This window comes from Danio aesculapii, chromosome 3, assembly GCF_903798145.1.
Source record: "Danio aesculapii chromosome 3, fDanAes4.1, whole genome shotgun sequence".
Lineage (NCBI taxonomy): Eukaryota > Metazoa > Chordata > Actinopteri > Cypriniformes > Danionidae > Danio > Danio aesculapii.
The window spans coordinates 7,901,655-7,973,499 of NC_079437.1; the positions used below are offsets into that span (position 1 = coordinate 7,901,655).

General features: G+C 39.9%; 5 protein-coding genes across 5 annotated transcripts in view; all 5 read left to right on the plus strand.

Annotated features, from left to right (window-relative positions):
- LOC130217046 (uncharacterized) overlaps positions 1-3,747 on the plus strand; it is a 5,605-nt gene extending 1,858 nt beyond the window's left edge. Inside the window, exons 2-10 of the mRNA XM_056449045.1 lie at positions 227-571; positions 663-713; positions 808-888; positions 1,364-1,441; positions 1,859-1,942; positions 2,301-2,332; positions 2,429-2,497; positions 2,585-2,656; positions 2,738-3,747. Of these exons, the coding sequence (XP_056305020.1) occupies positions 227-571; positions 663-713; positions 808-888; positions 1,364-1,441; positions 1,859-1,942; positions 2,301-2,332; positions 2,429-2,497; positions 2,585-2,656; positions 2,738-2,788 (863 nt within the window). The 3' untranslated portion in view covers positions 2,789-3,747. The remainder of the gene's footprint in view (positions 1-226; positions 572-662; positions 714-807; positions 889-1,363; positions 1,442-1,858; positions 1,943-2,300; positions 2,333-2,428; positions 2,498-2,584; positions 2,657-2,737) is intronic.
- Positions 3,748-7,278: 3,531 nt separating this feature from the next.
- Positions 7,279-15,236, plus strand: LOC130220806 (uncharacterized). Its single transcript, XM_056453050.1, has 7 exons — positions 7,279-7,333; positions 8,728-9,072; positions 9,586-9,696; positions 9,941-10,027; positions 10,347-10,375; positions 10,771-10,829; positions 14,911-15,236. The coding sequence occupies exons 1-7, from the start codon at positions 7,279-7,281 to the stop codon at positions 14,921-14,923; spliced, it is 699 nt and encodes a 232-aa protein (XP_056309025.1). The 3' UTR covers positions 14,924-15,236.
- A 10,974-nt stretch (positions 15,237-26,210) lies between these two features.
- LOC130217053 (uncharacterized) lies at positions 26,211-31,510 on the plus strand. The gene is made up of 10 exons (XM_056449057.1): positions 26,211-26,318; positions 28,248-28,592; positions 28,684-28,728; positions 29,208-29,285; positions 29,423-29,500; positions 29,983-30,066; positions 30,443-30,471; positions 30,568-30,636; positions 30,724-30,795; positions 30,877-31,510. The coding sequence occupies exons 1-10, from the start codon at positions 26,264-26,266 to the stop codon at positions 30,925-30,927; spliced, it is 906 nt and encodes a 301-aa protein (XP_056305032.1). The 5' UTR covers positions 26,211-26,263; the 3' UTR covers positions 30,928-31,510.
- Positions 31,511-33,604: 2,094 nt separating this feature from the next.
- LOC130220801 (uncharacterized) lies at positions 33,605-38,886 on the plus strand. The gene is given in 6 exon segments (XM_056453045.1): positions 33,605-33,619; positions 36,445-36,641; positions 36,758-37,075; positions 37,161-37,475; positions 38,285-38,362; positions 38,497-38,886. Coding segments are annotated over 5 exon segments (810 nt in total). The 5' UTR covers positions 33,605-33,619; positions 36,445-36,586; the 3' UTR covers positions 38,541-38,886.
- A 1,193-nt stretch (positions 38,887-40,079) lies between these two features.
- LOC130220777 (zinc-binding protein A33-like) lies at positions 40,080-50,928 on the plus strand. The gene is made up of 6 exons (XM_056453018.1): positions 40,080-40,755; positions 45,443-45,538; positions 45,956-46,186; positions 47,174-47,196; positions 47,296-47,414; positions 49,544-50,928. Exons 1-6 carry the CDS (start codon positions 40,369-40,371, stop codon positions 50,053-50,055), a joined length of 1,368 nt encoding a protein of 455 aa, XP_056308993.1. The 5' UTR covers positions 40,080-40,368; the 3' UTR covers positions 50,056-50,928.
- Positions 50,929-71,845: the final 20,917 nt, after the last annotated feature.

Sequence of the window (71,845 nt, forward strand, 5' to 3'; positions counted from 1 at the left end):
TATTACAACACACTTGTGCTTAAATAGATCAATATATTTCTGTGTTATTGTTACTACCAAATACTGGAAATTGTCTGAGGCTAATTAAAATAGCACTGTTGATACTGGAAGAGATCTCACAGCAGGACTGATTAGAGAGAAAAGCACTCTTATGCAGGTTTAACTTTAATTCTTTCTTTTTTATTATCAGTCAATAAAATATGACACTATATGTTGTGTGTTTCAGGTGTGTTTGAAGCAGAAGAGACTCATGTGTTCAGCAGATCTGGAGAAACTGTTCATCTGCCCTGTATAAATACTGATCAGTACTGCAGCAAATCAGGAACTACATGGCTCTACAATAGTTACAGACAGACAACGACACCGACACAGACTGTTGAACTGATTAATTTAGGGGTAAACAAGAAAGACACAGGGAAACATGACAGACTGAATCTGGGCTCTGACTGCTCTCTGATCATCAGTAGAGTCACAACAGAAGATACTGGACGTTACTTCTGCCAACAGTGGAGAGAAGACCAGAAAGATAGACCTTATGCACAGGTTTCCATGTATCTGCATGTTGTTGCTGGTAATTTCCTCCTCATGTGTTCAGTTTAATCAGGGCTGAATTCTGTGTTTCAGCTCATGATTAGTGATTTGTGTCTTCTGTTCACTTTCAGTCTCTCCATCATCATCTTCATCATCATCATCTTCATCTGATATTCGTCCAGGTCTGTCTTTTTTATTAAATTATTATTATTATTAGAATATATGGACAGCTTTATTTGAAACAGTCAGTAAAGCATCCCTTGTAATCCCTTACAGCTCCAGATCTCACAACTAAAGCGGAGCCCAAACCACAAGCAGAAACAACTGAACCTGGAGCAGTGTTTTTCTCACATCACTGCACAATACTCGAGTTATAGTGTGTGTTGAGTTATTAAACTGATGTTCTGCTACAGTATGATTCATATTCACCTTCATCTTTTATAGATGAAGCTCAAACAACAGAAAAAACAACAGCAACAACAACAACAACAACAACAACAACAGCAGTGACTCCAGTTCACAACACAGACACCACAACAACATGTATGACCGGTGCCTCACATCAGTGCTGTATTATCAGTTTATTATGAGTTATTATGAGTATTTGTGAGTTATCTGGAGTGTTTATGTGTAATGAAACTATGAATGACGTATCCCCATAAACCTAATTTGGTAGTGTTCATCTTTTATAGCTAAAACAACAACAACAACAACAACAACAACAACAGCGACTGAGTGATTCTGAGTATTTATGAGTTATCTGCAGGGTTTTTGACTAATTAAACTATGATTGACTGTCATAATGTGATTTAATAATGTTCATCTTTTACAGCTGAAGCTAAAACAGCAGCCCTGACTCCAACAAACACAAACACAACTATAAAACCTGCAGAAGCCTCAATAACAGCAGGTACATGATGATGATGATGATGATGATGATGATGATGATGATGAGGAGGACGATGATGATGATGATGATGGTGGTGATGGTGGTGATGACAATGATAATGGTGTAATTGATGATGTCACTCCCATAATAGTTTTGTCTCTTTTTTTTAACAAAATGTGCATTAAAAGTCATTTACCTCGAGGATATTAACAATATAGAGGAAGATACTGATACTGTTTATATTCAGAACAAGATTTACAGAGAGAGAGAGAGGGGAGTGGGGAGGAGGAAGAGGAGAGAGTACGTTTGTGTGCGTTGCCTATAAATGCATCACTGAGGACATCTGCTGGCCACGTGGGAGAATCAGGCTTCAGTCTTGAGTTAGTCTGTTCTAGTCCTGAATGGGCCTTTATCTGACTGAGTCCTTCTGTTGTTCAGTGCTTTCAGTTCTGCTTTCTGCTGCTGCTTTGGCTGTTTTCATCGCTGCTGTTCTGTGTTTGATCCAGCGCAGAAGAAGAGCTGGTGAGTCTCACATTTACTCCAATTACAAACACTAAACAGAAAAGATTTCCAAATTTACTTTGACTTGCAGACAATACAACAGCACGTGATTTAATGTGTTCCTCGTGTTTTTATTTATTTATTATTTATTTATTTATTTATTTATTTATTTATTTATTTATTTATTTATTTATTTATTTATTTATTTATTATTTATTATTCAAAATAAATGCATGTATATAAATTTTAATTCTACAAATGCAACACAGTTCAACAAAAGTTGTATCAGTAAAGCATTTAGCACTTTTTAATGTTGCCGTTCCTTTACACAACACTTAAAAGGTACTTTAACAGTCAGTGTTTTCTCCTCAATCCTCAGCAGCTCATCAAAGAGCGACTGGTGAATCAGCGGTGAGTTCAGTAACGCCACTCATTTAGATGGACTGATTGATTTTGTGTCTTTAAAGCTCAGTAAAGTGTCCCTCATGCAGTGTTTGTTGTGTAAAGGTCAAAGATGAGAATCAAGTCCACTATCAAACAATCCACATGTCCATTAATCCTGCTGCCAGAGCCCATGTGAGTGGCCCAAATCAGTGATTTCTCCACATCTTCAGGCGGATTGAGTGGATTCAGCTTGATTCTGCTCTTCTGCATTGTGTTTAGGAGCAGACGGAGGATCCAGTCACTTATTCTGAGGTCACTTGTGCTGGGAAAAAGCCGGAGAAATCAGCCAGTGTGAGTAGAGTTCAGCACAATCAGTGTGTGTGATGATGATGATGATGATGATGATGATGATGAGCAGAATCTGTTTCTCAGGATCACTCTAATGATTCAGTGACTTACGCCGCCGTCAGCAGAAGAGCTTAATGTGTGCAGAAGAAGAAAAAGAGCCTTCAGGAATAAACATCAACACAAACAGGCAGAAATCACAGCAGCATCACTGCAGCATTTCAGGAGCACAAGTTTCCCTCAAATGCGCAGATTCAGGACTTTAGTGTGGGAGAATTGGAGAGATTTAGAGCAGAACAAACACAGCTGGAATATTACTGCACTGGAAAGAGGACAAAGCAGCTGTTCTGAAGGAGAGAAAGAAAGAAAGAAAGCAGAAAAATAGGCTGTGTTTGTGGAGGAAAGAGAAGACTGCAGTGGGAGAATTACAGCACTGTCTGTTTGTGTTACAACTTACAATCATCATCTTCATTTGTCTCTTCAACTCATTTTAGGCCCAGTTTTGTCTTGTCTTGCTTTATAGAAATGTCTTTTTCATTTGGCACATGATCTCCAACATCATCTCCATGTTTCTAGACTGTATTTGAACTCCATTCATTCATGTTGAATCTGCTTTATTTGTGTGCAGGCAGAGATATAAAGCCCTACTTTGCTTTCTACATCACATTAAAAGTACTAAAGTGATTTGATGTTTCTGGATCAATATTTGACTTCATGTTTGGGAGAAGAAAATGTCAAACTAAGAGTCAAATAAAGCTTAATTAAAGCTTAATGTGGTGTTGTTCACTTCATCTGTGGATTGAGGCTCGCTCTTTACTGTGTTTACTGTTAATTACAGGTAAAGTTGGACAGAAATGGGGGTTTCTCTGGTTGTTTAGGTACATTAAGACACATGAAGTGTTTTATAATGTCTCCTTTAAATGAGTTAAATGATTTAGCTTGGGTTTGTTTCTTGATTTCAGTTGTGTTTATTGCTTTATAGTAATATGTTGTGTGATTTGTGTTTGTGTATTGCTTATTAAGCTGGACTTCTGATATAAACACTGATGTGAAGCTAATAAATCCTCAATAAAGTGCTTCAGTGACCCTACATTACATCTCTAGATTGTCTTTAGTTTAATTTCAGTGGTTTGTGTTTCTCTTTCTGATCATTATGTTGTGTCTATTTGAGGGACTTTTATTTTGACACTTCCTGTAGGCCCCATATAAAGAGGAAGGCCTGTGTGATTTTGGAGGGAAACACTGTTTGGACTGGAGGACTAGCTGTGTTTGTGAGCTGTTTCTGGACATCTTTGACTCTTTCTCTTAGACTCTATTGATGGACGATTCTGTCATGGATTTGAATGGGAATATTGGGGCTTTTGATCATGTTTGGGTTATTTTTGGACACATTCTTCATTGGTGTTTGAGTAAACTAATCTCCTCAGGCTCTTCACTGGACGTCTTGATGAAGGATTATTGATCAACTCGACTGGACAATCAGGTCAGTTCTGTTGCTTTAGTTCATGACTGTAATATATTGATGTGTGTGTGTGTGTGTGTGTGCGTGCGTGTGTGTGTGTGTGTGTGTGTGCGTGCGTGTGTGTGTGTGTGTGTGTGTGTGTGTGTGTGTGTGTGCGCGCGTGTGTGCGCGTGTGTGCGCGTGTGTGTGCGCGTGTGCGCGTGTGTGCGTGTGTGCGTGTGTGTGTGTGTGTGCGCGTGTGTGCGTGTGTGTGCGTGTGTGTGCGTGTGTGTGCGTGTGTGTGTGTGTGTGTGTGTGTGTGTGTGTGTGTGTGCGTGCGTGTGCGTGCGTGCGTGCGTGCGTGCGTGTGTGTGCTCATTTCTATAGTTTGACATGTCTAAGCCTGACCCTGTGCTGTTTAATGGTGTGTGGACTTTAATCTGAACACCTTTAACCTCATTATTCATTATTCTCAGCTGAGCTAAAGGAAGTCCAGTCTGACCCAAGCTTTTCTTTTATTCTGGATTTTTCTGCTCAATCTAAAGTCTTTATCAATGTTCTCAATTACAGAAAGGGGAAAGTCTTTCCAAAGCACATTAGATGAATGGCATTGGCAGAATAAATCCACTAGAGGTTCTGGGTGTTGCTTACAGAAGGAACAGTGTGTGTCCATCTAATCTTCTCTGTGTTTTACTAAGGAAGTCTTCACTGGATATGTACCATGATCATTCACCCTCGGGTTGCTGACGTACAAAATACTAACATCAGATACAGGTTTCTACACCTTAGAGAGTGTTTTAATGCTGTTATTTGCTCTTTTGTGTCGTCTGCATCAAAGTAAATGTTTAAAAGTGATTTAATCTACATTTTAAAGTATATTAATAGAAGTAAAGTGTCTGTAAATGTTTCAGATAAGCTGTATTAATAAAATGTGTGAAGTGTTGATGATAATTGAGTGTAAAAGATGTTTGTGTGTAAATGCTGATGATTGCTGGAGTGCAGATCTGGGTGTTGTGAGTGTGTTTCTCAGTCTGACCGCTAGATGTCAGTGAAGCCGCGCTCAAGTCTCGATGAGGACTGAGATTAAACAGCAAACTCAGCATTTCCTCCCTCATTTAGACAATCCTGCAGAAATAAACACATTTCAGCCTTTACTCTTGCTTTATTGTTGGACTGGTGAATTTACAGGACTTTTATACTGCTTTCACAGCTCAATTTCTGAAATATCAGAGAGTTTGTAAAGCTATCGGCCTATTGGAGACAGTGAAAGTCAGGGAATTTCAGTCATGGAGAATAGTTTATTGTTTATTTGTCAGTTTCAGGTTTAGTTTGCATTTAAAAGACATTTATACCTTTTATTGTTGTGCAAATCTGCTGTGTCTAGGGTATTTTCAGCTCCATTATTGATCTGATGCTCATCAACTGGCAGTCACTGGAGTCAAATGCAGACACTGAACCTGTTAACTAAAGCTAAATATTCACTAAACCAGAGTTAATGTGTGTTTACCATGGTCCACTGTGGTAACCCCTGATTAACTGTGGTTTTGCAACACCAAACATAGTTTTACCATGGTATTTGTAGTAAAACTGTGGTTCTAAATTACTCAATGTGGCAGAAGAACATGGTTACTGAAATGGACTATTAATAAAACCTGGTTAATTGTTGTTCTCTGAGTCTCAAACACACTCAAAAGAGCTGAAGAGTCTTAATGGAGCCTTTGTTATTATTGAGGGTCTCATCGTCATGTTTGGTCTTGAATCAGTGTTTTCAGACACTCATATCTTGTAGGAAATTTGCAGAAGAAAGAGGAGAAATGTTGTTCAGCTGATGAGTTTCTGAAGAGCAGAAAGAAGAGGCAGAAGTATATTAGACAGTGCAGAAACACTAAACTGAAGGAAATGTGTGTTAGAATTGTTCAAGGAAACCGGACTGGACGAGAGAATGAAGGAGAGATGGTCCAGAAGGGGGCAGTAATGAGACACAATGCTGTAAATCTGCCGTAAAACCCTGAAGAAGAAGCAGCTCTGCCCTCTTCCAAAGCTAAGCAGGAAGATTGACTCTTTTTCTGTCTCCTGATGAACAAAATCCAGCATAAATCAGCATCAGAATGAGGAGAAACGCTTCAGAGAAGGATTTTTGAGCGTTTGCTTTGATCAGCTCTTGCTGTTTGTTCATTTCTGAGACTAAAGATCAAACTGAAAGTGAAAGTGACTGAAATATACGACTGTATTTGTATGTGTGTCATCAAATTGAACAAATGATCTCTTCAGTTTTCACAAATACGCCAAATCAACGAGTCCCGGAGCAAAAGACTTGATTGCTGGATCAATAGAGGAGACATCAGCTTTATCTGGAGTCTGCTTTCTGCTCTCAAACTCCATTATTGATGCCATTTTCATTTCTTATCAGCTGATTCTCCACCATTATTTCCTTTATAAATCAGAAATCTCTCCCGTTTAGTGCTTATGAACAGCCATATCCATTCAGCTTGATCAGATATACCTTATTGCTCATGTCTAAAGGGGAAAAACTACTTTGCTGCTGTTTTTCTCGATGCTTAATAACACTTTTGTTCCTTTAGGTGTGTTTTGAGCTTCTCAGCAACAGAAACAGCATCACATTATTGAATGTAACTCAACACTAATATAATCATCTGCATGTGCCTGACCAAGAGAAGATGACAGAAAGCTCATCTTATATCTGCCTCAAAGCTTATGCAGATTCTCCAGTTTTCATTGGGCCATTTTCAGCCAAACTCAGAGTGATTGGTCTCCTGAGCAGAATCAGCAATATCTGATCAACATCAGTGATGAAGTGACCGACTGAAGGAAACACAAGCAGATTAGTTTATTTCAGCAAACAATGCTGACTATTGGAGAGCGCCAAAACAAACAAGACCACGCCCCCTTTGATACGCTAGAGTCACTAGACACGCCCCTCTCTGCTGATTGGCTGAAGTGTGTTTTGGGACACTGTGGTCAAAAGTGTTTGGTGAAACTCGCTCAGAGCATCTTTAATGATCAACAGAAACACACAGTTGTCCACTATAAACTGGTGTAGTGTCAGGAAGTCAAAGAGTGAGGCTGATCTGAGAGGAAGCTGCAGAAACACAGGAGGAGCTGCTGCTGTTTAAAGAAGAGCTGAACATATATATATAAAGCTGAAGACGAGTGTCAGAAACACAGAATGGCTGATAGGAGTCCTCTGTTTCTGCTGCTCATCTTCTGGACACTCAGCACAGGTAAACACTGCTGCATTTACTCTGATGGACATTTACATTCACTCTTAGTCTGGACACTGCACACTGCCTTTCTTTAGTACATACTTTAATCTGCTTTATTGATTAAGAGCAAGTGTTTGATCTGTATTGATCAAGTCCTTTATTATTGATGGTGTACAGCACATCCTTTATTATTCCTGAGTGCACTAAAACTAAACAGTGTGGCTCAATATAATGCAGAACAGGTTTAATGTCAAGAGTGTGTGTGTGTGTGTGTGTGTGTGTGTGTGTGTGTGTGTGTGTGTGTGTGTATGTGTGTGTGCATGCATGTGTGTGTGATGTGAACAGCTCTCTGATGCAGGAGAAGCTTTATTCTGCTGCTGCTGCATTAGGAGAGGAGATTGCTTGATGATTTCAGTCATTACAGGGTTCAGATGTGCTGGAAATGAGTGAAAATGCTGGAATTCTGGTGAAAAGTGCTCACATTTATTCAGATTAAGTGCTTGAAAACTGAGTTGATTTGCTTTCATAATATTGTTTTCTTACTAAATAGTTAATAATTAACTTTAAATAAACTCTGGAGTCTACATGTGTCTGTAGTGTGGTCTGTCGGTCTGGTTGTGTCTGTCGGTCTGGGGGGGGGGGGGGTTGCTTGGCATTGGATAGCGGATGGCGGAGGGGTGTCACAGACAAAAGTGAAGTTAACAGTGGACTGGAGAGGAGGGTGGTTGAGGAGGGGGATCGGTAAAATGAGGTGCCAGATCAGATTTCAGAGATGCCGGATCCGGCGTGTTCCGGCACAAATTAAGCCCTGGAAACACCCATACATATTCACACACACACACACACACACACACACACACACACAAACATTTAGCTTGCCCAATTCCCCTATAGCACATGTGTTTGGACTGGGGGAAACTGGAGCACCCAGAGGAATCCCACGCCAACACGGGGAGAACATGCAAACTCCACACACAAACACCAACTGACCCAGCCGGGACTCGAACCAGCAACCTTCTTGCTGTAAAGTGACAGTGCCAACAGGGAAACCAGCAGCAGTCAGTAATGCATGATTATCTGCTGTCATGGCTTTACTATCAATACATGTGATCATAACGGAAGTCAATGAGGCAGAAACATCACCAAAGGGGAATCAATCTGAACAGCACACGAGGGTTTAAGACACATTTAAGGTTTGAACTAAAATTAGGCAAATAACAGTAAATCATGTTGAGCTCGGGGCAAACACGACATTACAATGTTTACTCTGAATACTATAAATAATATAATAAACCATGTAAATATGTCATTTGAAAATGCACCTGAAATGTGCTTAAAACTGCTTATATTTGACATTGTAAAGGTGTAAGACTCCTGTTGATATTCATTTATGGCTAAATGTTGTGTTTCAGGTGTGTTTGGAGCAGGAGAGACTGATGTGTTCAGCAGATCTGGAGAAACTGTTCATCTGCTCTGTAGAAATACTGTTCAGTACTGCAGACCATCAGAAACTGTATGGCTCTACAGCAGTTACAGACAGAGAGAAACACTGACACCGACTGTTGAACTGATTACTTTAGGGGTAACGAAGAAAGACACAGGGAAACATGAGAGACTGAATCTGGGCTCTGACTGCTCTCTGATCATCAGTAGAGTCACAACAGAAGATGCTGGACGTTACATCTGCCAACAGTGGACAGGAGACAAGAAAGATAGACTTTATGCACAGGTTTCCATGTATCTGGATGTTGTTGCTGGTAATTTCCTCCTCATGTGTTCAGTTTAATCAGGGCTGAATTCTGTGTTTCAGCTCATGATTAGTGATTTGTGTCTTCTGTTCAGTTTCAGTCTCTCCATCATCATCATCATCTTCATCTTCAGATATTTATTTTGGTTGCTCTTTTTGAAACATGAATATAATTTATCGTCAGCTCTATTTAAAACAATCAGTAAAGCAGCCCAAAAAGGGCTTTAGCAAAATATGAAAGCAGTCAAATTTGCCAGAGAAAGTTGATGAGAACTGGTGAAAGATGATTGTGATTTAGTGTAGTGTGATTGAGCTGAATGAACATCTTCATCATCTCTTACAGCTCCAGATCTCACAACTAAAGCAGAGCAGAAACCACACACAGAAACAGCAGCAGAAACAACTAAAGGTGGAGCAGTGTTTATCTCACATCACTGCACAATACTAGAGTTATAGTGTGTGTTGAGTTATTAAACTGATGTTCTGCTACAGTATGATTCATATTCACCTTCATCTTTTACAGCTAAAACTCAAACAACAACAACAACAACAACAACAACAACAACAGCAGCAGCAGCAGCAGCAGCAGTGACTCCAGACCACAACACAAACACTTCAGTATCTTCTTCAGCAGGTTCATCTTCAGTGATTTTCCATCAGTGTTTTCTGTGTCTCTCTAATTCAGCTTTCTTTAATAATGACACAGCAGAGCTGATGATGATACTAAGAGGAAGATTAGTGAATGTAAATCCTCAGAGCTCTGCTCATGTGTGTCAGTAATTGTGTTGATGTTGCTCTGGGAATATGAACTCATCTGTGTGTGCTGAAATGTCAGTAACAGTATAAATGTGTGTGTTTTTAACTCCTCTTTCTCTCAGCAGTGAGTGTGATTGTTGCTGTCGTCGCTGTGTTTGCTCTTCTGTTTTCTGCTCTTATTGTCTGGCTGATTCACAACAGATTAGCAGGTGAGTTTCAGCATTATTAACATTATAGAACACAAACTCACCTTATAGCAGAGAAATGAGACGTCAACAAAGACCTTAAAGATAAGACTAAAGTTTGAGATGATCCTCATATTCAGCAGAAATGCTCTCAAGACATTTGACTTATTTCTGAGAGTTTAAAATCCCTGTTCTAGAGCTGTATACTACATTATTTAGTATAGTTTAATCTGCATTTCTATTGCTATAATGATCTTGAACCGTGCTGTAGTGAAGTGTGTTGTGCTTTATGTCAGTGTGTGTTAAATGTTTCCTCATAAATGTCTGTACATCTGTGTTTCAGATACAGAAGAAGAGGACTGTGACTCTTCTGTGAGTATGATCATATCAGATTGAGGATTATTAAATAGTCTTCAATACACTCTATGATGGACAGAGAGAGATATTGTAAGCACATTGCTAGCATGATTAATATTGTTAGCATGATTGATGTTGGTATTGTGTTTCTTCTGTGTTTTAGGTCATATTTTAGCTTATTGTCAACAGTTTAACATGTTTCCAGTGTGTTTCAGCATGTGGTCGACATGTGTTTGGAAGTTGCTTACATTGTGTTGTTAGCCTATTGCTAGAATGTTTCTGTTTTAGTAAGTTGCTAATATGTTTTAGCACATTATTATAACATGTTTGTGCATGTTTGAACATATTAGCATGTTTCTAGTTGTTGATCACGTCTCATATCGTGTCTCATGTGTTGTTCTTCTGTTTAGCTGCTGACGTCTGTGGTGTTTTCAGAGACTCCAGCAGAAAACATGTGGAAGAGAATGAAGTGAGTAGATCTGATCACCTTCACTGTCTGTTCATCAGCGTCCACCGACTGAAGGAGATCTAGACATCTTTACCCTCAAATCACACACTTCACCAACACTGCGTCCAAAATCACACACTTCTGTACTATATAGTGTGCCTATGCTGAAACAGTCTGTGAGCGAGTAGTGTGTCTGAATTCACAGTGTTGTACAAACAGTATGAGAGTTCCCAGATGATCTACTATTTACTACTAAATTCTGAAGTGTGCATCTGATGGACACTCCGATATCCCATAATGCAAGAGAATACCAGTGAATTCATGAATGTGAGTGAAGTGATGCAACTGATGCGGTCAGGTCATGTGATCATGACTAATGGCGGATACAGAACATCTGAATTACACTCATTCACACTATATAGAGCGCACTTTTCCAGTAGGAGGCGATTTCAGACGCAGCTCAAGAGTGTGAATAAAGCTCATTTTCACATCCACTGATAAATATTAGGGGTATAACGGTACACTGGAGTCACAGTTCAGTTTGTACTTCAGTTTTGGGCTCATGATTCAGTACCAAGTGTGCCTTACTCCTGCTTTTGGCTGCCGGCTGTTAGATCGCCCCCTGGAGGCTGGCTGCAGTACATGTCATAAACCCCGCCTCTTCCATGATAACGAAGGAGACTTGAGCCCAAATAAATAAATAAAAATCACACTTGCAATAAAATGTCCCGAATGATGGTTCTGGTCAGTTAAGGCTCTGGTTATCAGCTGATCTAGGTTCAGATCTTCATTTCTGTAACAGTGTGTTTTAGCAGTAGTTTAATGCTATAAAAACAGGGCGTGTCATCATGATTGACAGTTGTGATTGACAGCTTCTCTAAATGGACTGTCGGAGCATCAGGAGCAGACTGAAGTGTCAGTGTTTGACTTCTGGGTTATTTTACCATGATGAAATGAGTTGTTCAGCAGTAAACTATACTGTTTAACCTACAGGATCTGATGTATCACTGTTTATTCAGTAATGTGTGAGCTTTATCTGGTTTATCTTAGTTGTTTGCTGATACACGCCTAGCCATGACAGGGAAAATCCAGGTGATCTAGCAGTAATTATTTTTATGGGTCTGAAATAATAATTAAGAAGACAAAACTAATGTCCAGATCGATCTGCTGTGAGGTTATTTGAACTTAATTTAAGGGACATTTCTGCCATTTTGAGTTTCAGCATGTTATTGAGTTAGGGCCAATCCCAATTCTGTTTTTGCACCCCAACCTCTTCCCCTTGGCCATTACAACCAAGGGTGAAGGGGAAGGGCTTCAAAATTTACCCCCAAGCAATGGGACAGCACTACAGCACCAGCACACGTCGTCATATGTCATCTCCATCTCTTGCTTCATATGAGATCAGACGATGGCGACTGCTGTAGTGGAACTGCTGTACAGGAGTTATGATTATGGATTATAGATCACCAAATTTAGCGTAGAACATGAACGTGGTTATGAATATATTATAACATGTGCTTGTTTGTTGTAAAAATTCATAATAATGACAAAAAATACTCATTTGTGGATCTCCTGACTTCCGGGTGCAGCAATGCTGCTGTTGTGGCTGGTGTATTCTGGGAAATATTCATACCCCTTGGTTTTGAGTGTGGACCTGAAAAATCTTCATTCGAAAGGGGTATTTACTCCTTCCCCTTAGCCCCCCTAAGCTAAAGAATATTGGGACACCCCACTCCTTGGCGTGATCATGCAAAACGAGGGGTAGGGCTAAGGGGCAGAATAGGGATTGGGACTTAGTCTACTGAATTAGCTGTTATAACATATGAATGTTCTACAAACTGAATTTTATATAATAAATAGAGCTGCAGATGTTATATATTATTTATATACACCATTTGAAGTTTGGGGGTGTGGTTGATTTGACGTACCAGCATTTGGTTGGATGATTGATGCCGTGGCTCCGCCTCCGGCTCCATCAGGCAGTCCTTCTGCACATGCAGGTCTTTTTTCAGCAGTTTTCTGCAATACTTTGTGCCTGTCTTGAGGCATTTTGCATTCAGTGGAAAAAGGCGCTGTCACGTCGTCTCTATTTTCTACAGTCTATGTTTGGTAGGGGTATACAGTCCAACAATCATCTCCAGTGCTTGCTTTATTTCTGTGTGTTCTGAACAGGCAGAAGTGCTTCATCACAATCAGCTGCAGAACTGAAGAGCTTCTCATGATGCAAACGCACAAAATAAACACAATAATGAAAGATAAACTTCATAATTAGGAAACGGAGAATTAAACTTTCAAAGATGAAGCTCAGCGCTGTCCTCAAACAACAGAACAACAATAATTCTGTATTATATTAAAATAAGAATAAGATTTAATGAAAGCAACGTTTCCATCTAATGAGTCAAAAATCCACAAACGACAATGCTGAGACACAATGAACGCGTACTGGTGTATGAACACGTAAGACATGGAACGCAGATGCTCAGGATTATATTATACTGAATAATAATAATAATAATACCATCACACAGTTTTTACATGCGCATACTGGATTTTATTCAGTAATAGTGTTTCCCTTGTAGTTTATGCACACTTTTACTCCTCAAATAAAACATTTCTCCTACTCAGTTATGCACATACGGTTATATGGACATTTTCTAAATCTCGGTAAGCTAAGCGCTCCTGTTGAACAGCACAAGCGAACGCCTTTTATACGTGGTGGACCAGCTCCTGATTGGTGCATCATAATGGTGATTGACAGCCTTCTCGACCAATAGTTGCACACCTAGAACAGGACAGAAAACACAACAGAAGCGGAAGAGAACGCAAAACTGAAAACAAACACAAAACATAGGTGAAACGTAACGGAGAATTCAAAAAGAGTCAATTCTGGGAGAGGGAAAATGTACAGCGAGCTGACAGGGAAGATGACAGGTCACTCGCTACATTAAAACCGCTGTCATGGGAAATGAAATGGATGTTCTTGGCTGGTGGAAGATGAACAAACAATCCTACCCAAAACATGCTAAATTAGCCAGATCAGTACTCTGCATCCCGGTCAGCAGCAGAGAAAGGGTGTTCAGTACTGCCTGACTGTGAAGAGAAGTGGTGAAACACATCCAGCAGAGCCTTTATCTTAATTTCATTATTGCCAAATACCCTTAATTTAACTTAAAGACTTATTTTTATTGGTGTGTTGGCCAATTTAAAGGCTAAGTGTATGTACCCAGGCCTATTTAGAGTGCTGAGATGTTACGATGAGTTAATAAATGATGTTAAAACACGTATAAACGACTCATTCATGAAATAAAGGTAAAGGAGCTGCGTGCACATTTGAATAATGTCGGGCTGTAAACGGGTTCTGGCTTTTAAAAAGCTCTCAATCAAAATGTACTGTCGGGCTCGGGCCGAATTCTGTCAGGCTCTGGGCCTTTCAGGCCTAACTTATAAGGCCCGATTACAGCTCTAGTCCTGAGTGCTGCTGTGTTGTCTCTGTCTAACTGTCTCTGCACATCTGGACTGACTGTATTCATCATGAGAGAGCGTGAATCAAACCGTGAGCCTCATACTGTGATGGTTTAGGATGAAGACATGTACCGTTACATCCCTGATAGTTTTAATAACTCATCTCCTATAACTGATGTCTTTTCTCTTTGTCATGATGACAGCACATAATATTAGACTAGATATTCTTCAAGACACTAGTATTCAGCTTAAAGTGACAAGTAAAGGCTTCACTAGGGTAATTAGGGTAAAGTTAGGGTAATTAGGCAAGTCATTGTATAACAGTGGTTTATTCTGGAGACAATCCAAAATTAATATCTTAAATACCTTAAAATCTCAATATATTTTACAGTTTTATTATTAAAAAATACTTTTATTTTAGCCAAATAAAACAAATAAGACTGAAGAAAAAATATTAGAGGAAATACTGTGAAAAAATCCTGAATCTGTTCAACATCATTTAGGAAATAATTGAAAATGAAAAAGTGACTGGAGGGTGAATAATTCTGACTTCAGCTGCATGTGTATATCCTGTATATATGAGTGTCATCACAGCAGCACAGTAATACATTACAGTAACTCTTCACATCTTCATTTACAGATATTCAGTCTAGAGTTCAGAGCTGATGGAAATAAACTCAGCAGCTGAAGTGGAGATGTTTGCAGCTTTCAGAGGTTTTATTCATGTTTTATTGAGTTGTTTAGCTTTGTTCACTGTTCTTTATATCATTGATAATCTCATCGTGTGATCAGAGAATTGGCTGATTTAGTTTGATGTCAACATTAATAGTTTGGCAGAATCTCAGTGTCTGCTGTGCTGATTGTGTTTCTTTTGTTTGATCATTTTACTTTAATATGTGTGTATTGCGGGCGTCATGGTGGGTAGAACGATCGCCTCACAGCAAGAAGGTCGCTGGTTCGAGCCTCGGCTGGTTCAGTTAGTGTTTCCGTGTGGAGTTTGCATGTTCTCCCCGTGTTGGCGGGGGATTCCTCAGTGTGCTCTGGTTTCCCCCACAGTCCAAACACATGCGCTAGGTGAATTAGGTAGGCTAAATTGTCCCTAGTGTATGTGTGTGTGCATGGGAGTGTGTATGAGTGTTTCCCAGTACTGGGTTGCAGCTAAAAGAGCATCCACTGCGTAAAACATATGCTGGATATGTTTTCAATTCATTCCGCTGTGGTGACCCCAGATTAATAAAGGGACTAAGGTGAAAATGAATGTGTGTATTGCCTCTTGTTGTTGAATCTCTGAATGCCTCCTCAATTGTGAGTGTGGACAGAAGCCTCAATGTAAATGTAATCTCAACTGAATTGACTGTTGAATAAATAATATTAATATTAACTTGTTGATTTGCTCCTCATTTGATGATGTCATGCATGCAGAGACGCTGATGGTTAATCTGCTGAATCACAGCACAGAGTATATAACAGTCAGTATGGATCTATATGCAAAGAATGACTTAAACCATCATTGTATGAGTGTGAGGGGAAACTGACCCTCTGTCAGCTGAGTTATTCACAGTTCTACTGGCAGACAAATATAGACGCTGATTCTGGTCAGAGAATCAGGCAAAGAAGAAGTAATCTTCCTCAAACCTCTTTAATAACATTTGTTAAGCAGTCAGTGCCATCAAACGCTCCTTCAATTATATTATGGTCTGTAGAACAGATCAGGAATACAGTATAAATATAAGATATCTTTCCACATTCACTTCAATGAGAATCACACCATATAAACAATGATTGAGCAGTGATTACAAAGGAACCAATATAATACATTAAACATTATAATAATCAAACTAATGAGTTAAACTGCCAGTAAATGGTAATAGGCAGAATAATGCTGTCAGGACACTGGCTTGATCTTTCTCCTTTTTCTCTCTCTCCCTGCTTTTCATTCTTGCAGTGTGCACTCAGCTGATCATTATTACTGATCAGTGCGCACACAGCTTGCTGCACCTGTCACTGGTCTCCTCTGATTTCCTTGACTATTTAAGCTCCCCCTTTTCCACTTTCTAGTCGCTAGTGTGTCCTGTCATGATTCAGGCTATCTCGCTGCTATCTTGTCTTGATTCCTGTCGTTATCAGTCATTACTTTATGTCCTGATTCTGTTTTTCTCTTCTGCCCAGTTTTTGCTCGGTTGCCTGTGTTTTTTCTGTTTATTTTTGGATTCGCCCCGACCAGCCACCTACCTTCGACTTCGCCTGCCTGACGCCGAGTTTGACTGTCCTCCGTTGTTCCTCCTGCCTCCCGATCGATGCCCGCCTGCCTGACCTCTCTCATGCCCACCGATTTGGACACTGGTTGCCTACTTCCCAATCGCCCTCGCTGAGCAATCTCTTCACCTTTCATTTCAGTTGAGTCACGAGCTTTGGCTCGTCATTGTTTTGAACAATAAATAAATAAATCCTTGTGTTAACCGCATTTGCGTTTGGATCCTTCTCTCGGGGTGTGACATTACACACTAGCCATTATGGATCCAGCAGATGTCACGATGCGCTCTGCAATGGAGCTTCAAGGAGCCATGTTGGGTCGCCATGAGGAGGAGTTATTCAACACCCGACAGTCAGTGGAGAATTTAAATGCTCAGGTAGCAGAGCTTACGGAGCGACTTCACCATCTCAGTCATGCGGCTCTTGAAGCTGACCGACCCGCGTCCGCAATGGCCCCGCCCACTGCGGAGCCGCGAATCAATAATCCGCCCATCTATGCTGGTGAGTCCACCCAGTGTCGTTCTTTCCTTATCCAGTGTGAGGTGGTGTTTTCACTTCAGCCCAGGACGTACTCCTCTGACAGTGCAAAGGTGGCATTTGTCATCTCCCTTCTGACTGGTCGGGCACGTGACTGGGGTGTGGCAGTATGGGAATCCCAAACCTGGGGCTGTTCTGATTTCTCTGCATTTAAGGAAGAGATGATTAAGGTTTTTGATCAATCTGTTTTTGGTAAGGAGGCTTCTCGGCTGCTGGCATCCCTCAAACAAGGAAAGCGTTCTGTGGCAGATTACGCTGTTGAATTCAGGACCCTGGCTGCCACATGTAACTGGAATAATGAGGCCCTTACTGCTCGTTTTCTGGAGGGTCTCATGGAGGAGGTGAAGGATGAGATTTATGCTCGTGAGCCACCGGAGTGCTTGGATGAACTTATCAGCTTGGCCATTCGACTGGACGCCAGGATGGAGTTACGGCGCCGTGCGCGGGGCCTGTCAGTCCCGCCTAGGTTTGAAAACCCGGTTCCCATTTCTCTTCCTGGGGCCATGGAGACGGTAGATGACGCTGAGCCCATGGTCTTGGGTCGCTACCGCCTGACCGCCAAGGAGAGACAGCGACGCCTGGGGGCAGGTCTCTGCCTTTACTGTGGTGGGCAAGGCCATCAAGCAGCTTCCTGTCCGTTAAAAGCCAGCGCTCGTCGGTAGCCGGGGGAGTCCTGGCGAGCGGTACCTCCACCTCCCCAGCTCAGGGTTCACGTACTCAATTGACTGTGTCTGTCTTTGTTAACAATGTTTCTTTTAAAGGTGCGGCCTTGATAGATTCTGGGGCAGAGGGGAACTTTATTGATGAGAACTGGGCTCGCTCCAGAGGAATCAACATCTTAGCCCTCAAATCCCCTATTACTGCCCTCGCTCTTGATGGCCGACCCATCGCCACCATCACCTCCGTTACCAACTGGGTGAGTGTGGTCACTTCTGGCAACCACAGAGAGGAGCTTAGTTTTTTAGTCTATAAATCACCCACCACTCCCATAGTTTTCGGTCATCCCTGGTTATCCCGTCATGGTCCCTGCATTAACTGGGCAGATAATTCTGTGTCATCATGGAGCCTGTATTGCCATGCACATTGTCTGTTGTCTGCTCCTTCTCCTGTTTCTCTTTGTCTGTCTTTACAGGAAGAGGAGACTGATTTATCCTGTGTTCCGGACACTTACCATGATCTGCGGGTGGTTTTCAGTAGGTCCCGTGCTGTATCTCTTCCTCCTCATAGACCATACGATTGTGCCATTGACCTCCTCCCAGGCACTTCCCCGCCTCGGGGTCGTCTTTTCTCCTTGTCTGCTCCGGAACGAGCAGCCATGGATAAATATTTAACGGAGTCCCTGGCAGCTGGTATCATTCGTCGCTCCTCCTCCCCGGCGGGAGCGGGGTTCTTCTTTGTGAAGAAAAAGGATGGCTCTCTGCGCCCCTGCATAGACTATCGAGGTTTGAATGACATAACCATTAAAAACCGGTACCCCCTACCGCTTATGTTTTCGGCCTTCGATCTCTTGCAGGGGGCAAGATTCTTCACAAAGTTGGACCTTCGCAATGCATACCATCTCGTCCGTATGAGGGAGGGCCACGAATGGAAGACGGCATTCAACACGCCCACTGGGCATTTCGAATATCTTGTTCTGCCATTTGGACTCACCAACGCTCCAGCAGTCTTTCAGGCACTCGTCAACGATGTACTCCGAGACATGATTAATCAATTCGTTTTTGTTTATTTGGATGATATTCTTATTTTTTCTTCCACCATGCAGGAACATGTCCAACACGTCCGGCGAGTGCTACAACGGCTGCTGGAGAATCAGTTGTATGTAAAGGCGGAGAAGTGCAAATTTCATGTCCAGTCAGTTTCCTTCTTGGGACACATAATTTCAGTTGAGGGACTTCGCATGGACCCTGCGAAGGTTAGGGCTGTCTCTGACTGGCCGGCACCTGACTCCCGTAAGGCGTTACAGCGGTTCCTGGGCTTCGCCAATTTTTACCGGCGATTTATCAGGAATTTTGGGCGGGTGGCGGCTCCCCTGACTGCACTAACCTCCACCAGGGTCAGGTTTGGTTGGTCGAAGGCTGCTCAAATGGCTTTTGATCATTTAAAATCTCTGTTCACCTCTGCACCGATCCTTATTACCCCTGACCCTGCCCGACAATTTGTTGTGGAGGTCGATGCCTCAGCGGTAGGTGTCGGAGCAGTCCTCTCTCAAACCTCTTTTCAGGACAACAAATTACATCCTTGTGCATATTTTTCACACTGTTTGTCTCCCACAGAACGAAACTATGATGTCGGCAATCGGGAGCTGTTGGCGGTCCGGTTGGCTTTGGGGGAGTGGCGCCACTGGTTGGAGGGGGCGGCAGTACCCTTTATTGTGTGGACTGATCACAGGAACCTGGAGTACATACAGGCGGCCAAACGTCTGAATGCCAGGCAGGCCCGCTGGGCTCTTTATTTTGGGCGCTTCAACTTCACCTTGTCGTATAGACCGGGCTCCAAAAACACCAAACCTGATGCCTTGTCTCGCTGTTTTGGTTGTCCGGCAGATCCTTCCCCTCCCGATACCATCATACCTTCCAGATGTGTGGTGGGGGCGATCTCCTGGGGAATTGAGGAGCGTGTCAAACGAGCCCAGGCGGGGGTTGAGGTGTCCGGTGGGTGCCCGGCAGGTCTGCTCTTTGTTCCTGAAGCTGTTCGCACTGCCGTTCTCCGGTGGGGCCACTGTTCTAAAATCTCCTGCCACCCAGGGGTGAGGAGGTCGCTGGCTGCCATCCGCCAGCGGTTTTGGTGGCCCGCCATGACTGAGGATATTCGTCGGTTCGTAGGGGCATGCTCGGTCTGTGCTCAAAACAAGTCCTCCAATTCTCCACCCATTGGTCTGTTACAACTCCTCCCTATTCCGTCCCGCCCCTGGTCACATATTGCCATGGATTTTGTGGTAGGCCTCCCTCCATCTAATGGCAATACAGTGGTTCTCACTGTGGTGGATCGCTTTTCCAAGGCGGTCCACTTCATTCCCCTTCCTAAACTTCCTTCTGCCAGAGAGACTGCCCGGGAGGTCGTGGACCACGTCTTTCGGATTCATGGTCTTCCGGAGGATGTGGTCTCTGACAGGGGTCCCCAGTTTGTTTCTCATTTTTGGAGGGAGTTCTGTCGGCAGATTGGATCCTCCACCAGTCTGTCATCAGGCTTCCATCCACAGACCAATGGCCAGACCGAGCGTGCCAATCAGGATCTCGGCCGAATGCTCCGCTGTCTGGCATCCCACAACCCCTCATCCTGGAGTCAACAGCTCACATGGGCAGAATATGCCCATAACTCATTGCCGGTTTCCTCGACTGGTCTTTCCCCGTTCATGTGTTGTCTGGGATATCAACCCCCATTGTTTCCTTCCCAGGGTTCCGAAGCAGCTGTCCCCTCGGTCCAAGCATACATTGACCGTTGCCGACGCACCTGGGCTAGGGCCAGGGAAGCATTGCTTCGGGCCAGGGGACGTACTAAGGCTGCAGCGGACCGTCACCGTAGGCATTCTCCCAGGTATGTCTGTGGGCAACGGGTGTGGTTATCCACTAAAGATTTACCTCTTAAGGTTTCGGCAGGGAAATTGGCACCTAAATTTATTGGGCCTTACTCCATTATTAAGATCATGAGCCCGGTGACTGTCCGTCTTCGGCTCCCCTTACACCTCTGTCGTGTACACCCTGTCTTCCATGTTTCCAAAATCAAACCTGTTTTATGTTCCCCCCATTCCCCTCATGTGTCTGCCCCTCCCCCTCCTCTTGTTATTGACAATATCCCTGCCTTCAGGGTTAAAAGGATCCTTCAGGCCAGACGCCGTGGACGGGGATTTCAGTATTTAGTTGATTGGGAGGGGTATGGTCCTGAGGAGAGGAGTTGGGTCCCGGCCCGGGACATCCTGGACCCCTTGCTGATTGAGGAGTTCCATCATCGCCAGTCTCTCTCTACCTCGGGCACGCCAAGTGGCGTGCCTGGGGAGAGGGGTACTGTCAGGACACTGGCTTGATCTTTCTCCTTTTTCTCTCTCTCCCTGCTTTTCATTCTTGCAGTGTGCACTCAGCTGATCATTATTACTGATCAGTGCGCACACAGCTTGCTGCACCTGTCACTGGTCTCCTCTGATTTCCTTGACTATTTAAGCTCCCCCTTTTCCACTTTCTAGTCGCTAGTGTGTCCTGTCATGATTCAGGCTATCTCGCTGCTATCTTGTCTTGATTCCTGTCGTTATCAGTCATTACTTTATGTCCTGATTCTGTTTTTCTCTTCTGCCCAGTTTTTGCTCGGTTGCCTGTGTTTTTTCTGTTTATTTTTGGATTCGCCCCGACCAGCCACCTACCTTCGACTTCGCCTGCCTGACGCCGAGTTTGACTGTCCTCCGTTGTTCCTCCTGCCTCCCGATCGATGCCCGCCTGCCTGACCTCTCTCATGCCCGCCGATTTGGACACTGGTTGCCTACTTCCCAATCGCCCTCGCTGAGCAATCTCTTCACCTTTCATTTCAGTTGAGTCACGAGCTTTGGCTCGTCATTGTTTTGAACAATAAATAAATAAATCCTTGTGTTAACCGCATTTGCGTTTGGATCCTTCTCTCGGGGTGTGACAAATGCAGCATATATTGCACACTGTATTCTCTCGCAGCTAGCACGATCAATATTTCTCCGTGATCGTCATCATATATAACCGTCTCTTATATGAAAGGTGTAAATGTTCACTCAGTGATATCACATTGTTACTCACATTTGGTGTATGAACACACAACATGTAGCAAGAAAGAAAGCACATTGTGATCTGACACCTGCATCCGTATAGGAGAAGCTGCACCGCTAATAACAGTGTGAAACCAGGTCAAACTCACTAATTATTTACAGTTTCTACTGGGTTTCTGACAGTCAGGACTCTGCCACTTCTGCCTTGTTCATTCTTGTTCTGGACACTAGTCCTGTTCTGTCTTGTATGTTGTGCTCTGCTTGAGTTTTCTCAGGTCATGCACTCATATCTCTCGTCTTTGTCTGTGTCTTCATCATTGTATAAGCGCAGTCTTGGTTGCGCTCATGGTCCAGGCGGGATCAGGATGCGCACCCTCATCCTTGTGTTTGTTCGCGGTGTGTAGTTTCATTCTCAGCGCCTCAGTCAAGTATGTTTCTGTTTCGGTTGGCACTAGCATCAGAACATGCAATCCGCTTTTGTGTTTTATTTATTGTGTACTTGTGTCTTGTATTTGGTATTGTGTAAAGCACATGGCTTCAGGATTTCATCGGGCCCACATGTTTCAAGCTGCAGTCATACTAGAATTTGAGCTTGCGAAATTCTGTCGTACGGCCCTGCGAAATGGGGTGTGATTAAACAAGATGATTAGCTTGGTGCGTATTTTAACTTCTGTACAGAGAGGTCATGTTTTGACCCTCAATTGGTCTCACCAGTCAAGTGATGCGATTTCGCAGGTCAGAGTTCCCCAAGCTTGAACTTTCCAATGCAGCGATCTGCAAAACCTGACGCATGACCTTGCGTGCTTATGAATGGAAGTCTATGGGGAGAAAAGTGCAGTGTGACCGCAGCTTTAGCTGTTTCATGTGAAGATGTGGTTAATGACTTTTCTCATTGGCTGCGTGTTCAATCCTGTTTGATATCTTATCCCATTATTGGTCTGTTCTGTTCACCTGTTTGTTTGGTAATTTGTTCTCCTTATAGCTTCCTCTTGTCTGCTGTCCTGTGTTTGTCGTCATTGTTCCTGAGAGTCATGTCCTGATCCTGTCTAGTCTTGCCAGCCCAGTCTAGTTAGTCTTTTTATCATGTTTTTCCCCTCTGGGGGGTTTTTATTTTGTTCATTATTAATAAACCCATGGTTTTATTCACTTGAGTCTTGCACTTCAGTCCTTGCTCTTTTTCCCTTACCAAAACCCTGACAATATGATCATGTCTGACCTTTAGGGTGTCCTCACTGGGCTTTCTCTCTGGGTGTGGTTTGATTGACTCGGCATGAAACTGAAGACACAAAGTCACATTTAAGGGACTGTTTCAGATGAATTTAATAATCATTGTTACTCGTTAATGAACGTGACCTGTCATAGTTTAGCAAAGACACAATCCCCTCACTACACCTTCAGCTTGATGAAGTTTATGAGCATCAATAGTGGTGAATCTGTTCAGGAAAATATCCAGCCGTGTGTTACTGTGTCTCAAACAACTCAGAATAACACACAACATTATAACTAAAGCGATCTCTATTGTACAGAGCGAGAGCGCTTCTCTTCCTCTGAACTGAACATCATCGACGACTGAAGCCTTCAGTTTACTGGAACTTCATCTGTGTTGAGCTGATTTGACACAGTCTACATTATAAAAGCGCTGTACATATAAAGATGAATGACGTAAGTGTACTCGTGATCGGAAGGTGAAAAATGCAGTGTGTGTGTGAGCCGTCGAGTGCAGGATCATGACTTTATATGGCCAGATGACTTTCCTTCAAGTGACTTTGACATGCTGTGTTACAAAGTGTTGTAGCTCATAGAAAGAGGAACTGAGCCAGAAAGATTCACACCATCAGTCTAAACTGGTCTATAGTTGAAGCCCACTGCTGAATGTGTGTTAAACCAGTGTGGTCAAACTAACATGAACAACAGGTCTAAACTCAACCAGTTCCTGTATTCTCTGAAAGCCTCGTCTCTGTGCTCTTCATCTTCATCTTCATAGAGTAAAACCTCTTCATGTTTTCTTTTTGACTATTCATCTATAACAATAGCCATGATTGACTCTGTATAGTTTGGTGTGTGTTTTTGATTTCTGTGATGTTTGTAGTAAAATACATCATTAAAACTGTGGATTTACCTAAGGTTGGCTAACGTGCAGAACTGAATGTGGCACAAAATATTTACAGACACAAAAGCAGCGTTTCCATCCAGTCAAAGAGAACAAAATACTCACATCTTGATAAACTGGCACCAAATATCAGACAGGGAAATGTAGTTGGCTGTGGTAGTAGAGGCCACTGTTGGCCTTTTTCCTACTGTAATAAGTGCACCTTAAGCACATGTGTTGCCAGACACTACAGTAAAATGCTTAGTAATAACACTTAGTTAAGTGTTTTTGTTGCAATGCTCTAAATGAAGTCCCTAATCTGAGGGATTTTTCCACGTTAGGTATACCTCTCTAAGTCTTCTTAATCTGAAAATACAGTATGTTGATTACTTTCTAAAATAATGTTTGGTCTCTGTTGACCACATCTCTGTTCACAAGGATATAATCAACATGAAAACGTTATGATGAAGTCCATGCTATGAAAAACTCTGGAGACCCCTGTGACAGACTGTTTCTTAACTCCATAATCAAACTCAACACATTTCTGACTAAGTGTAATGAGTTAAACCCCTTATCACAGGAAGGAGGCGGCGTAAACTGACTAACTTAACACATTTATTAATGAAATTAGCACAAAACTACTGCATAAACACAAACAGAACTCCAACACAAATGTCTCAGGCCTGATCATCTGCTGGTAGAAGTCATAGTGGCTGCAAGACATGGGCAGTATTACAGATGAGACGAGAAAAGCAGACAGAAGAATGAGGAGAGACAGAAGAGGGAGAAAGTAGAGAAGAAAAACAATAAACCAAAGTAGCAAAGACATAAAAACGTCCCATTCTTTGGGTTATTTGACACAATTCTTTGACCAATTCTGTGATTTAGAACATAAAGCATTTACAAATGTACACAACCCTTAGTCTATGGCAATGGCAGCGTTGGCCTTATTAGAGGATATTGTCAATGGGCGAATCCGAAGGCTCCAAGGTGGCAGGGTGTGCGATGGGTTGCTTCTTGGTGAGTAATGTAATTAAAGATATTCCAGCTAAGTTTTTTTGTTTTTTTTAATTGAGTGTAATTATTTTACTGCATATTAGTAGACCACGGTTATCCATTAAAGACGTGGCTGTTAACCCTCCTCAACAACCTACAAACTGACCAAGAGCACAGTGTTGTAGAGCGGGCGATTGGGCAGCTGAAATACCGGTGGCGCTGCCTTGATAAGAGCGGAGGGGTGCTGCTATACCGCCCTAACAAAGTGTTTCTCTAATACATCTCACAGACATGGATACTACTCCAGACAGTAAAGTGATTTACAATTGATGCAACTTTCTCCTTAAAGGCTGTTAGTTCAGTCAACGGCTCTCCGACAGCAGCACGTTCCTCCTTCATCCCGACACCAGTGTAACTGAGTTAAAAATCACTCCTATGTCAGCACCTGTAGCCTAGGGAGCAACACAGACATATAGCAGCACTGCACCTCAGGTGAGTCCTGGCTCATGAGTGCAGACATGTGGGGCAGTTGTGGCCTACTGTTTAGGGAGTTGAACTTCAATTCGTGGTCCCAGTAGGAATTAAATATGAGGTTATATATGAGTGAAATATGAGTGAAAGAACGACACTCTCTCCATCTTCCATATCAGCTGAGGTGCCCCTAAGCAAAGGCGTTAAACCCCTGATTGCTCCCGGGCGAGTTTACAGTGTCTTTTAGGGAAGTGTTCCTGGCTCTGGATACCTTAAATAATGCAGCCTAATAGGAGGATTCGGATTTCAAAAGTTCTGTGTTTGTGTTTTATGTGTACGCTAATGCAGAGAGATGTGTGTGTAGTCTAGTCTAACACTGACAGAGTGTGTCTGCCTCCAGAACTGAGCTAGGTAGGCTGATCCAGAGTTTAGCTGCTGACTTGAGAAGGATCTAGTACCTTCAGTCGATGTTGATATTCTAGGTATCAGAAGCAGTGTTGGGTCTACACTACAGTAACAGGGTCCAGAGAGGGGCTCTGGACAGGACACTCCAGAACTAACACTGCACCGAGTTAACAGGCCTTCAGATAATATTGTGTGAAAAACTGATGCATCAGACAAGTGTTAAGCTGTGGTTTACTCTAAAGACAGCCTGCAGAAGCACACAGAAAGAGGAACCCAGAGGAGCTGTGACAGAAAGATTCACACCATCAGCTAAAGTGACTGGCTGACCACACCTGAGTTTGTTAAACCAGTGTGGTCAAACTAACTGAGTTCCACAGAGTCAGCAGAACAACAGATCTAAACCAGAAGAGCGAGATCACAGCGCTGAAAACAGCAGAACGGATGCACAGGAGGAGCTGCTGCTGTTTAAAGAAGAGCTGAACATATATATATAAAGCAGAAGACGAGTGTCAGAAACACAGAATGGCTGATAGGAGTCCTCTGTTTCTGCTGCTCATCTTCTGGACACTCAGCACAGGTAAACACTGCTGTTCATCATCTACAAGATTATAAACTCAGCACTTCAGCTCATTATTCTGGACGAGAGTTTGAGTCAGTCAGAGTCATGGCAGGCTGTTTTATTTCTCAATGCTCTGATATTTGATTAATGTACTGTGATGACGTCTTTTTAGCAGGATGTGTAATTATAATAGACTTTACACCATGTGAAGATTTCAGCTGCAGGTAGTTTGTCTGTCTCTGCTCTCCCGATGAAATGGTGAAGTCTTTTAATCTGATTAATACATATTAAAGCTCTTTAACCTTCTTAATAAGCTCTGAGTGACTGATGTTGTTGGTCAGTTCTGACTTTCATTATTACACTATCTGCTAGTTATTTAATTTTCTAGATCTGAGCTGAACTATCTGCTTCTGCTTTCAGTGTGGCAATAAATGTCACATAATTAATAGTGAAGCTCACATTGGTAGAGTTCAACACTGGAAACATATTCTGTACCTGAGGAGATGCTCATAATAAAAGGTTATACTGTTGTTCTGCTGCAACGTTGTGGAAATAGAAAAGCATTTCAATAATGGAAATTTCAGTTTGCAAATGGTTATGACCAAAACTCATTTTAAAGGAACACTCGAACATGTGTGAGGCTCATTTTACAAGTGTCCTAGAGTTAAACAATTGATTTGAACCATTGTTGAAACCATTCAGCTGATGTCTTGTCCTGGTGGCGTCACTAATAGCTTAGCTTAGCATAGCATGAAAGGGTTGGTTTGTAATGTGTTGTGTTTTCTGGTGGAGTTCAACAGTACTTCTATGGTCTCTTCATGGTTTTAAGGTGCCCTCTGAAAACAGCCCATTCTCCTGCACTGTGTGATATCACTCCGCCTCGTTCAGGCATTTTACAGCAGCAGATTTTCTTTGACTTTTGCACCAGAATGAGAAAACTATTCCTGGAAATATTGGCATTTTTCATTTTCCTTCGGTCTAATTACACGATGTAACTACAGAGGGCTCAGACTTTAAATAGGAAAATGATCAAAACTCTTATGAATTTGGGAATGAAATGCTAATAGTTAATGGTTAGCTAAGCTAATAGTGACCAGGCCGGATCAAGAAATCGACTGAATGGTTTCAAATACGGTTCAAGTCATCTGCTTACCTCTAGGAGACTTAAAAATGAGCAATTTCTTGTTAAGGAGGCACATGAGGGAAGAGAGAAAATGTATTTCTGATCAATTCCTGATTCTGGAGATGCTGAAAAAATAGTTTTGGGAAGGTTCAATATTTAGGATAAATAAATAAAAGTGTGTTGTCACAAAAAGATTATTATACTTACAATAATCCCCCTTCTAAACCATATTACCAAGGATTGGTCTGAGATAGAGGGCAGGAAAGACAGTTCTTATATACAGTATAGGAGACCACATAGCCAAAATGTTTTCTGAACTGTAACCAAACTTTAAGACTATTAAGTTCTATAGGGTTTAGAGTAGTTTATAGATGGTAAAATAAATGTATTATTATTAGTTTGATGTCTTTAATGCTAATAAATGACAAATAAAATCGGGAATTACTTGATCTAAGGGCTTAAATATGTCTTTCATATGAAGTTTGGAATAGTTTGAAACAGAAATTTAGGAAAATATTGATTTTTATTGTATTTATTCTGTCTACAAGAGAAAGTGAGAGAGTTTCCCATTCAGTAAGCTCTTGTTTAATTTTCTCTAATATTACAACACAATTGTGCTAAAATAGATCAATATATTTCTGTGTTATTGTTGTAAAATCCTGGAAATTGTCTGAGGCTAATTAAAATAGCACTGTTGGTACTGGAAGAGATCTCACAGCAGGACTGATTAGAGAGAAAAGCACTCTTATGCAGGTTTAACTTTAATTCTTTCTTTCTTTTTTATTATCAGTCAATAAAATATGACACTACATGTTGTGTTTCAGGTGTGTTTGGAGCAGAAGAGACTCCTGTGTTCAGCAGTTCTGGAGAAACTGTTCATCTGCCCTGTAGAAATACTGTTCAGTACTGCAACACATCAGAAACTACATGGCTCTACAACAGTTACAGACAGACACCGACACAGGCACCGGCTGTTGAACTGATTACTTTAGGGGTAAACAAGAAAGACACAGGGAAACATGAGAGACTGAATCTGGGCTCTGACTGCTCTCTGACCATCAGTAGAGTCACAACAGAAGATGCTGGACGTTACACCTGCCAACAGTGGAGAGAAGACCAGAAAAATAGACCTTATGCAGAGGTTTCCATGTATCTGCGTGTTGTTGCTGGTAATTTCCTCCTCATGTGTTCAGTTTAATCAGGGCTGAATTCTGTGTTTCAGCTCATGATTAGTGATTTGTGTCTTCTGTTCACTTTCAGTCTCTTCATCATCATCATCTTCATCTTCATCTGATATTCGTCCAGGTCTGTCTTTTTTATTAAAGTATTATTATTATTAGAATATATGGACAGCTTTATTTGAAACAGTCAGTAAAGCATCTTTTGAAATCCTTTACAGCTCCAGATCTCACAACTAAAGCGGAACAGACACCACAAACAGAAACAACTAAAGATGGAGCAGTGTTTATCTCACATCACTGCACAATACTAGAGTTATAGTGTGTGTGTTGAGTTATTAAACTGATGTTCTGCTACAGTATGATTCATATTCACCTTTATCTTTTACAGCTGAAGCTAAAACAACAGCAGCAGCAGCAGTGACTCCAGTTCACAACACAGACACCACAACAAAATGTATGACCGGTGCCTCACATCAGTGCTGTATTATCAGTTTATTATGAGTTATTATGAGTATTTGTGAGTTATCTGGAGTGTTTATGTGTAATGAAACTATAAATGACCTATATCCATAAACCTAATTTGGTAGTGTTCATCTTTTATAGCTAAAACAACAACAACAACAACAACAACAACAACAACGACTCCACTACACATCACAAACCCCAAAGCTGCTTCAGCAGGTCTGAACCCTGTCTCATAGACATCTGTGCTGTATTATGAGTAATTATGAGTATTTATGAGTTATCTGGAGTGTTTTTGACTAATTAAACTATGAATGACTGTCATAATGTGATTTAATAATGTTCATCTTTTACAGCTGAAGCTAAAACAGCAGCCCTGACTCCAACAAACACAAACACAACTATAAAACCAGCAGGAGCCTCAATAACAACAGGTACATGATGATGATTATGATGATGATGATGATGATGATGATGATGATGATGATGATGATGATGACGATGGTGATGATGATGATGACGATGATGATGATGACGATGATGATGATGATGATGATGGTGATGATGATGATGATGACGATGATGATGGTGTAATTGATGATGTCACTCCCATAATAGTTTTGTCTGTTTTTTTTAACAAAATGTGCATTAAGAGTCATTTACCTCGAGGATATTAACAATATAGAGGAAGATACTGAAACTGTTTTACATTCAGAACAAGATTTAGAGAGAGAGAGTGAGAGTGAGAGAGAGAGAGAGAGAGAGAGAGAGAGAGTGTGTGTGTATGTGTGTGTTGCCTATAAATGCATCACTGAGGACATCTGCTGGCCACGTGGGAGAATCAGTCTTCAGTCTTGAGTTATTCTGTTCTAGTCCTGAATGGGTCTTTATCTGACTGAGTCCTTCTGTTGTTCAGTGCTTTCAGTTCTGCTTTCTGCTGCTGCTTTGGCTGTTTTCATCGCTGCTGTTCTGTGTTTGATCCAGCGCAGAAGAAGAGCTGGTGAGTCTCACATTTACTCCAATTACAAACACTTGACTTTAATGAGCAGAAAACAAGAGCAACATTCCTGATCCCTGAGCTAACAACAAAACACCACTGAAGAAGAGCTCATGGCTTTCTACTGCTCACAATGCGCACAATGGAGATTCCATTGCTTTTAATGGAGACTCTATTGCTCATGTGCCTCATTTTCTGCCTTCTATTGGTGGCCTGTTAAAAGCAGTCAATCCTAATGGAGAATGTGGCCAAACACAGCAGAAACCAGTACAATGTGCTGCTTTTAATGGCTCAAATCTGATGCTTTGGGATCTTTGAATGCTGTTTGTAATGGAAACCAGTAGACTTTCTGTTGTGTTTTCTCCTCAATCCTCAGCAGCTCATCAAAGAGCGACTGGTGAATCAGCGGTGAGTTCAGTAACGCCACTCATTTAGATGGACTGATTGATTTTGTGTCTTTAAAGCTCAGTAAAGTGTCCCTCATGCAGTGTTTGTTGTGTAAAGGTCAAAGATGAGAATCAAGTCCACTATCAAACAATCCACATGTCCATTAATCCTGCTGCCAGAGCCCATGTGAGTGGCCCAAATCAGTGATTTCTCCACATCTTCAGGCGGATTGAGTGGATTCAGCTTGATTCTGCTCTTCTGCATTGTGTTTAGGAGCAGACGGAGGATCCAGTCACTTATTCTGAGGTCACTTGTGCTGGGAAAAAGCCGGAGAAATCAGCCAGTGTGAGTAGAGTTCAGCACAATCAGTGTGTGTGATGATGATGATAATGATGATGATGATGATGAGCAGAATCTGTTTCTCAGGATCACTCTAATGATTCAGTGACTTACGCCGCCGTCAGCAGAAGAGCTTAATGTGTGCAGAAGAAGAAAAAGAGCCTTCAGGAATAAACATCAACACAAACAGGCAGAAATCACAGCAGCATCACTGCAGCATTTCAGGAGCACAAGTTTCCCTCAAATGCGCAGATTCAGGACTTTAGTGTGGGAGAATTGGAGAGATTTAGAGCAGAACAAACACAGCTGGAATATTACTGCACTGGAAAGAGGACAAAGCAGCTGTTCTGAAGGAGAGAAAGAAAGAAAGAAAGAAAGCAGAAAAATAGGCTGTGTTTGTGGAGGAAAGAGAAGACTGCAGTGGGAGAATTACAGCACTGTCTGTTTGTGTTACAACTTACAATCATCATCTTCATTTGTCTCTTCAACTCATTTTAGGCCCAGTTTTGTCTTGTCTTGCTTTATAGAAATGTCTTTTTCATTTGGCACATGATCTCCAACATCATCTCCATGTTTCTAGACTGTATTTGAACTCCATTCATTCATGTTGAATCTGCTTTATTTGTGTGCAGGCAGAGATATAAAGCCCTACTTTGCTTTCTACATCACATTAAAAGTACTAAAGTGATTTGATGTTTCTGGATCAATATTTGACTTCATGTTTGGGAGAAGAAAATGTCAAACTAACCATGATCATTCACCCTCGGGTTGCTGAAGTACAAAATACTAACATCATATACACGTTTATACATCTTAGAGAATGTTTTAATGCTGTTATTTGCTCTTTTTAAATACACACTTCACCAACACTGTGTCCAGAATCACACACTTCACCAACACTGTGTCCAGAATCACACACTTCACCAACACTGTGTCCAGAATCACACACTTCCTTACTATATAGTATGATAAATTCATCTGTGAGTGAGTGATTTCCATATCTATTATCTACTGCAAAATTCTGAAGTGCACATCTGATGATTCACGTTCCAATAATGCACCATGAGTGAATTCATGAATGTGAGTGAAGCAATGTGACTGATGCAGGTTGATCTTGTGATCATGACTAATGGCCAATGTCGAACATCTGAATACTCCCATTCACACTATATAGAGCACACTTTTCTAACAGTCATGTAGTAAACATAGATTGAAATGTAGTAAGTACATACTCCAGTAATAGGCGTTTTTGGATGAAGCTCAAGAGTGTGAATAAAGCTCATTTTCACACCCACAAATAAACATTAGGGGTGTAACGGTACACTGGAGTCACGGTTCGGTCTGTAGCTTAGTTTTAGGGTCATAGTTCAGTACCAAGTGTGCCTCATGCCTGCTTTTGAATGATGCTCCTGGCTGTTAGATCGCCCCCTGTGGCCTGGCAGCATTACAAGTCATAAACCCTGCCGCATGTTAACGAATAAAACTCAAGCCCCCAAACCCCCTCCCCCCCTCCGGCAATTGGGGTGCTGGAAATGAGCCATCAATTTACAGAAATTTACTGTGAAATAACAGAGATTGAATTGCAAATATTTACCAGAAATTTAAATTTCTGTTATTTCACAATAAATTTCTGTAATTTAACGGCTGTTATTTTACGGTTTATTTCCAGCACCCCAGCTACAGATTTTTTTTACAGTGTAGTTTTGGTCAATTAAGGCTCTGGTTATCAGCTGATCTAGGTTCAGATCTTCATTTTTATAAACAGTAGGTTTTTAGCCAGTAATTTAATGCTATGAAATGGGCGTGTCATCATGATTGACAGTTGTGATTGACAGTTTCTCTGAGTGGGACCGTCTGAGCTTCAGGAGGCAATTGAAGTGTCAGTGTTTGATTTCTGGGTTATTTTACCATGATGATATGAGTTGTTCAGCAGTAAACCATCTTTTTACTAGAACTATGTTAAGCTGCTTTGACACAATCTACATTGTAAAAGCACTTTATAAATAAACTCTATTTTAGTTGCACCAAAGAGGTGATTTGATTTCCCTCAGGGATTTTCCCCCTCAGGGACACCCTGAAGTTAAATTACTGAAAGACTTTCATGCAAGCGGCCACAGGTGGCGATTATAAATGACGTCACTTGCAGAGGAAGTGAGGTTGCCTGAGGGTGCAAGTCCGAGAGTGCAAGTGTAACAGGTATGAAAATTATAATTGACTTTAGTTATAGAATTACACAAAATATGTATTTTACCTTACATGTTTATTAACTATACCTGAGGTGTTTGTTAGTGTGTGCGTCTTCTCCTTTAAATTTCTAAGGGAGCTTGCGTTGTTTAATTTCCTGTTTTGCACCCGCCTCTTCCCTTTCTGCACTGACTGCACATGGGAGAGGTGGGTGTCTGCTAAGCTCTAATTAATCCTAAATCATCTTTACTTTATAAATAACTTTTGAAGCTAGTTTTCATGTTTAAATAATATTTCTACCTTTATTTTTCATATATATTTCACTATTTTTGTGTTTTCACTAAAATTGAGGTTTTGACTTATTTTTGTTTAACTGAAACATGTGAATGCTAAACGCATTGCACTTTCCCTTTAACAGAAAAGCTGTAAGGGCGAAGACACACTGTAAAAGCTGTGCTTTTTGTTTATTATCAAGAGTGAGTAAAGAGCCGTCACAACTGCAGATGTCTGTCTGGTTATTCCTCCATAAAACAAAGAAAACACAATGCAGAACCGGTTACACAAGCCTGAAAGTGCAAGTGCAAATCTGCAGCCAGACTCTATTCAAGTATTGCCTCTTCTTTTGAATCTCTGAACCTCCTCAATTGTAAGTTGTTTTGGACAAAAGTGTATACTATCTGAATTGAATATTGAATAATTTTTTTATATATATATACTCCTCATTTCATGCAGAAATGCTGATGGTTAATCTGCTGAATAACAGTATAGAACAGTGTGAGTCTATATCCAAAGACTCTGCTACACCATCATCATGTAGGATCATGTCTGACCTTTAGGGTGTCCTCACTAGACTGTCTATGTCCTGCTGTGGTTTGATTGACCTAGCATGAAACTGAAGACGCAAAATCACATTTAAGGGACTGTTTCACATGTATTTATTACTCATTCTCTCTTGTCAATGAACGTGACCTGTCATAGTTCAGCAAAGATGTAAACCCCTCGCTACACCTTCAGCAAACCTCATAATACCTGCAGCTCGATGACTTTTATGAGCATCAATAGTGGTGAATCTGTTCAGCAAGATATCCGGCTGTTTGTTACTCAGTCTCTAAAGACTAATCTAAAAATATAAATAAAGCAATCTCCATGGTACAGAGGAAAAGCGCTTCCCTTCCTCTGAACTGAACTTCATCGACGACTGAAGCCTTCAGTTTACTGGAACTTCATCTGTGTTGAGCTGATTTGACACAGTCTACATTATAAAAGTGCTGTACATATAAAGATGAATGACGTAAGTGTACTCGTGATCAGAAGGTGAAAAATGCAGTGTGTGTGTGAGCCGTCGAGTGCAGGATCATGACTTTATATGGCCAGATGACTTGCTTTAAAGACGCTTTGTCATTGCTAAAACATGAATTGCTAAACAAAGTGTTGCAGAAGTGTTTTTCATAGAAAGAGGAACTGAGCCAGAAGGATTCACTCCATCCTTTTAAACTGGTCTATAGTTGAAGCCCACTGCTGAACGTGTGTTAGACCAGTGTGGTCAAAATAACACCAATAATATTTAATATTTTATTTTCTGTCAAGTTTTGTCAAAGGTTTGTTCTCTGCAGTGTTGTGCTCGTTTGTATCATGAAACATGAATAGTTCACATTCATAGTTTATTTCAATTCTGAACTAGTTCTTACCTCAGTACATGTTCATACTATCATGAACTATGTGTTTTTAAAGAGGAACATTACCTATACACCACCCATTGCTTTCAGTTACAATCTACAGAACAAAATAGTATTTGGTAAACTGATGGATCATTGAATTCAGGTAATTTGTGTTTATAAGCTAGCATACATCTATCTAAATTGAACTGTACTGGGTTCAGTTGGGGTAATCAATCTTCATACTGTGCATGAATGTAAAAATGGCACCTGAAATGACTTGGTTACTACATTAACCCTCAATTCCTGAAGGAGGGAACAGACATTATGTTGAACATTATGCTGCGTTCACATTAGAGTTTAAGCATGTGAAATTCTGTCGTACGGCGCTGTGAAAAGGGGCGGGATTAAACAAGATGATCAATAATTTAAAAAGCGAGCGATTGGTCCATATTTTACATTTCTGTCCTGAGAGATTATGTTTTGATCCTCGATTTTCAAGTGTTGTGATTTCGCAGATCAGAGTTCACCAAGCTTGAACTTTTCAATGCAGCGATCTGCGAAACTTGCCGCACAAGCTTGCGTTTCCGGTCTGATGCATTTGTGTGCATATGAATGGAAGTCTATAGGGAGAATAGTGGAGTGTGACCGTGGCTTAAGAAAACAGGCCAATGATTGCCTATAAACTGGCCGAGAAGCTTCTTTACATGTGCGGCGGTTTAATAATCAGCTGAGGATATAAGCAGCACCTGCAGGAGCCTCTGTCAAACTCACTGCTGAGGAGCCAATCGCACTAGCATTCGGCTGGTGATTCCGCAACTGTGGCACTGGAACATAATGGCTGCGTCCGAAACCGCATACTTCCATACTATACAGGATGCTAAAATCAGTATGCGAGCCGAGTAGTATGTCCGAATTCATAGAATTCAAAAATCAATATGCGAGAAATACCCGGATGACTTGCCACTTCTGGCGAGATTCAGAAGTGTGCATCCCATGCATGCTGCGCTATTCCATGACGCCCCGCGAGCGAATTAATGAATGGGAGCAAAGTGACGCAACTGATGCTGGTAGGTCATGTGACCATGACAAAATGTAGGATGTAGTACACTCGAATTCCATTCATACTTTTCACATTCATACTGTATAAAATGTACTTTTCTAACGGCCGAGTAGTACATTTAAATTCAAATGCAGTAACTACTGAGTAGTAGTAAGCGGTTTCGGAGCAGCCAAACCGCTGAGGAGCCAACCGCTCTAGCATTCGGCTGGTGATTCAGCAACTGTGGCACTGGAACATAATGTCTCCGTTCACTCCTTCAGGTAATGAGGATTACAACAGTAACCTTTCAGGTCAGGAAATCTGACATGTTGAACAACATGATGGGGAAATGTACTGTAGAATCAATTGCAGAATTATGAGGCAAATTATTAATTTATCCTTGCTGGAATGAGGACAGTCCTAGAGCTAATACAGATCAGATAGTGAGTTAGCAGGCCTTCAGATATTATTCTGTTAAAACTAATGTGTCAAAGAAGTGTTATGCTGTGGTTTACTGTAAAGACTGTAGAAGCGCACTAACTGAGTTCCCACAGTCAGCAGAACAGCAGATCTAAACCAGAAGAGCGAGATCACAGCTCTGAAAACAGCAGAACTGATGCAGGATCAGCTACACTGTAGGATCTGTGTGTGCTTTAGTGTCTCGATCTATAAATGCCGATTAAATATTCACATTAGGTGGGAGTAATGTCATTTCTAAAAAAATACAAGCTTGAATACAATTGACTTTTCTTCCTGTGTTTCACTTAAATACAGCAGTGTTCAGTGTACATTACTGTGTTAAAACAGTGACGTATCACTAAAGAGGAAGCTGCAGAAGCACAGGAAGAGCTGCTGCTGTTTAAAGAAGAGCTGAACATATATATATAAAGCAGAAGACGAGTGTCAGAAACACAGAATGGCTGATAGGAGTCCTCTGTTTCTGCTGCTCATCTTCTGGACACTCAGCACAGGTAAACACTGCTGTTCATCATCTACAAGATTAGATTGACAAAAACATGTCTGTTGTTTTTATTATTATTTAATTTAGTATTGAGCAGTAAATTATGCCAATAATGTTGTGTTTCAGGTGTGTTTGGAGCAGGAGAGACTCATGTGTTCAGCAGTTCTGGAGAAACTGTTCATCTGCCCTGTAGAAATACTGATCAGTACTGCAGACCAGCAGGAACAAACTGGCTCTTTAACTGTTACAGACGATCACCGGCAGTTGAACTGATTGGTTTAGGGGTAAAGAAGAGAAACCCAGACAGACTGAATCTGGGCTCTGACTGCTCTCTGAACATCAGTAGAGTCACAACAGAAGATGCTGGACGTTACATCTGCCAACAGTGAAGAGGAGACCAGAAACAAGGCACTGATTCACATGTGTATCTGCATGTTGTTGCTGGTAATTTCCTCCTCATGTGTTCAGTTTAATCAGGGCTGAATTCTGTGTTTCAGCTCATGATTAGTGATTTGTGTCTTCTGTTCAGTTTCAGTCTCTCCTTCATCATCATCATCTTCACCTTCACCGGGTCTCTTTCTGACAGTCTACTGTCAGCTGTTCTCATATACTGCAGATGTCTGTAAGAGTTTAGTCAGATCAGAGGACCTTCGGCTGTCCTGGTTGAATGAGGCTGGTGTTAATCTGAACACAGACTCCAGATATCAGATATTGTCCTCTGAACACTGTCTCATCAGTCTGTCTACAACACTCATCAGTGAAGATGAAGATAAACAGTGGAGATGTGGAGTCTATCAGAGAAATGAACTGAAGACCTCAGACACGTTTACTGTCCAGTATTCAGGTCAGAGAAACATCAATGAATCAAATGCACACATTCTCACACACACACACACACACACATACACACACACACACAAGAGAACAAAATAATACCAATGTCTTCCGTTATGTTCCCAATGTTGTTAATGTGCAAAGCTGTGGTGTGTCATATTTACAGAAGGATCAGTTTGACCAAAATCTTCCCCAAAACATATATATATAAAAACATATATATATATATATATATATATATACCCATTTGATGAGTTTTTCATCATTCAGACAGAATCACATTCACTGTCGGCACTTATTGTTTGATATATTGTTGAAGGATTATGAATGATGTTTTCAGGAGACAATATACTTATTGCAATGTTTTTGGTATTTGTTTGTTTAACTCACATTAAACATTTGTCTTAAGTTCTGGCTCAACCATACGCCTTTATACTAGACCACGTCTGCGCCAGACTTGGGCCACAAAACACCATCCAGCATTTTACAGAGTGGGCCAGAATGTAGACACTTCACTGGCATTTAATGTTGTTACATAAATGAATATCTTTATTTATATAAACTGCAGTTGCATAAACAGTATCATTTTATATACTTAAAAATCATTTCCTATATGAAAATAATGTAATGCCATTGAAAAAAACTTACTCTTGGGTCATCGTTTTAATTGTAATATAAATGCGTTCATGTCACCTCTGAGCTGATGACTTTAATAATTATAGTGGGCAATACTGGAGTTGTCTTGTGTGTTGACTTGTTCTACTGTGATTGTCATGTTGTCCAGTGTGATTTATCTAAGCTAATGTTCATCTTTTACAGCTAAAGCTAACACAGATCCAGCAGTGAGTCCAGCGCTCTTCACAACACAGACAACACCAGCAGGAGCTTCTACAGCAGGTCTGATCTGTGTCTTGACCACTTCTGTGCTTTATAGTGGGCAATACTGGAGTTGTCTTGTGTGTTGACTAGTTGTACTGTGATTGTCCTGTTGTCCAGTGTGATTTATCAGAGCTAATGTTGATGTTTTACAGCTAAAGCTGAAGCAGAGACATTTTGTGTGATGAAACAGCAGTGACTCCAGCGCTCTTCACAACACCAGCAGGAGCTTCAGCTCATTCTTCATTTAGTAGGAAGTGGCGGGTGTTCAGACTGGACAGAAGATTTGTATAGAGACTTGTCTGTCACCAGGGGTCTCTGCAGCAGTCACTCTTGTGTTCTTGAGTCAATAAGTTCCTCTCTGACTATGTGGACCTGTGTTAAGTTCATCAATAATGCTCCACAACTATCTGCTCAAACAGGCTAGATCCAAGATTATGAGAACCTCAGGATAAGGAGAGACAGACATACGTGAGTTCAGGTGATGTTTAAATTATAGTCTTTTTGTGAAGGGTCTGGTGGGCCTGATTAAATGGTGAATTACACTTGTGCATTGAGTGATTGCCGTAACACACAGTGCATGCCTTGCACGTAGCTGTGTATTTATACTTCTGCATTCTGCTTGTGTTGCTCTGCCAGTTACACTCATGAAATGCTATCTGGCAGTGGAGTTTCTATGTTCCTCTAACGTGCTGTACAAGTACCTTAAACTCTCTCATTCAGAGGCGGTAACCGGTGCACGTGGATGCTCGAGACACATGCCTTCTCTTTTTGAAGGACATCCTGGGATTTTTTAAATGACCCCAGGGAGTCAAGACCTTGATTTATTGTCTCATCTGAAAGATGGTGCTCTAACAGTAGAGTTCCCATCACTATATTGGGAATAAACCAAAGGGTGAGCACACCCTGCTGGCCTCACTAGCCCCACTTCCAGCACCATCCTGGTGTTCATAAGCGTTCCCCCGTCTAGCTACTAACCAGGCTCAAGCACAGCCCTGCTTATCTTCAGTGGCTGACCATGTGTGAGCTGCAGAGAGCTATCTGTCAGCTATTCCCCCTTCTTCTCGTCATCAATCCTTGCTTAAATGAAATGATGAACAGAACCTTGCTCAATTGGTAGTTTCTCCATGCCGATTTCAATAAGGGGGCTGTTCAATTCAGTTCAATTCAAGTTTATTTATATATAAGTTAATTCAAGTGCTCTAGGGGCCTCTAGAGTTTGTTTTGACGTTATATATGTGTCTGCATCATTTATATTTGCTATGTAAATGTGATACAGCTACAGATATAAAAGCAAAACTATTTTCTTGCCAAGAAATTTAAATGTATATAGTATTTATATCATATACGTAATGATTTTTTTCTCAAATGAATTTATAACTAATTAATATGCAACAGTCAGATGCAGTAAAGGGCTCAGCTTTTGCATTTGATTAACCATAATTAGTGAATTAAACACACAGCAGCTCAGCTTCTGAAAGACAGTGATAAAAATAAACATAAGACAAAAAAACCCTTACATTTCTGGGTGTTAAATAAGGCACAAACAGCTAACAACAGATTTTACTGTTAAAGAGAGTCTCACAAATGCTTATGTAGAGAAATAATGCGGACAGAGATTAGATCATAACAACAGACACTCAACAACAAAGAGCTGAAGGGCCTTAATTGAGTTTTATTTAAAGAATATATTTAATATTTCTTATGTTTTGACTGAATATGTGTTCGCTGTCATTGTTCATTTTAAAGTCTATTTTAAAAGCTCTTTCATGGGTTGAATAGTCGTGATTTTCCACGTGGCCTGTTTGAACACGTGATCGGAAGCTCCGCCCACTTGCAAGCCTTCAGCAGGAAGACACGCTATTCTTTCTCTCTCCTCAGATAAACAAAAACAAATACAAAATCAGCCGCCAGGATAAAGAAGGAGGAGTATGTTTGAGTCTTTTTAAGTGTTTGATTCTCGAGTTTGTTCAGTAGTGAGAGAGAGAGAGAAGCATCATTAAAGTGAAAGTGAAACCGCGGTTTAAATGTCTTCCCAAGCGGAATACGACTACATCTGCCCGGTGTGTCATGAAGTCTTTCGTGTCCCCGTTATCTTACCGTGCGGTCACAGCTTCTGCCAGCGGTGTGTCCGTCAGTTCTGGAGCGGCAGGAGGGCTCGGGAGTGTCCGGTGTGCAGGGGATCTTGCAGACATCTTCAGCCGGTGGTGAACCTGGCGCTGAAGAACCTGTGCGAGGAGTTTGAGAAGCAGAGGAAACACAGCAGACCAGAGGACATGTGCAGTTTACACCGAGAGAAGCTCAAACTCTTCTGTCTGCAGGATAATCAGCCTGTGTGTGTGGTGTGTTTCACTTCTCAACAGCACGACCAACACACACTCAGACCCGTCGCTGAAGCTGCTGCAGCCCGTAAGGTAAAGCTGCTGAATTTACTGTGGTGAAGTAGTAAATCATTATAATATACACACCATTCTGACCTTCTCCTCAATAATATAATTTCAGAAAAGTATTCTGTGCAAAATTCTAAATAGGGAAATCATATTAGCAGCCAGTGACTAGCAAAGTACAGCATTGTTTACAGTCAGTTAAATAGAGCTAATGTTGTTTTCAAGTCTTACTTGAATGTGATTTCAGACCAAATATTCGAAGTACCATGGTAAACAATATAGGGAGTGTGTCACAAGTTGTCACTGAATGAATGTGCGAATATAAAACCAATTTTACCTCAATCTACTGACCATATATTCTGGCATTGTCTATCTTTATGCAATTATTGCTCACAGATCTTTAAAACGGGTGGCGCAGTGGGTAGCACGATCACCTCACAGCGAGAATGTCACTGGTTCGACCCCAGATTAATAAAGGGACTAAGCTGAAAAGAAAACAAATGTATGAATGATCTTTAAAACATTAGCTAAAGCTCTCAATATCCACATTAAATCTCTGACTTATCCAGCTCTGTTCTTCTACATCAGGCTATTATTTGGTAATTTTTAATCTCCTAACATTCCCAAATATAGGCTCATGATATAGGTTTTGTAGCATTACCGGCAATATGTTTAATTTAATTAAACTGGAAATCATAGACACCCCCTGCCCATTCTGTGTGGAATCAAGACACTTTTTTAAATTCTCTTAAACTAGGCTGGTTTTAAAGTGTCCACTCTCATATGGACAAAATAAAAATCCTATTGTTATGCTGTATTGTTTATTCTGTGCTTTCACAAAATAGATTGTTTATGCTAATACTTTTTAATAATAATATTTGTGCAATATCACAGGCCATAATGGAGATGGAGACAGAAATATTAATAGGAGCGAGAAATAGTGAGAAAGCTGCAATCTTGACAGTATGATGTTTAAAAGCGATTAAGCAGTTGAATTTACAGAAATTGTATTATGACGTTGAGATATTAGGATATGAGATGACTTGTTCGTTATATGAGATTTTTGTCACATCACTCAGCCTGAACTCAAATGACTGTAATTGAGTATTGTTTTCTCAGGAATTGTAGTTTATTAAGTAGTTTTTGAAATGTCTACTTTTACTTATTTAGTGCCCTATAGGGGAATTACCAACCTACAGCACAATAGTTCAATATGGTGAATTAAACTGCGCAAACTGAATGCTCAGAATGAACTGTAGACATGTGCGTTCACATACCCTGCCGTACAGGTGTAATTGGCTGTCAGAATGCAGTTGTTCTGCTTGTTGATGATTACTCAGGCCTTGTACAGCTCCATCTTCTTTCCTTGTCTTTGGCTAGGCAGAATCTCGGTTTTTAGATCTACTAAGTTATTAATCTGGTCATCCTGGAGCATTATTTCCTGCACATGACCAGACAGAACAACACTGTAGGCATCTAAAGACTTGTAGGCCTTTAACGTCTCGGTCCCACTTTATATTAAGTGTCCTTAACTGCTATGTACTTACACAGAAACTAATAATTCGTTACAATGTACTTATTGTGTAAATACATGTCTTTACTGTGTACTTATGCTTGATTAAATACCTGTATGTAATTACATCTGTAATTACATTTGTAAATACACTGTTGACCATCACTTACACTTTAACCCACCCTTAAACCTACCCCTACCACTAAACCTGTCCATAACCCTACCCCTATACCAACTCAAGAGCACCACAAGTGTTCTCAAATACATTATGAACACAGTAAGTACACTGTATTTATCTTTTGATGCAACTACATAGTAGTTAAGGACACTTAATATAAAGCGGGACCCACTTCTCTCCTGTAAAATCACTTGGAGCTTCAGTGAGATTGTGTATTTGAGGCTGGATGCTTGGCCATTTCGTTTTATCCAAAATCCATTGGGAGGGTGCTATCTGGAGGGTGCTATCTCAAAAGGCCTTGTCAGACGAACGCTGCTCACTTTAACATTAATTTTGCTGAATAACTGTGCTTATCACTGGGTCAAAACTGTACAAAATGTACAGTTATGAATATGAAACTTAATCAGCAAAATAAATAGATTAACTGTTACACCCCCCTCCCTTGTCTAGGGGTTGGAGGATTGGCAGAATTAACGAAGAAATAAGGAAAATGCAAAATAATATATATTTTTAATTAAATAAAATCCCCACAAGTCTATCTTTTATATTTATATTTTATATTTACATAATTTCTCATTATTATTCTATTTTGACTTTCTAAATATTTTTATCCTTTATTGACCTTTACATAGACTACATGTTTGAACTGTCTGTTGTAATGCAGGACTCAAGACTTAAAGTCTGATTCTAAGTCAAAGAGAGATGCACACACACCTAAGTATACTGAACTTGCATGTCAAGAACTAAAAAGAGTGTGCCTTAAATCAAAGATATGATTACACACATCCTCAGCTAAACATAGAGGTGATGTGTAATGCTGTCAAAGATAAAATCGCACACACACACACATATGAAAAATTAACAAAAGTAAGCATTAAATATCTGGTCAAAAGATATAATCACACACATCAAGACAAGCATGAAGTTAAATTAATATCACAGCTTTTATATTTTTGTTTAAGTCTGTTAGTTTTAAGGATATCTATTAGCTAGAGTCTCCAAAACAGTGACAAAACGTGCATTAGAAAATATAAAACTATTATAAACATGCACAGTCTGTAGTTTTTCCTCTTCCTAAATGCATCAATGATTTTTTGTCGTCTTCTCACTTCAGTTTCTCATCAAACTTCTGACCAATCAAATGCTCTCTTGTGTCTGACATGCCCCGCCCCTTCTTCTCATTGGCTTTTCATTTGATGCGGTAACTTTATTTTGATGGTCCAGTTGAGTATTAGTAGACTGTCTGCTTAATATCTGCTGATACTGCTGCTAAACAGACATTTACCTGACTATAAGAAACTTTACAAGTACATGTCAACTTACACTAACCCAGGGATGTCCAGACTCAGTCCTGGAGGGCTGGTGTCCTGCAAAGTTTAGTTCCAGCCCCAATCAGACACAGCTGGCCTAGCTAATCAAGCTCTTACTAGGCAGTAGGGGTGTCAAAATGAATTGTTTTTTCGGTGCACTGCGATGCAGACGCAGACAATTCGGTATCGGTTCAGTAATAATCATAACCGGTTATTATGTACTGATGTCATTTATCTCATATGTGCTCTGTCGCGAGGGAGGTGAGTGCAGGTAGTTACAACACTCCAGGCGCCTACTACTTAAAAACGAAGAAACTGTGCACAATTTCACTGTGTGTGTGTTTTCTGGACAGTCTTTCACTGACACTTACAGCAGAAGCCCCTCACCCTGAAAGTGAACTCCATTTCTCTCTCTCTCTCTCTCTCTCTCTCACTGTGGCCCATTTCACCTGCTGTCGTGACTTTTCCTCCCCTCTCTTTTCCTCTTGGCTGTTACAACGATACTTCTGGATATAGGTCTGCATTCCCGCGGCTGTACCTGTGTATTGTCGCGGGACCCTGACCAGATTTCATGCGTCGCGGGAATAATTTTCCGAATAAAGCGCGGGAGTGGTCGGTAACTCTGGTGTAATTTTAACAGGAGTGGGCGGTCTCACGATATCGCTTCCGTGCGAGCGAGCGAGCGAGCGTGCGTGCGTGTGCGTGCTTGTGTGTTTGTTTGGTGCTGTCTATGTTTGTGTATGTGTGTGAATGAGAGACAGCATGATGCTGTGTGTGTGTGTGTGTGTGTGTGTGTGTGTGTTTATACAGACAGCTTGTTATAGCCCCCCGCCCCAAAAAATATAACTGTGTATGGAAAGCATCGTCAATGCACCGTGATGCACCGAGATATCGAATTGAACCGACTCAATGGCATAATAATCATAACCGAACCGAACCGTGAGACCAGTATAGGTTCACACCTCTTCTAGGCAGTCTACAAACATCCTTGCAGGTGTGTTGTAGCAAGTTCGAGCTAAAATCTACAGGACACCGGCCCTCCAGGACCGAGTTTGGACAGCCCTGCACTAAACCTGACAGTCTACTTCTAATCTAATGAGAATTAGTTGCATGTACCTTAAATTCAACAAACGGACCATCAAAATAAAGTGCGACCTTTGATGCGCGTGAGCTCAACTGCTCTCACTGGCAGAGCTGGGAGAAAACAACATGTTATTGGCTGCTCTTTTTAATAGGGGAGGAGCTACTATATGCCCCGCCCTATCTTAATGTTTCACTTGAGCTTGAGAAACATTGAATAAGCATACACATTTCAAAGCACTTCACAGGACCTTTAATTGGCCATGGACATGAAGTCCCTAAAAGAGCTGAGAGTCTATTGGTGAAGCAAGTGGAAATGTACTGAAGTATGCATTTATGTGACAGTCTAAGCATAAGGAAGAGTATTTAAACTGTGTGCTGGGACGCGCTCACCAGACCCCTGATCAGCTGTCTCACTGTATCTGCTGTAACAATAAATGCTTCTGCTTCATCCTGAGAACTTCTGAAGTCCTCCACTTCTTTATTGAAAACCTGGAGAATGTTTTTGACTATCTTCCACAACATACTCAACATAAGAAAGACAGTCTTGTATCACGTAAATGTTGGGTAAATGACAGAATGCTCAGTTTTGGATGAACTGTCCCTTTAAGCGGTCCTTCCTCTTGACTTCAGGATCAGCTGAGTGCAGCACTGAAGATCTTACAGGAGAAACTGCAGCACAGAGAGAAGACTAAAGAGGAGCTCCAGAAAACACTCCAGCACATCAGGGTGAGGAGTAAAATACACACATATGGACACATAATCTCCACAGCAGAACTCAGAGCGCAGTGAATGGGAGAGTACAACAAATCATTTATTTACAGTCCTATTAGCTGAAATAATGAGAGAAAAACTCCAGGATGGTGTTATCAAGACTCTCAGAAAGAGGAAAACAATAGTGTGAGACTGAAAACAGCAGCCAGAAGAGAGATTAAGGTCAGATTTACTGTCCTGCCCCTGTACACACTGCATTACACACGCCTCACTCACGCAGGAATTCACTTTTTGTAATTTGATGTAAAGATCATATAATACACACATAAATGTTCATACGTGTTTTATGAGATCTGGAAAGGGTCCATTTACACACACGCTGCATACATTTATTTGATATAATATGTGTTTGTATGTATAATATGGTTTCAGGCTCAGGCGGAGCAGACGGAGCGTCAGATCAGACTGCAGTTCCAGAAGCTCCATCAGTTTCTCCGTGATGAAGAAGAAGCTTCAGTGTCTGCTGTGAGGGAGGAAGAGGAGCAGAAGCAGAAGATGATGAAGGAGAAGCTGGAGGAGATCAATAAACACATCTCAGATCTCTCACACGCCATCAGAGAGGCAGAGGAGAGCATGAGCAGCAACAGCGTACGCTTTCTACAGGTCTGAAGAATGATTGAGGAGAGATTGATTGATTGATTGATTGATTGTGTTACTGATTGATTGATTAGCTATTGATTGAGTAATGTATTGTTAGATTGATTGATTGATTGATTGTGTTATTGATTGATTGATTAGCTATTGATTGGTTGAGTAATGTATTGTTAGATTGATTGATTGATTGATTGATGAGCAATTGATTTATTAAAGGTGCCATACACTGCATAGGTTCAATAAGTTAAATTATTCTCTGATATCTACACAGCAGGTTTATGGCTTTGGTAAGTGCAAAAAATCTCCAGAAATGCTTTTATAAGCTCATTCATTACTCTGTAAAATACCTCTAGAATCAGAAGGTCCGTAATTGACCATATTTGGATCGACCCTGAATATTAATAGTATTAATTACACATAGTAAACAATCTGTGCCTTCCGTTTTCAAAATTAAAAGTCCCTCATACATTGTAAGTTAAATATTAGCTTAAAAATACCTAAGGGAGGGAAATGATCATTGTCGTCTTACTCAGAAACCTTGTGGCTTATCAAACGCATACTGAGACATGCATATTAATGATCCCAGTGCAACACATGAGTGTTCTCCTGATGACGCAGCTGCTTTAGCATAAACAACCTAAAGTACATGGAGATGTTAATGGTGTGGCCTGTGAGTCGCGTAACAGTCTGCTGTGTGTTCTGATTGACCTGTTGTCCATCGGGGTTTTACACTTGTGTAATTTACATGAGAACGAGGAAACAGTGGTGTCTGAGGCTCTCAGTGTGACCATTTCCATACACTGCTCTCTTATTATTCACTATGCCTAGATATTGTTTGTAGGGCAGCTAAAATTGATGAGCAATTGATTGATTGATTATTAAGCAATTGATTGATTGTTGATTGAGTGATTGATTGATTAATGAGCAATTGATTGATAAATGATTAATTATTGATTGATTGAGCTCCTGCTGATCTGTGTTGTGTTTGTTCTGCAGGAGTTCCCAGTGTCGATGGAGAGGTAAAGAATCTTGCTGGTGTTTGTGTGTGTGTGTGTGTGTGTGAGTGAGTGTGAAGCTGAAGCGGCTGCTCTTCTAAATGCTAAATGTTTTTCTTCTAGGGTCCAGATTTCTCCACCGGATCCACAGATACCTGCTGGAGCTCTGATCAATGAGTCTCGACACCTGGGGAACCTGATGCACAGAGTCTGGAGGAAGATGGAGAACATCGTCCATCACAGTGAGTATTAATACATTCATTTACATTGTGTATCATTGGTTCTGATAAGCAGTTCCTTTAAACTCAACGTTGCCTATTCTGATACAGATAGGTCTTATTATAGCTGTTTCTAAATAATCATTTCATTGCAGTTATTTAATCTAACCCCAGCTTATCCAGACAATTCATTTAATGTCCACAAGGGAGAGACATAAATCAAAATACAGAGGGGCTGTTCCAACTGTGAATAAATTGCACAGCTTTTCTCTACTAATTACAGCAGAAATGCAGATAACTATTAGAAAATACTTTTTCAAACATTTACTTCTGCAACTGCCTGAGCTGCAGCATGCTAGGCCTGTTGGTACCCATCAGATGCCTTGTAAGTCCTACAGGTCAACCAAGCCTGGTTTGGCGGCATCCCTTACTTCCGGTGTCCTCCACTGGGTTTGTGGAATGCTACCACATCAGGCATCACAGGCTTTACAGCCACAGCTCCTTATGGCTGCATCAACAAGGGAGTCCGAAAACATGAACCACTTGGTCTCAATGACCGATGTTAATAAGTAAGGAAGGAAGTAAGGCGTATTTATGTAGCGCATTTATTGTGTACGGCCATACACCCAAATCACTTCACAATCATTAGGGGGGTCTCTCCACACCACCACCAGTGTGCAGCATCCACTTGGATGATGGGACGGCAGCCACAGGACAACGGCGCTGGTGAACTCACCACACACCAGCTATAGGTGAATGGAGAGACAGTGACAGAGCCAGTTCAGTGGATGGGGATGATTGGGAGGCTGGTAAGGGCCAATGAAGGGAATTTGGCCAGGACGCCGGGGTACACTCCTACTTTTTATGAGAAGTGCCATGGGATTATTAATGAGCACCTCGTTTTAATGTCTCATCCGAAAAACGGCGCCAACTGACAGTATAGTGTCCCCTTCACTTTACTAGGGCATTAGTACTCACACAGACCCCTGCTGGCCTCACTAACACCACTTCCAACAGCAACCTAGTTTCCCATGTGATCTCCCATCCAGATACTGACCAGGCTCAGCCCTGCTTAGCTTCTGAGTAACCAGTCTTGGGCTGCAGGGTGATATGGCTGTGGCAAATCCAACTCAACACCAGGTAGAGATCAGTTGACAGCTCTGCCTCTCCCTTGTCTAGGACATACAGTCAGAGATCAGATGATACAACACAAAGTCGATCATCAACCTCTGGCCTAGAGTGTCATGGTGCCATGTGAACTGATGGATACCTTTACGCTTAAACATGGTGTCCGTTCCTCCCAATCATGCCTCTCCGGGTATCGTTGTCATTACTTATGCGGTTGTTAAATCCCCCAGTAGAACAATTGAGCCCCAGTCTGAGCACCTTCCAGCACCCCTCCCGAGGACTCTAAGAAAGCTGAGTACTTTGCACTGGTGTTTGGGTGTTTGGCCTGTAGGCACAAACTACAGTAAGTGACCTATCCCTGACTAGATGGCAACACCCTAACAAACTCCTCAAGACGTTGAGTTCCAGAGCCTAATCTGTGTGTAGAGGTGAGAGCGACTATCTCTAGTTGGTACCGTTCAACGTTCTGCACAAGCTCAGGCTCCTTCTCTCCTAGTGAGATAACATTCCATGTCCCACAGGCAGTTTCTATGCCTGATGACCAGGTTTGTCTGGGTCCTGACCTTCGATCACTGCCCTTTCCACAATGCACCGACCCCTTTAGTGGGCCTGTAGGAGGATGGACCCACATGAGGAGCCCGGCCGGGTTCTATGGGATAAAGCCCAGCCACCAGGCACTTGCATATGAGCCCTGACCCCAGGCCTGGCTCCAGGGTGGGGCCTCGGATGAGCCATACTGGGTCCCACATCACGGGGTACTACTCTGGGTTCTCACTCATAAGGCGTCTGCTAATCTTTACATATAATACTTAGACATAAAACTGCCATTAATAATCACTTAATGTATACTTTATTTATACTTCATATGTGTGTATATATATTTTGTTTTGTTTCCACCAGACTACAAATACTAGTACTGTAAAGGTTTTCTCAACCCTTTGCTGTACCCTAGAATATATGTTTGTCTGATTCTGATTGCTAATGAATAAGTGTAAGTGTGAGGGTCTGCTGTTTGCTCTCTGCAGCTCCTGTGATTCTGGACCCGAACACGGCTCATCCAGATCTGCTGGTGTCAGCTGACCTGAGCAGTGTGAGATGGAGCTGGAGCAAACGGGCTCTCCCTGATAATGCGGAGCGATACGACCACCACCCCTGTGTTCTGGCCTCAGAAGGGATCCGCTCGGGCACTCTCAGCTGGGCTGTGGAGGTCAGGGAGAGCTCAGACTGGACTCTGGGGGTCACTACAGTGCTCAACCAGAGGAAGGGCTGGGATTTCTTCAGCGCTGACGTCTGGAGCATGTGCTATGATGAGTACAGCGTCTCCGAGCGGCCAGTGTTCGGGGTCCGGGTGAAGCAGCGGCTGGAGCGAGTGCGTGTGGATCTGGACTATGATAGAGGAACCGTCAGCTTCTCTGATGCGGTCAATAACACACACATACACACCTTTAGCTCCAGCTTCACACACACACTCATTCCGTTCTTCAGCTGTTACACCATATTCAATCTCAAGATCTTACCTTCGAATAGTCAACAGTAGCTCAATACTAATACAGAACTCACTCCTTAAAGGCACAGTTCACACAAAAATTACAGTTTACAGAGTATTTACTTTCCCTCAAGTTCCCAAAACTGAAGTTTCTTTCTTCTGTTGAACACTAAAGAAGATATTTTGAGAAAGCTGAAACCATTGACTTCTGTAGTAGGAAAGGCAAAGACCATGGAAGTCAATAGTTACAGGTTTTGGCTTTCTTAGGAATATTTTCTTTTGTGTTCAACAGAAGAAAGAAGCTCATAAAGGTTTGAAATGAGTAAAGTGTGAGTAAACGAGGACAGATTTTCAGGTTTTGGGTGAGATGTGCCTTTAAAGCAGGTATTTACCTCCAGAATGACTGAGGACCATTGACTACCATAGTATTTTTTCCTCTACTATTAAAGTTAATGGTGACCATCAGCTGTTTGGTTTCCAGCATTATTCAAAATATGTCTATTAGTTTGTTCATCAGAACAGGTTTTGATCAAGTGGAGGGAGAATTTTCTGAACATTAGCGCATCTGTGTTGTTTGAAACTGGGGCTTGGACAATAAATTGATTTATTGTGAATCAAGAAAAGATTCTGAAATTTTCTGAATGCATTGTGATTCTTTCTTGAATAGATTCTGAGTGTAGTTTTTACCACCTGCTGGTAAAATGATCCTAGAGCACCGTCTGCTGGTAATAACTAGCCTAGAGTGCTGTCTGCGGGTAAAACAATCCTAGAGCACCATCTGCTGGTAAAAACTAGCCTAGAACGCTGTCGGCTTATTAAAAACTAGCCTAGAGCACCATCTGCTGGTAAAAAAACAATCCCAGAGTGCCGTCTGCTGGTAAAAACAATCCCAGAGCACCGTCTGCTGGTAATAACTAGCCTAGAGTGCTGTCTGCGGGTAAAACAATCCTAGACCGCCATTTGCTGGTAAAAACTAGCCTAGAATGCTGTCGGCTTGTTAAAAACTAGCCTAGAGCACCATCTGCTGGTAAAAACAATCCCAGAGCGCCGTCTGCTGGTAAAAACTAGCACTGAACACCATCTACTGGTAAAAACAACTAGCATAGAGCACCATCTACGGGTAAAAACTAGCCTAGAATGCTGTCTGCTGGAAAAAACTAGCCTAGAATGCCATCTACTGGTAAAAACACATCTAGAGCACCATCTGCTAGTAAAAACAATTCTAGAGCACCATCTGCTAGTAAAAACAATTCTAGAGCGCCATCTGCTGGTAAAAACAATTCTAGAACGCCATCCACTGGTAAATATTAGCCTAGAGCACCATCTACTGGTAAAAATAATCCTAGAGTGCCGTCTGCTGGTAAAAACTAGCCTAGAACGCCATCTGTTGGTAAAAACTAGCCTAGAATGCCATCTACTGGTAAAAACACGTCTAGAGCACCATCTGCTAGTAAAAACAATTCTAGAGCGCTATCTACTGGTAAAGATTAGCCTAGAGCACCATCTGCTGGTAAAAAAAATAGTCCTAGAGTGCCATCTACTGGTAAAAACTAGTCTAGAGCACCATCTGCTAGTAAAAACAATTCTAGAGTGCTGTCTGTTGGTAAAAACAATTCTAGAGTGCCGTTTGCTGGTAAAAACTAGCACAGAGCACCATCTACTGAAAAAAAAACAACTAGCATAGAGCACTATCTACTGGTAAAAACTAGCCTAGAGTGCCATCTGCTGATATAACAATCCTAGAGTACTTTCTGCTGGTAAAAACTAAAACTAGCATAGATCACGTCTACTGGTACAAAAAAAATAAAATAAAATAAAAATAAAAAAAATAGCCTGTCGACGCCAATAGCCTAGTGGTCAGTGCGTCGACACATAGCACCGAGGTGCTCACGGCTACCTGAGTTCGATTCCCGGCTCGGAGTCCTTTGCCGACCCTTCCCCTATCTCTGCTCCCCATGCTTTCCTGTCTGTAAATCTCCACTGTCCTATCACAATAAAGGTGAAAAATCCCTAAAAAAAATAAAAAATAGCCTAAAGCGCCATCTGCTGGTAAAACAAGACTCAGAATTGTTTCCAGAGAGAATCACAGTGTATTCCAGGGTTATCTTCCCCGGCCTATTTAAAACACATTATATACTGGAGCATCATCATTAATGATGTATTTAGCCATTCGAGATGCTGCTGTGTAGAAGAAAGTGAGGATTATTTCACTATATTTATTATTATTTTCTTGTTGATCTTGATGTTCTGAGTGTCTGAAGTTTGATTCTTCACTGATTCTGTTTATTATGTTTTCTCTTATTTCTGCACGTGCACACTTTAAACACAACTGACACTTTTCTATATGTTGATGAATCTGTTCTGCTTTAGGTGAAGATGATAAATAAGCTATGTTTGTTTAATTACCCCCAATCTTTAATCTCACTGATCCACTGACCAGAAATGTTAGATTTCCTATGCTTTTGTTTTCATTCAGCTGATCTCTGTTTCAGATTTACTGTATATAAAGTGAAAACAATCCTTTACTTTTCTTCATTAAATGCTTCAGCGAGTCTGTGAGGCTTCAAGCGTTAAATAAAAGACGTTTTGTGTTTGTAACAGTGTTCGCTATAACTCATGTGTGGGTTTTATTTGTTTCAAAGTTTGAACAAAATTATCAGCATATTTGTTCATATTTCAGTGTAAATCTCTGGCTAAAGTAAGAGTCTGGGCTGATTTAGAGATTTGGGGCCTTAGAAAACTTCAGGTTTGAGGACCCAACAAAATATATTTTTCTATGACACATAACCATTATTTTCCTCATAATTGATTGTATATTTATCCTTGTAAAGTGATGTTGTTGCCAAGTCATGTTAGGCTATTTTTTACAGCTCTAGAAGACATTATTTCATTATTTCATTTTTATTAAAACATTTTAGGGCTCTGGTTGATCTCCATTAGCATTTATTCATTTATCAGATGCCTTCATCTAAACCAGCTCAGACTTGACAATAGAAGAAGCTCTTTATTACATCAGGTGCTTATTTACAGTCTCTGTATTGCTTATCAGCTGATAAAGCTTATTTGTTGTAAATCGCTGCTGGATGGGCTGCGATTTACACTGATTAAACAGATCACCAATCTGGGAAACTTATTATATACTTAAAACAACTAAACCTCAGAAAGGACAGGGTATTTTTTATCATAATTCAAAATAAAAAAACATGACTCTTTATTAAAAAAGTATTAAATATATTTTTTGAGTTATAATTTTAAAATAATATTAAATAGATAGATAAATAACATGGCAGGTAGTAATAAATTGTGACAGAATTTTTACAAACATACCCACTGTTTGAGAAAGTCCAGTGCAGCCTCTGGATGAAACAGAATCACGTGTCAATAATAAAGTAAGACACAGATAATGTGACAGCTGAAAATACAAAGTTTATAATTAGGTTATGTAGATGAAATTACACCGTTTGTTTGCACTTAATGCTTTTTATCAAGCCTAATATGCACATGTTTTGAGCAAAAATAAAGTCTATGGCAGTGTGTGATCAAACTGGCAGGTAATACAATTAATTCATAACTACATCTCCTGTAATCAAACTCTCCCTCATTGCATCATCAAGCCTCGTCTTGTTTTAACTCTAGCAGTGAAATTTGCATAAAAACCACTTCGGTCACATGACAAAAGTGAAATCACAAGGTTGCATGTTGGTTATTGTTTGTTAAATCAATATAGGTACAGAATAGGAAAGCATGAGACCGGCTGTTGTAATTAATGTGGTAAAACAAAAACAATAGAAGAACATGTAATTACAGAATGTGTTGCATATAAAAAAACAGAGATGCCAATTAGTCCAAGTTTTAAACTTAAATGGGACAAATAATCTGCCACATCAGACCTTATTAGGAAATGGTTCAAATCAAATTAAAATAATATGCAGTTTATTAATTATGTAAAAGAAATAAAATTGATCAATACAATTTAAGAATGGTTGTTTAATTTTATCTAAATTTATTTTTGCCTGTTCTCTCCTCCCCTGGTAACCTCATTCATTCTTACCATATATCTTTTGATCTCATGCTTTTTCTACATTCTGCGCTCCACAGGCTTATCCAGTAGGTGGCGCGAATGCACCATGTTAGTTGGTCTGCCAACCGCCATTAACCCCACAAGAAGAAGAAGAAAACAAAAGTGAAAGCAGCTTAACCCGAGAGCAGCTCATCTCTTTGGATTTTCCCCATCTAATCTCTTCTCAAATAAACTTTGTTTGTTTAATTATTTTTGGATTGTCTTTCACTAAAGATGGCGGAGGGAGCGTCATCATCATCTTCAGGTAAGACACTCTGCATCTGAGCAAAAGTTTCTAACAGGACATTTATTCTGAATTAAGCTGTTTCATCTACATCTCTGATTTGGGGGTGAAACATTTTATAAAGGTGTTTTAATTCTTACGCACAGATTGAGAAATGGAAATAAATCACAGACATGAGCGCTTTGGTGTAAAATGATCATGTGTCTGGCTGTGGGATTAAATTTGTGCCAAAAAAATGAACAAAATCTTTGTGAAAACAAACAAAATACACATAATTACAAGAGAAAAACACTCTGAAGATAAAAATAACAGAATAAGTGAGATTGTGTTCAAATAACCTCATTCTTTGACTTCATTTCAGCTTGACAGCTCTCCTCTCATATTTTCTCCTCTCAGATCAGTTTCTTCAAGTGCACATGTTGTTTGGCAGCATGAGATGAGAATGGCTCTTATATGAATGATGCTTTCCTTTTCAGATAGGCCTGCATTTCACTGAGCTGGGACTTTCAAGCTCTTAACCTGACAGGCTTAATGCTTTAAGGCGGTGTAAAAAAAACAAAACGCATTTTAAAAGCATAGCAGAGGAGCCATAATAAGAACTCACCGTGGTTAAATATACATTAAGCACTTTTATGAGCATTTTCCCCTATTTATTTTATTTTCTTATGCATTGCATTCTTGTGCTCAACTCTATGTTTGTACGTTTATGCTTTATTAATCACTTGTTTTCTGACTTTTACAAACACTTTCTTTTAAGTGTTTCACATTAAAGTCAGCATGAAATCAAAATGTACTCTTCTTTATATATATATATATATATATATATATATATATATATATATATATATATATATATATATATATATATATATATATATAGATAGATAGATAGATAGATAGATAGATAGATAGATAGATAGATAGATAGTGTTTGTTTTAAGTGATGAATCTGTGCACTTTAGGGCTGGAATGAACGATTATTTTAATAATCGATTAATCTGTTGATTATTTTTTTTGATTAACCGATAAATCGGATAAAAAAAAAGAAAAGCATTAATTTCCAACCGTTTATTCAAAAGAGCTCATCCCTGAGCTGTTATAATAATAAAAATAATAATAATAATAAAATTAAAAAACGAAGTAGTTTTGTCCTGTTTTCAATCCAAATATCTTGTGAGAAAGCCCTTTAACGACCCCTAGAGGAAGGTTTCGTGATAAGGAGTTCAGTGACAAAAGGCAGTCATGACGGCTGGAGAGACACAGGCTGCCGATCGGCTGGCTGGACTGTGCAACCGATTTGTACATGTTTTACACCAGTGTGTAATTGATTATGGGTGAGTCCCTTTTGTTTGCTATCCTTTGATCCAGATAAATGTTCTGATTACTGTTATTGTCTTGTAAATCACACTGTATGTCTCGTGATTCCCACGTGCGCCATAACCGAAAGTGAAACCATATGTTATCAAACCAAACGATCTCCTTTCGGACTTTGAACTGGAAATTCACTTTGATTCATAGCTTGATATAACCTATTTTATATATCTGTTTAATATATATATCCTGATTCAGTCAATAATTCGTACAATGTTCACCTTTGGGTAGATTTAGCCTGTACAATAATACTAAATGGTCATTCCAATTGCTTACAACAGTATATTTAATTCATCATTGTCATTATAATTTACAATTACTCGATGTATGTTTATTTGTATCCTAATTAATAAGTTTGTTGTATAATTTACTGACATTAGCAATTGTTCCTCTTTGTATTTTTCTGTCTTATAGACCACATGTGTGTAATGACATTCCAGCTTGATTAAACTTACAAAACTGGGAATCCTTCTCCTGTTCTCTTACCGGAAGTACCCCTTTCATCTTGTGTGCACGACACCTGAACCCCCCTGAGCGTCCCATACGCTCGTATATATCTAAATATTTTTAAATCAAGATACATAGACACATGAAATAGCATAAAAAATGATGTCTTGTTTTATGAAAGGAAAAAAAAACACCTCAAAATTAAGTGATTGTTTGCTTAAAACAAGTTAAATTATTTGTGAATTGGGTAAAATAATCTCTAAAAATAATGTTAATGAGATATAATCTCAAACAGAAGTTTTACCAGTGCACATAAACGTGTAAGTGATCGTGATCTATAACGTGAGATGGGCGTCGCCATGCGACCGCATGTTTGCCTTCATTATAAATGTTCAACCATCCAACACACAACGAATCAATTATGAATATCTCTGCTAATTCTTTTAGTCATCTATTTTTATCAATTTAATCACTTCGTTCTTGCAGCCCTAGTGCACTTCGTTATTTGAAGAAAAAAAAATAATTTTGCCATCATAAACTTTAATTAAATACCATCACTCTCCCCCCCTTCAAAACAACTTTTCTTCACTTCTGGTCACATGGAATTCCTTTAGGCCGGAGCTATCAGTCCTTCAGGGCGGGGTTATTAGTAATCTATAGGGGATCTATCAGTCCTTTAGTCCGGAGCTATCAATCTTTTAGGGCGGTGTTATTAGTCATTTAGAGCAGAGCTATCAGTCTTTAGGGCGGGGCTGTCAGTCCTTCAGGGTGGGACTATCAATTCTTTATCAAACCACTGTATCTATGTTTCTTTGAGCAGGGGTGTAGATTTAGGGTGGACAGAGGGAATATGTCCCCACCAATACCCATTGAAATGTCCCAACCAATTATTTAATCCACTTTAAAAAAATCGCGCTGTCAACTTTAACCTAGACACGCAGAAAGGGTTCAATCACATTCAATCCTTGAGTCCTCCCGCCCCCAAAACTCCCTGCTATCATGTGAGACGCTGTGGCTGTGTTCAGATAAGCAGCGCCAAATGCACTGGATTGTTTTTCCCATGCAAGAATAAGGTGTGTTGGGTGACACACAAGTAAGCATGGCGGCAGCAAAAAAGGTGGACAAGGAGCTTTTTTTTTTAAATGTGTAAGTCATATAAACTCAAGTTCACTACTGATAGAGTCCATCATGATAATGCTGTTAATGCTCGTGTTTTCCTCCGCTTTAACACACAGTCTATTTTATTTAGCAGACTCAAACAGTCTAGTCTGAATAATATGCCCAGAAAACTAACTGCAGAATAAACAGCTCAAGTATTTGATCCCCGCCAGTTCTCCTAATCTCTAGCATGTCCAATTTCAGTTGAAACATTTTGTTATAAAAATACAGCCTGTTCAGGCATAAATGTTTCAGTTGCACCATGCCTAAAATGAACTGAAGTCTTTATTAAAACTCTCTCTTTATCAGTTAATACACTTTTTTTAACATTTTTAACATCAGGCCTGTAGCCAGCTTATTGAAAGAGTGGCTATTTTTTTCTGAAAAACAAAACCTTTATGCAGTTATTTGCCTGATTTCTATTTAATTATGAGGTTTAAATATTGCATATTTATATCAGTGACATTTTAAGAACTCATTTTTGCTGTATTATCTTGTCGGATGGTTATCATAACCACACTTTCTGATGTACCACAAAATATTTCCAACCATTTTATCAAATTGCTCACCATGCTAATTTACTATTTAAGTGTTTATTTACAAAGGTGCATTTAACCTGTGAGTTTTATACTACAGTTTTATAAATAATGAAATTTAGATTAAAAAAAATGAAAAGATTCTTATTTTTAAAATACAAATTTATTGTCATCTATCATTACATATTTTATTATTTTATAAATCTGTTAAACTTGCTTTAAATTAAAAAGCTGAAGCCTACAGGCAAATAGCAAGCTGGCCAGTACATTAAGCTTTCCTCAGTCAGAATTTGGCCATTTGAATAATAAGAAAAATGTAAAAATAATAATAATTAATCCAACTTTCACCAGAACCCACCTTGGCTATGGACCTGAAACTTAATAAATTGTATGAAGAGAGGATTAATTATTAATATATTTTAATAACGGTTAAATAAATAATAGCAGCATACACTATATACCTATGTTTGATTCACCCGTTTCCACCAATGTCAAGAGCAAACCTACACTCTTGTCTGTGAGACCGTTTCTTTTTCTCGTTCAGTGATGTGAACCTGATCATCTTATTTTATATCTCTGTTTCAGGTGATCCAGTGATGCGGATTCTCCTGATGGGCAGGAAGCGTTCTGGGAAAAGCTCAGTAAGGAATAAGATACTGGGAGAAAAGAAGTTTATAAAGCAGGAGTGTGAGGTTAGTGAGGGTCAAACACAGATCGGGGACAGGAAGGTTCATGTGCTGGACTGTCCAGATGTGCTGGATCCAGATGTGGATAAAGAGAAACTAAAGGAGCAGCTGCTGTCTGCATGTTCAGCAGGTCTCAGTTCAGTTCTGCTCACCGTTCCTCTGGAGGAACCACTGCAGAATGAAGAGGAGATGCTGGAGTATATTAAAGATCTGTTTGGTCCTGAAGTTCAGAAGTACATCATGATCCTGTTCACACATGGAGATGAAGATGAGGTTAGAGTTTCTCAACATCTACAACAAAAAGTCAATGTGGATCTCCAGAAACTGCTGACTGAATGTGGAGGAAGACATCTTTGTTTCAATAACAAGAGAAGATCAGAAAATCAGATACAACCTCTGCTGGAGAAGATTGAGGAAATAGTGGTGGGAAATGGTGGAATATTTATGAGGAGGAGGAAAGCCAGCAAGGCCAGTATTATTAACTGTAAGTTTGTGTTATTTTAACTTTTAAACAAATGCATTAATAAAAGTATATATGACTCCATTCACATTTGCAGGGTCATTTCAAGCTTTTGAAACATAAAAAAGATAATTGAAGCTAAATGTATGATTCAGGAGGATATTTAATATTTTTAAAAGAGAAAATATCCCTAAATACACACACACGCATTGTTTTTAGAGATAACTTGATATCATCTGTTATTATTTAAACTGTTTCATTAAAGCTTCTATCATTTTTCAATAAAAAAATAAAATTTTTGGAGATGCACAATGTACCTGAAACTCCACAACCCCCATAAATATGCCAGTCTGTTCACTCCTCATCATGAGTCTGTGTCTGTGATCTGCTGTTTCTGTAGTTTCAGAAGAGTCTCCAGCTGCAGATCCAGGCTCATCCTGAGAAGAAAAACTGATCAGATCAGGTTCTGCTGGGAGAAAACTGGATCTCTTCAGAAGCGTGGTTAATCCATCCTTCAGCTTAAACTCTACAGTCAACATGTGCTGAAATTATTCTTTAAAATGTTAGACACAAATCCCCAATGAAGCACATCAAATCTCAGCTGAATGATGTAGTTTTCTGAGCAGTGAGAAACCCAAACTGAATGATGCCGCACAGACGTTTATCAGCTGCAGAACTCTGGTGTTTGCTCAATTGATGATGAGTTTTAAAATGAGATGTAGTACATGTAGCTAGCTTACACGTACAGTAGTTAGCTAGAATTGAGCCAAACTAACAACATTGCTGTTGTTTTATCTCTGCATGTAAATTGTATCACACCAGTTTGTTTAAGTATTTACATACACTCATATCGGCTTGATTAAAAAAGTTTCACGTTTGCTAAATAATATTTTAACGAGTATGTAACATACCTCTTCATGGTGTCGCGTTTGGTTTGATGATAAAGTTTTGGAGGCTCATAATAACTTTGCGCTGCCTCCCCCTACTGGACGCATCAGAAACAACAGGGGCGTAAAACTGCCTGGGCCGTAGATCTGCCTGGATCCAAGGCTGCAGTCTCCCCCTCCTCGATTATCAGGCTTTATGTGTGTTTGTGGCTCTTTTATACCTGTTGTAAACAAGGGATATTAGAAAACCAAAAATATTGTATATTTATATATTGCAGTATAATTTTGATGTTACTGTAAATACACATTTGATTCATGTTTTTTGGTATTTGTAAAAACCACAAAATCAGTATTGTTAGGTCATGTTGCATACAAACAAATTACAAATATGTTGTGCTGGGAATTTGTACTAGTCTCAGCAATGAAGTAATAATTATATATTAAATCATTTATTTGAAAAATATATGTTTTTTCACAGATTATATACAATACAGCAGTGTGGTCTGGGATGTCAACCAAACTGACACTACCACTACACTACATTATTCCTAAAAATTTGACTATAACTTTATATTGAAATAAATCTAAACAAATCTTAATAGATTTAAAACTTGAAATTTTATTTTGAATTTGAAATAAAATTTCATTGCATTCAATTTCATTGAATATATTGCAATCCAATTCTAAATTACTTTTTTATTTTATATTTGGCTGAAATGCCATTAGTAGTTTCAACATTTTTTTTTACTCAAACTATTACATATCTATAAATGCATAGAGAAATTCGCAATTATAAGTGGTCTACCTATTTTGTTCATAGCCATACAGTGTATATTTTTATATATTTGCCTGAAAGTTGATTATGTATTGTATATCAATTATATATGTGTTTTATTTTTGTATTTTAACAGAATTTGTTACAAAGAAAGTATTTAAATATGTTTGATATGTTTCAGAATAACAGGCAAAAGTCAGAATCACGATTTGTAGCTGCAAAAAAAATAAAAATAATAATAATAATCAGTTGGTCCTATTGTTATACCCTAATCCTGAGAGATACAACTCATAATATCCTTAAATCATAACTCAAATATTTAAAATATGTTTTACTTAAGTCCAGATAACATATAAAATTACATGAAATAATTTTTCTGCTTATTTTTCACCCCTGACTGTTTAAGGGAATAAGAATTTATAGATTATTAATAAATAACTGAGTATTAATAAATAACTTTAGTTTTCAGAGTGCGTGAAGAATTTGAAGCAAGGATTCAGCATTATTTTAAGGAGACTGGCATTCTCTAGTGATATTATTGCAATAAATGTTAAAAACATCAAATGTCATCTGGGTTTTTGTTTGTCAGGTATAGCTAAATGGTCTTTGGAACTTTAGAAAGGAGTGAATTGTTTGTTCTGCAGCTGTCTGGTGGTCAATACCACTGCATTCTCATCAAAGCATATAATTAATACATATTACTCTGCATTTTTTTGGTTATAATTTTGTTATTTTCAGAATGCAAATTTATAGATAATCAATACAACAAAAAGCATCTCTCTATATGAAAACGCATAACTAGGCTACAATTAATCGTTACACTATCAAACCATGGGTGTTTACATTTTTTTTTTTTCATTAAATGAATCTATATTAATTTGCAATTGGGTTTTTGTTTATCTGAAAAAGTATGGTGAGTATCAATTGTTTGTATATGTTTCTGAGACATTAACTAAGTTTTTATATTTAGCTAAAAAAATAAGATAAAGTATATTTAGGAATAGGACATTTAATAATATGGAAGCGTTGACTTTAAATGTATTATTTCGCCATGTATCTTTCATCCAACAACAAACAACAGGGGCGCAAAACTGGGCCGTCAAACTGACTGGATCCAATCAGATTGCAGATTGGATAATCTGCAGATGAACACATCCTGCAGTGATTATTTCCACCAGCAGTGGGAGCTGTGAGAGACACTGAACCAGCACGGAACACTGGCCAGACCCAGACGCTGATTTTATTTTACCGACGATGAATTAGCAGAGATATTAAAGCATGATCAACTTATGATCAGCAAGACATCTAAATAAATTATTACATATATAAAAACAGGCTCAGGTGCAGCGTGTGGTGTGATGTCACAACACTCCGCCAACACACACACACACACACACACACACGGTACTTCCTGTTCTCGTGACTGACAAGAGAAACTTCACCATGCAGGTATGGTGTTTACTTTAAATATATCTACTGGGACGTGTAAATATATATGTGAATATAAGTGTAAAAAAACACGTATTATTTAAATTATATTCGCTGTGTAGTTGTGTTTGTACACGTTGCAGAAACTGCTAGTTTCACTTTCATAACAAACAGTGTAAGATTTGATTCTTATTTTTCAAACATGCAATTTTAATCTGTTTCTAACACGTGTAAAGGTAAAACACTCATCATTTTTTAACTTTGCGTGAATCCCTTTAATGAAAAGTGTTTATGTTGCTGAAATAAGCCTGCATTTGATTTAATCACACCACAAGATGTTGTGTAAACAGTAAATCAGAGTAAACAGTTGCTCAAATACACCCAAATAGTTATGAATTTATTAACAATAAGAGAAAACAAACTTGTGTTCAAAATATTGAAAATAACAGAAAATTAAAAATAAAATAAAAAACCTAATCAATATAATTAATGCCGTTAAATCTGTGTAATCTCTGACAGGAAGATAAAGAGACAAACACCAGGAGTCAGAGTAGAAGAAGAACTGAAGACTGAAGAATGAAAAACATCAACATGAGCAGCGAAATCATCTAATAATAATATGAAGATCAGTAATATCAGTGTAGACATGAACAGAGATGATGATCAGCTGATGAAGAGTTGAAGATGTCCAGCAGATTAAGCAGAGGTCAGAGTTTATTCAGCCAACATGTCTCCTAGAGACAGCATGTGTGAACTCAATGAACAGCAGTTAAATCTGACTAGTCTTATAGGTGTTTTAATAAAGATGTCTGGGTTTTACATTATTATACAACTGTTCGTTTGAGTTATGTCCTGTCATTATATTCACATGTTTGTAATGCTGAGACTGGAGATGAACACAGAAGTGAAATGCAGAAATATAAATGTGATGTATTGTGCACTGTAGTAATGCTCCAATGCTGATCTTTTCTGACATGTACTCAATTTGATGTTTTGTAGCCTTCGTTCGCAGTTCTGCTCACAAAAGAAGTTGGAGCAAAGAGATAGACCCACCATCCAGTAAGTCTCTATATAGATAGAGTGTGCAGCAATCTTTATCAGCCTGCCTGCAAACAAGTCTGAGCAGAAAAAAAGCTGCAATGTTTATGTTATTTTATAAACGGGGATGTACCAAAAAAACTTAATATCGAAGGAAAGTATTTTAATAATTAGCTTCAAAAAGTGGAACTTGTGTTCAAGTCTTCATTTGTTTCAGTTTGAAGGATTATGGATTAAAGATGACTACTCAAATCCAGTATTTCATTAAATCAAAATATTTCATGTAACCAATAAAAAAAGGATCTTAAACACATATTGGTCTTCTGAAAAGTGTGTTAATGTACAGTATTATGTTCTACAGTACTTTGTTGGGCCTCCTTTTGCACTAATTACAGCATCAAGGTGGCGTGGCATGGAGGCGATCAGCCTTTGACACAGTTGAAGTGTTATGGTAGCACAAGTTGCTTTGATATCGGCCTTCAGCTCGTCTGAATTCAGGGTCTCTGTTCCCTCATCTACCTCTTGACAATAGCCCATAGATTTTCAATGGGGTCCGGGTCAAGTGAGTTTTCTGGCTAATTAAAAACAGGGATACCATGCTCCTTAAACCAGATGCTGGTAGCTTTGGCACTGTGTGTAGGTCTCAAGTCCTGCTGGAAAATAAAATCATCATCTCTAAAAAGTTTTTGTCTGCAGCAGGAAGCATGAAGTGCCCTAAAACTGATCTTGGTCCTGGTATAGAGCTGCGTTGACTGCGGACTTGATAAAATACATAGGACCCACACCAGCAGATCACATGGCTCTCCAAACCATCACTGACTGTGAAAACTTCACACTGGACTTTAAGCAGCTTGACTTTTGTGTCTCTCCGCTCTTCTTCTAAACTCTGGGATCTTCATTTCCAAATGAAAGACAAAATTAGCATTCATCTGAAAAGAGGACTTAGGACCACTGTGCAGCAGACCAGGACTTTTTCTCTTTAGCTCAACACAGACGCTTGTTTTTGGTTCAAGAAAGGCTTGACACATGGAGTTCTAGAGCTGTAGCCCATGTCATGCAGACGTCTGTATGCGGGGGGTTCTTGATGCTCTGACACCAGCCTCTGTCACCCTTGCTAGACGATCCTCTCGAGGCTGCGGTCATACTTGTGCACCTTTTCCAGCCACATTCCCTTCCTCTTAAAACTCTATTAATATAATTAGATACTGCACACTCTGAGCATCCAGTCTCTTTTACAATTGCCTTTACAGACTATTCCTCCATATGGAGGGTTCCAATGATGGTCTTCTGCACAACCGTCAGGTCAGCAGTCTTGCCCATGATTCTGAATCCTACTAAACCAGACTGAGACAATTTCAAGGCTTTGCATTAATTAGCTGACTACACTGAGGCACAGGGAGCCTACAATGTTGAACTCTATCATGATATTCTAATTTAGTGAAATACTGGATTTGAGTTTGTCATCTTTAATCCATAATCACTCAAACTGAATCAAATAAAGGCTTGAAATATTCCCCTGTGTATAGTGAACTAATATAACACACAAGTTTCACCTTTTTAAAACAATTTATTGATAATAAATGCACTTTCCCTCAATATTCTAGTTTTTGGCACACACCTGAACCTGTATATATATTTTTATTAAACTCAGCATCTTTAACTAGGCAAGACTCGGGTCATATTATTTTTAAAGACATCCAGGAGTTTGCTTGAAGCACTTAAAGGGAATCTTAAAGAGATATCTTAAATATTATTGTTAATTAAGTGATTTAATGCCTGCACACCCCATCTGTTATTGTGAGGATAACTTTGTGACGATGAGCATTCATCAATCTGACTAAACGCTGGATTATTAAAAGACAGCGATATTCACTGCATTAATGCATCAACATATGACATCGACAACCATGCAGGTATGATCATACTCACAATTGTTTCCCTAATGGCAGTGAAAAAACAAATCTGCTTTGACCTTCAGATGTTCTTTCATTTTGGTCATAAACATATGAGGGAGAAAAGTGTATTTTTAATTGTGGATACTCGCAAATACGACAAAACCACTTGCTTTTATAGAACAAGGAAAACGAATGCATTGCACGTTCAGTCTGCATGATCTTTATGTAGAAATGCATCATCAAAAAGTCTACATACTTATGTCCTGCTGATTTCCAATGTGTTTTGCTTATAATATTGATTGTGTCATTGTTGTGCACATTTAGATGTTCATGAATAAGCGATGCACTGATTAAATAATCTGGCTGTGATTATGCGGACAATTTCCACACCTTGAAACATAATGTGGCACAAAACAAAGTATGATTGGTTGCTAAAGCCATCAGTCATATAGCATCATGGGCGGTTCTTGACTATTCAAAGCAGCCAAAATTCCCAGACCTCCTCTGAGGATTATTATTTTGGGTAAAAGCGTGTCAGAAAACATGTGGGGAATTTTTACCACTATTGCAAATGCTAATATATTCCCCATCTCTAGTGAGAAAACTAATGGATTGCATTTTAAGTCATCTCAATCTGATTGATCTTTATGTAGAAGTGAAATGCATCACCAGAATAAGTCTGCATATGTATGTCCTATTGATTTCCATTGACAGACGTTTAGAATAATGAGCAGCTGTCAGCGTAAATGTCAAACCAGCAATCAAAGACCAAATCATGTATGAAATTTCTCAGTTTGAGCAGAGCATAAGTGAGAGTCCTTTTGGTGTGTTTCAGTGAGTGATGCTTCTCCTCTGAGGATTCTTCTTCTGGGGAAAAATGCATCAGAAAACAGCCATGTGGGAAACTTGATCTTGGGTCGATCAGCGTTTGACAGTGAAGCTCCTCCAGATGTTGTGGAGAGAGTTGGAGGAAGACTGAAGCACAGACACGTGACGCTCATCAACAGTCCTCAGCTGCTCCACACAAACATCTCAGATGATCAGATCACACAGACGGTCAGAGAGTGTGTGAGTCTGTCTGATCCAGGACCTCATGTGGTGCTTCTGCTCCTCCAACATCAGCAGTGTTCAGCAGAAGATCAAGAGCGTGTGGAGAAGCTGCAGGACTCTTTCTCTGAGCGCCTTCTTCAACACACCCTGGTGATCAGCACACAAGAGCCCACTGAACCCAATCAGATACTGCAGAAGATCATCCAGACGTGCTCAAACAGACACTTCAGTCTTCAGAGAAGCAGCTCTGCTGATCATCTTCTACAGGCCTTTGAGGACATCGAGCAGAGCAATGAGGGGCGACACCTGATTTGTGCTCAGTATGAAGCTTCACAATGTTTCACAGCAGAGAAACGGGACACACAGACACGTGAGTGAGACCATACTTGCTTTTCTAGTAGTAAATTAACATTCTTTAAAGGATTAGTTCACTTATCACAGGTTCACACCAATTGTTAAGTATTTGTGAGAGTAGATTGCATACAAGGTCAAGGCAAATGTTCTACCAGACAGCAGTGCAGGCGTTCTGCTATGCCTTTAAGGTAATATAGAATAAACATTTCTGTGATTAAAAAGGAAATGAAACATGCAGATTTTTCTCCATGTAGTAGATTTCTATGATGATTTGTGGTTTGAACTTCCAAATTACAGTTTCAGCGCATCTTCAAATGCTCCCAGACAAGAAATCAAAGCCAAAAAAAGCTTACATTCCAGGCACAGGCTTAAATCAAGGCCACAAAATCGTGCATCTCAGAGCTAGTGCAAGATGAGTCTTGGCTATGTTTGTAGTTTCATAAAAGGAGGGGGACCTCCTAAAATCCACTACCATTTCATTTGTTTTGGCGGATGGATTGTCTTACACCATTACACAAAATTTTCCACCAGATTCCTGTACTTTTCATTCTGTCCATTGTTAATGCACCCAACAACTGCTGTGTCATAAGAAATCTTCTGCATGTGGCATTCAAAAGGTTGTAACAGAAGTTGATTGAGTTTATAATTAGGCTGCATGATTCTTGCTAAAATAAGATTTATTTCAAACATGGCGGGTTTTTTGTTTTCATTCTGGCTTGTTGCGTAAGCGAATGACGTATCTCTGTAAACCAATAGCGTTCAGCTGCGCGTGTGGCTCCGCCTTTTGGTACCCTTTCTCGTGTTTGGTACCCTTTCGAAAGGGTGCCGAAAAAGTGGTACGGTACGGTTCAGTTCAGTACGCCTTTTGACAGTGGAAACGGCTATAAAAGCGTACCAAACCAAACCGTATCGTACCGTACCACTCAGTGGAAACAGGCCAAAAGAACGCGTCAGCTCACGTGTGATTTCGTGGCTGCGAATACAACATTACAAGACAGAAATTCAATTTTTGGGTAAAATATACCTTATGAATACAGTATGTGACTCTTTTAACACCACTTAGAGGTGTCCATGTTGCTGAACAATATGGTTGCCGTCCATGTTGCTGTGAAGACCTGTGTATCCGCCTTTACCCTTCTCTCCTGACTTTACAAATATAATTGGCTGAATCATTGAAAACCTGAACTAAGATTGCGTGTAGGGTCAAATCGAGATTGTGATCTTTTTTGATTAATAGTGCAGCTTTTTTTAGTTTATAATGTGAAGAGTACACGGGAGAGAGAACAGTTCCCTGTGGTGGACCAGTACTGCTAACCACAGTCTGAGAGGTGAAGCCTCCAAGATGTACAAACTGGGGTCTATTTGTGAGATAGTGTGTAATCCAGATCTCCGGGCACATATCAACTCTCATTTGCAGTAGATTGTGTCCTAGCAGAAGGGGGTCAAGGGTGTTACAGACACTGCAGAAATCAAATGATATAATCCACACAGCACTGTCTAGATGAAAGTACACCCTGTGCATTTATTCCTCAGTTGAGATCATTTAATGCCCTTTAAAACTGCAATTTGGAAGTTCACTGAGCATCATAGATATCCACTATAGATATTGATTTGTTAACCTCTGAACGTTTTTAGTAGTCTGAAAAAAATTCCCAGTCTGGCCAATTAATACAGTCCAAAACATGACAATAATTGATTATTTTTAGCAACGACAATCAAGAAAATATGTTTTGTTTGACTCAGTGCCATTGTTTACATTCTGGGACTCCAATATGGCCTCCTGGGGTCCATTCTTTGTACCTCGCTTAAATGATCTAAGATGATTTGGCAGGTCCTGGATCTGTTCATCCTGATAACTGATCTCTGGCTAATTTGGTTCCTCAAAAAAGTTCACGAATCAGATTAAAATGTCAGGATGAGCTGATCTGAGATCTGTGTGTGTGTTGTGAAGGACAGATCTATCCATCCTCGAAATCATGATCAGTAATGCAACGCTGGGCTGACGGCACAGCAGCGTGATGACATCATCTGATTAATATTCAATTATCCATGTGAGCAAAATTAGATCAAATTAGCAGTAAACGGTTTGTTAAATATGACACGCAATAACTCTCCACATTTGTTGTGAGCCGCAGGGTATTCATCATGTATTTCAGTGCATATCAATGTACTTGGTTCTACATGTAGAGAAGATTTTCTTTATTATAGTAGCTTAGGCCTACTTAAATTTTTTTTAAATCGGCGTAAGGAATAACTGTATAAATTAATTTTGCATCAAAAAAGCATTTTGATATCGGTAAAGGTGTCAATCACTGGCATATTAGTGATCCAAACATTTGCATGACTGCATAAATCATTATCTTTATTTGCATCTAAAAAGTTCATATCAATACATTTTTTCTTCACACTTTTATTTCGGAGTGCAGATTGCATAAGTTTTATTAATATATATTTTTTTACTTTATATATGTAGTTATATATATATATGTATGTGTGTGTGTGTGTGTGTGTGTGTGTGTGTGTGTAAGTGTATATAACTACTGTAAGAAAATATCAGCATTTGGTTCATACGTTTAGTATAATCTTTGCTTGAACTGACCCAATCTAATCCTGTTTATATGAAATGAACCTGCACCTAGGCAGGTTTGAGCTACCAGAACTGTTGCTATGACGACAAGTCTCAGATGAGTTTTGAAGAACGAAACAATACTGGATCATGTCAAATTGTCAATATCCAAATCCAGCTAATTGAGTAATCCACGTACAAAGAACAGACCCCTGATGATGTATAATGAAAACACTACATGGACAAAATATATCCCTGCATCATTCCCTCAGAAGCCTTCATTTCTTTTCCACTGAAGACTGAAGGAACTGATGTCAACTTATGTGGTGTTTACTTATCGATGTCTGGATGACAGCGAGAGCGAGATGAGATTCAATGAGCGGCTGCAATGTTTCTCTACACAGTTTCTGCAAATTTTGACTATATCTAAATTGGTTTTTCATTCGATTTAAAAGCCGAAATATTGCCAGAGACTTTCAGTTTTGGAAGAGAGCTGCTTCAGTAATGAAAGACACAGTTGGTGGAAACACACACACACACACACACACACACACACACACACACACACAGTATACACTTATAGGCCTATTCATTATTGATTAATTTAACATTAAGCGCAAAAAAGAAAGGCATAACTTCGGAGAAAGTGCTCACTGCAGCAATTCTAAATCCCTTTTGTTTTAATCAGAGAATCAGATTATATAGCCTAATTTAGTTATTTAGCGTAAAATATAGTTATTTAGTTAAATTAGTGTAGTTTATAAATATATAAATGATGTAGTGGTTTTTGGATTTAGGCATAGGCCGAGTATAAAACTTAATTTTACTTGCAAATACAAAAGATCATGCGGTTTAGTTTATGGCACTTTACTGCATGTTGAATGTTATAATTACGAAGATTTTTATTAAACAAGTGCACTACCACAAGATATTTTTATTGGTGTAAAAATATAAAAAGTATTATTCTCATATTCTTGCCTTATTCATCTTTAATATTAATATAATATTGTATACTATGCAATGCGTGGTGCACATAAGAAAAAAAGGTGCACCGAGGCAAAAAGTTAGTCTAGAGCCCTTTATTGAATAGATTAAGTGATAGATTGTGTGTGCATTTTAATAACATTGACACTACTTTTACAATTGATTAAACTAGGGATGCTAAAGATTACTCTATTGATTTATTGTCAGTAACCCTTTAAAACCGATAGATCTTATCGATGACCGATTAAGCATTTAATAAGTTATGCTTTGCACTCTGAGACTCGTCCCCGATTTCACACATTACATAATCAAGTGTGTGCAGTTTCCGTTACTTTGTGGAGTCGGGCACTGTCTTGACTTTGCATATTGGGGACACATAAACCCTGTTATGCTCAGATTTATGTCTGCTGGTGCTGCCGTTAATCCACGGGTCAAGTAGTCAAAAAGTAGGCGACATGACGTTTAATTATGGGTAGCAGGTTAATAAGACCAAACATTAGTGTGCAAACTTTACCCACTTCCTCTAAAATATTAAAGTGTTTCGAGCTATATTATCTTTTTATAGACTGGCATAGGCCTAAACACGCATCACGGCCAGACATTTATAGTTTATATAAAGCGAGCGCTTGCCTCATTTCACTGTGATCATTATGCGGATCATATTGCATATTCGGTTAATTCTTCAGTAGCCTTGTAAATAATGTATTTTAATAATGGATTGTTTATAATGACTGAGCTATTAAATGCTGTAATTCTCCAAATGGAAAATGCTTGGGTGGTTTGATAATATTCTCTGTAACCATTAAAACAAGCTCGTCCCTTTAGAAATGACTCTCGCTCATGACGTCTGTTTAGCGGGCATTTCATGTTGTATGTGTCACTGTCGCATTTGTACACATGCTTTAAATGAATGTTTTTTGTCTTCCAAATTCATGTAATAAAGGGAACAATAAAATGACATTATTAACCGTTTAACTGTAAACGTTTCTATTCAGAACCATTAAAGTTGATCTTCTTTTCGTTTTTTTTTGTTTGTTTCTGTTGCTGCAAAATATCATTCATTTCCGTTCCTTAAAACCAGTTCAAAGCCCTGATTAAAATATTCTTAAACATACATGGTAATATGATATTTTCATATGGGGACATTAGTTTGGTTGTATTGTACCTTTGTAATTTGCAAAATAGTCTTAAAAGCCTACTTGTAAAAGAATCGGGATAAAATGGTGAATCGTGATTTCCCCAGAAAAAATCGTGATATGATTTTTTTTTCCATATAGCCCACCCCTAACCAGGAGCATATAGTATCTAGAGCCACAGTTACACTGCTCAGATTGCTCCATACGACACTGCACGACTGAGTACAGAGATGGGCATGGTGCACTCCCTCATCTTTGCATAGGAACATGTTGGTCAGGACAGACAACACAGCAACAGAAGCGTACATCAATCACCAGGGGGTATATGCTCCCATCAAATGTATCAGCTTACCCCAAAGTTTACTCAGATATGCAATCCCCCAAGTTAGCCTGCTTGTACAGACATTGTGTAAGGTCGGGGAGGATGAGGAGCAAGTCTTGCTGGTTGTGTAGCATTGGCCCATACAGACTTAGATTCAAGAAATGGTTCTCGTTGCTGCAGCCCATAGTGAACTCCCCTGAGAAGAGACCCTCATTTTCAGGGTTAGGACACCCATGCCCAGACCTCTAAAACCTCGATGTGTGGCTTATGGATTGGACATTGAAGACTTAACTGGCCTAAAGCTCTATCAAAAAGGAATGCTTATGCATTTAGAGACCCTCAAACTTGCCAGACAGTGTTGTGTTATTATTTCTTCAGGTTAAATGGGATAAAAAGGCAAGCTGGTATGGTCTCGGGATTGAGGGCTCACCCTAATGCCGCCCA

What these genes read in the sequence shown, in the direction of transcription:
- LOC130220806 (XM_056453050.1), top strand. Translation starts at nt 7,279, where the DNA reads ATGGCTGATAGGAGTCCTCTGTTTCTGCTGCTCATCTTCTGGACACTC. An exon ending in GTATCTGGATGTTGTTGCTG is followed by an intron (nt 9,073 to 9,585) that starts GTAATTTCCTCC and finishes CATCTTTTACAG; the next exon opens with CTAAAACTCAAACAACAACA. An exon ending in GATTCACAACAGATTAGCAG is followed by an intron (nt 10,028 to 10,346) that starts GTGAGTTTCAGC and finishes TCTGTGTTTCAG; the next exon opens with ATACAGAAGAAGAGGACTGT.
- LOC130217053 (XM_056449057.1), top strand. Translation starts at nt 26,264, where the DNA reads ATGGCTGATAGGAGTCCTCTGTTTCTGCTGCTCATCTTCTGGACACTC. An exon ending in CTTCTGGACACTCAGCACAG is followed by an intron (nt 26,319 to 28,247) that starts GTAAACACTGCT and finishes GTTGTGTTTCAG; the next exon opens with GTGTGTTTGGAGCAGAAGAG. An exon ending in AGCCGGAGAAATCAGCCAGT is followed by an intron (nt 30,796 to 30,876) that starts GTGAGTAGAGTT and finishes TCTGTTTCTCAG; the next exon opens with GATCACTCTAATGATTCAGT.
- LOC130220777 (XM_056453018.1), top strand. Translation starts at nt 40,369, where the DNA reads ATGTCTTCCCAAGCGGAATACGACTACATCTGCCCGGTGTGTCATGAA. An exon ending in AAACACTCCAGCACATCAGG is followed by an intron (nt 45,539 to 45,955) that starts GTGAGGAGTAAA and finishes ATATGGTTTCAG; the next exon opens with GCTCAGGCGGAGCAGACGGA. An exon ending in GGAGAACATCGTCCATCACA is followed by an intron (nt 47,415 to 49,543) that starts GTGAGTATTAAT and finishes TGCTCTCTGCAG; the next exon opens with CTCCTGTGATTCTGGACCCG.